Raw genomic sequence first — 72,089 nt, forward strand, 5'->3', positions numbered from 1 at the left:
CGTTTAGGAAAACAATGACTATTAGTAACGCTTTCCACAAATAAAAAGAAAACATCAAACCCATATTGCCTATCATATCCTTGAGAGTCGAGAAACTATTCCCACTAGTTAGGTAAGTCTTGCGAGTACATTGTGTACTCAGGGTTTATTTTACCCCTGTTGCAGGTGCAGCTTAAGGAGTAGCTCTTATGTGGAGGATTCTTCTGGTAGGCACAGATGGATCCTTGTATCTTTTCCGCTAGATGTTTATTTTTATTCTGCTATTTAATTGTCGAACTTTGAACTCTGATATTGTAATAAATGATTTTCAATAACTCTGGTTGTATGAAATGGACTAAGTATTGTAAGCTCGTACTCATTATTGGATTCTGGATGTAAAACGTGGATTGTTTCGAGTTCTCTCTTAGGGTATGCTCGATGGAACTGCTAGAAGTAACCCACTTGTCAGGGTGCTTAGTGTCTAGTGGAAGACAAGCACCTCCGATAGTGTGTTATTCTAGGCGGTTCTGCCACAGGTGGTATCAGAGCCAATAATAAGTCTACGAGTTTAAAAATTCTTTTCAAAACCTAAAATTTGACCAACAAAAGCTTTGCGAAAAGTAGGATGCGATAAATTATGTAAATAAGTATAAGCCCTAGTAATATGGTCTGTCTAGGATAGTGGAACTGGTTTTATCTAATCAACCTTATGCAGGTACATTAACTTACGCTGCGTAAGAATCGTTTAGCATATGGGAAGTGAGTGTGCGCTGTGCCAAAAATTATATATGAATGCCACTACATTCCAGCTTAAGCGAACGAATAGGTTGATCCATGCATCATGGGAAGAGAATATTGCTTAAACTAAACTCCCCTACACGTATAATTTTTGGAAAGGAAATTGATAGGATAATAAATAAAGAGAAATGCTTTAGCTCTTAAGGAAAAGTCTCGCTAGTAACCATTTATTGGGCCTTATCATCTCTTTAACCTTTTGTTTCTAAATATGGAGGTTTTGTCTCTAATGGTGGGTTCCTATCTGTTTATAGATGAATCTGAGGTCTAGTCGCGGGAGCACCAGTGCTGGGATGGGCCGTGGTCTTGGTGAAGACCAGGGCAAAAATGGTCATGGCGATGATCATGGCAATGCCAACGGGGAGAGCCACGAGGCCCCATTCCTTGGTCCTCCTCCTCCGCCACCACCACTGCCTCCAATGACCTATGCCGAGATGATGTCTGAGATGTTGGCTGCTCGTCGCGAGTCAACCCATGCCCTGGAGATGTTGGCACAGGCTATTGGTGTCTTCGCCCGTGGAGGCCCTGGTGGCAATGGCGGGAATGTGGGTGGTGCTCGCGGTCCCGAGAGATCCTATTCCTATTAGGACTTTTTGGGGACACACCCACCCACGTTCACGCCGATTGCTGAGCCTCTGGACGCGGAGCATTGGCTTCGTATTCTAGAGTAGAAGTTTCAGCTGCTCAATGTGACTGACGAGCAGAAGGTGCGCTTTGCCACATAATAGCTTTTGGGATCTGCTAGTGCTTGGTGGGACACTTTCAACGCCTTGCAGCCTATGGACTACCATGTGACTTGACGGGAGTTTACCACTGTTTTCCGTCAGTACTACATTCTTGCTGGTTTGCTGAACAGGAAGCTGTCTAAGTTTCTAGAGTTGAAGCAAGGAAACATGACTGTGATGGAGTATGTGAACAAGTTCAACAATCTTGCACAGTATGCTGGGACTCATGTGGATACTGATGAGAATAAGATGGACCATTTCAATCGCGGTTTCTCTTGCATCTTGCAAGAGAAGCTATATACAGGGGGCTATCAGACCTTTGGTGCTTTGATGAATGCTGCCATTGCTATGGAGGGACTTCAGGGTGACTCTCAGGCTGAGTGAAAGTGCAAGAGGGTGATCACTGGGTCTTCTAGTCACCCACAGTCGCAGAAGGTATAGGTTGTGAGGAGGATGTCCTATCACTCTCTGGGTGGACAACCATCTCGCTAGACTCAGCAAACTCATCAGGCACCTCCCACTCAGTACAGTGCACCTACTCAGCAGGTGCAGTAGCCTCAGGGACAGCAGGTTCCGCCTCGTTAGGGACAGGGGAACAAGCCGTGTGCTTGTTTCAAGTGTGGTAAGGAAGTTCACCCTGGCTTCCAACTTACTAACCACAAAGTGTAGAACTTGTGTGCACGTGTGTTAGTATTTTTCAAAGCATTTTACAAGGGTCAAAGTTAGCACACTAGATTCCTAAATGCATATGCAAAATTCATGTCACCTAGTGGCACTCGATAAACTATTTAGCCAAAGATTTTCCCTCTTTATAGTATGACTATCGATCCTAAGTCACTCACACCTTCTATGGTGTCTTTAGTGCAAAATAAAAACCTATCTTACAGCTTTGCCTTGATCTTCTCAGTTTTTATTTTTCTCTTTCTTCTTTTCCAAGTTGAGCACTTGATCATCATCATCTCATGTCCATCTTCAACTCCATGGACCTCATCTTGCTCAAACACTTGGATTGCACCAACCTAGCTCATATCATAGCTCATGACAAAGGTTAGTGCTAGGTTTTATCAATTATCCAAAACCAAACTAGGGCTTTTAGACCCGCTTTGTATTTTCATTATGTTGGTTGTCACCGAACGTCCTTGCCATGCCAAAGTCTGCTATTTTGGGTCTCATTTCTTCATCCAACAAAACATTGCTTGCTTTGAGATCTCTATGAATTACCTTTAGTCTAGAATCTTGATGAAGGTATAGAAGTCCTCTGGCAACCCCTTTGACTATGTTAAAACGTGTTGGCCAATCTAGCATTGCTTTTCTTGTACCGCCTACAAAGAAAAACCATTTCTTACTAACTAGTTTATATGGTTCATGAGCTTGTCATGAGCTATTAGAGCATACTGAAAATGTGAGCATCTAAACTGTTGTTAGTCATGTACTAAAAAATCAACAACTTTTCGTCTCCCTCTATGCAGCAACCGAGAAATCTAACCAAATTTCTGTGTTGTAGCTTGGAAATTAGAAGAACTTCATTTTTGAATTCCACTATCCCTTGCTCGGAACCCCTATGGAGCCTTTTGATGGCAATTTCTCGGCCATCTAACTTTGCCTAACAATTAAATTGGAAAATAGATTGGAATATTAATCTCATATAACTGCAATTGAGAAAAGGCATAAACAGGAAAATATTAGATGATAATTCTTGACATCATCCTAATAATTAGTGGCATAAATACCTTGTAAACTTTGCCAAAACCTCCTTGTCCTATCATAAATGATTTGTGGAAGTTATTTGTCATAGCTATGACATCTTTCAAACTAAGAACAGGAAATTTAAAGCCTTCAGCAGCATTCACCTCTCCAAAGACTAAGGTCTTGTGCTTTTGTCTTTTTTGTTTATTCCCTATTTCATAAATTTCAAGAAAATTTCTCTGTCATGAGGGGAATATATTCCATTGAATTATTCAATAAAATAATGATTGTATATTAGAGAATATGTCATATATGTAGATACTTGTCATCGAATACACACCTTTGGCAACTTTGGACTTAAAAACACATATCAAAATGGATATGCATGTCAGCAGAACACTTGCTAAAATTGGCAGTATAATCTTCATTGTCCTTCTGTCCTTCCTTCTACCTTTGAGAAGAAATGAAGTCAATTATGAACCAAGCATATAAGGAGGACATATTTTGATTTTATAAGTTGTTATACAAAATTTGATTGACATGTGCATGTTAAATTAAAACCATTGTGCATATTGTACCTTTTATTCAGAATTCTATGAGTAAATATAAGGATCTTATGTCCTAGAAGATCAACAAAGGAAGCTTGAAGTGAAATCTAGTAGGGGCTAATAGTGCTAACCTCAAGAGAACATTAATATTTAAGCTTAATAACTATTTACTCTAGAAAACTTTAAAACCATGAAGGTAATTGCTACCTTTGGTCTACACTGATATCCTCCGCCACTAAAAAACATTCAATTTTCTCTGTCAAAGAATTATACGTGTAGTATAAATTCTTTATAAAGAAATAAAGTGCTAACAATTATACCATCAACATAGATATGCATAATGTTTCAACCAAAATGCATAAATTTTTTGCAAAGTAACAACTTACATATTTGTTATCATTGATATTTTAATATAGTTTTAAGTGCGTTGCTATCGTTATTCATATGAGTCCTTAAAAAACAATGTTTTTGATGGCTCAAACCTAAAAATATACTAAATTTATCGTCCACACATGCATGTATAGTTAATCTGCAAAATTACACATGTATAATAATTTAGATCATTTTTTACATGTCTATCTATCTATCTATAAAGCTCTTTGTTCCTCCTGACCTACACTGTAGTTACACAGTACCCACCCGTCTCCCCCGCTTGTTTGCCTGTTCATCCACAGTCCACCGTTTCTGACCGTCCATTCACGCACAGCCATCAGATGCTCGCCACGTCCTTTCCAGCGTCCGCCCGACCCCTCCTCCTCCACCCAGCCCGTCCAAAAAAAAAAAGTAAAACGGCGACGGCACCGAGGCCTCCACCATTACCGCAACAGCCGCCGCCCCTTTGGCCACCGCGTCTCGCGCCGCCTCGCGCCCTCACACCTCCGCCGCCGCGACGGCGCTACCCGTCACCGCATATCGCGCCGCGCCGCGGCCCTGGACCACCGCATCTCACGCCGCCTCGCGGCCACCGGTCCAGCTCCGCCTCTCTAGGTCGCGCCGCTATCCCATCGCGCGGCCAGCTAAGGCACGCTGGTCCGGCCCTGTCCCTTCCACGCCAGCTCGGCCAACGGCGTCCGTCTTCAGCCTCCACAGGAACCCCCGTCGCGCAGCTGCTCTCCCGTGACGACGGCCCCCTTCCACGGCAGCTACAGCCCGGCCTTCGTCCACACGGCAGCTACAGCCCGGCCTTCGTCCACAACCCTTGCCAACAGGTGCACTCCTCCCTTTCTCCCGAATTTCTCCAAATGCTACATACGCGATAATTCAGAATTCAGATGTGCACTCTTAGTTTCCCTCATTCAGATGTGCATACCAATTCGCACCTGTAAGCTGCAAGTTCCATTTGTCGGCCTGTCTCCTGTTGCCTTATGCTACTGCTTTTAATCTTATTTGCATCAGGTTTATTGCCGCGTATGACATCTGCACCCTATCTTAGTTGGCCACTTTTGCCTTGCTGCTTCAGCATACCCGGCACAGCTTCGGTTGCCAACGATGACAACGCAGGAAACGAACTATTTCTCCGCCCATGGACAAAGAATATCACGATCAGAAATACCGCATCATGAAGCACTGAGGCGTCGGTCTACGCTGCCTGACGAAGCTCCAGCCTCCACGAATGCCACCTCTCCTCAGAGTACTCGCATTTCTTTTCCCAAGCATTCATTTTTTCCCCTGTGAAACATGCCTATGTCCACTGCTTCATACAGTTGTCAAATTACACTGATACATTCTTATATTTTTTGGCAGCCTCCCAACCACCTGAGCCATCTGTTGCTTCTACAACGATTCGCAGGCGTAGGGCCTGATCAGAAATACCGCATCGTGAAGCACTAAGCGTCGGTCTACGCTGCTTCCTGGCGATGCTCCAGCCTCCATAAATGCCACCTCTCCTCAGGGTATTCGCATTTCCTTTTGCAAAGCATTCATTTTTACCTCTCTGAAACATTCCTACATCCACTGCTTCATACAGTTGTCCGATTACGCTGATACATTCTTACACTTTTCGGCAGTGTCCCAACCACCTGAGCCATCTGTTACTTCTACAACGATTCGCAGACGTATAACGGACGTCATCCTCCACGATGATGGTCAGTGCAACCATATTTACCTACATCAAACTGCTTGCTTACATTCCTGCTTTCCAGATCTCTGTCCAATGACTCACATTTTCTGCCTTCTACAGTCCTCGGATTACACTGATGGATTATTATACTTTTTGACAGCATCTCCACCGCCTCAGGCATCTGTTACTTCAACAATGATACGGAAACGAAGGGCAAACGTCATCCTCCGCGATGATGGTAAGTGCAATCATATTTACCTACATCGAACTGCTTGGTTACAAACCTGATGTCCAGATCTCTGTCCCCCAAATTTCATCCTAAAAACAATGTATTGTTTCAGCATCTTCCTCCTCAAGATCTGCCCGTCGTCGGGTTTCATTTACCCAAACCAATGCCACGGCGAATCCCACTATTGGAAGCTTCGGTCCACACAAACGTGAGCCTCCTCTCTGAAAACACTTTCGTACACGCTGTACTCATGTTGCATGTCTAAATGACACCTCTTATGCCTTCGAGAAAGGCTAAATTCGCTGCTACATGTTAACACACCAAATGCATTGCTCAATCCATTCTACTGTTAGATCCATTAGTATATATGGTGCTGCAGTTATTCGTACGTAGCCATGTTACCATATGCCTTCAAACCAATGTCCATAGTGAATGAGATTGATGTCGCAGTTCTTTATAACCATTGCTCCTTCTGCACCACACAAACAGCTAACTGTCTACCCTTTGGTTACCTCATTTTAATTAATAATTTATTTTCTTTGCTTCTTCTACAAATTACAATCAGTGTTTCCCCTGCTCTTCATTTGCGAAGGCTGATCTTACTTATTGATTTATTTCTTTGTTTCGTCTACATATTATAGGCACTATTTCCTCTGCTCTCCATTTGGGAGAGCCAAACAATGTGTGCCCGCATTGTGGCGCTCTGTTTTGGAATGAGGAACATGTCCGTGGCTGTGGTACTCAAGATATGCCAATTTACAACAAGTGTTGTAGAGGTGGCAGCATTGTTCTTGATCCATACAAGCCACCGCCGGAGCCCTTGATTAGCCTTCTGACTTCGTGGGATGCTAGATTGTCCAACCACTTCTTTGACGGCATTAGATGCTACAATTCTATGTTTGCTATGACATCTATGGGTGTCAATGGTATAGATTCTATTAACGATGGCCGAGGACCTTATGTCTTCAAGATAAGTGGCCAGCTATGCCATCGAATAGGACCACTAATGCCATCAAATGGTAGAAGACTAGAGTATTGTCAGCTCTATATCTTTGACGCTGAAAATGAAGTGAGGAACAGAATGGCTGTTTCTTCGTACGAAAATGGTACTTTCCAACCAAATGAGGCCATCGTTGTTTCTTTGGTCACCATGTTTGACTCTCACAACCCAGTTGTCAAAGTTTTCAGAATTGCTCGAGATAGGCTATCCAATCAATCTGATGATCACTTCCCTGTTCAGCTATTCAGTTCTCCAAAGCAACATGGTAATGTTATAGTGCTCCTGTTGCAGCTGAGGTTGTTGGCCTGGTCATTGGTGACCTCGGATTATCTGATGAAGGCCGAGACTTGGTTGTCCAGGACCATGCATCTAACCTGCAGAAAATCAAAGAAACACACTGTAAGTTCATGGCAGTGCAGTACCCAATATTATTTCCCTATGGTGAGGATGGTTTCCATGAAAAGTTGGGGTATCGTCAGTGTCGCCGGTCAACAGAAATTAAACGGAAAAATATCACTATGTTAGAATTTTATACATATAGATTGCATGATAGAGTCGGTGAATTCAATACCCCTTTACGTGGCAAAAGGCTCACCCAAGCATATATTGTTGACGCATATTGCTGTGTTGAGGATGGCCGACTAAGCCACTACAGAAACAACTCATTCCAGGCCAAATATAGAACAGCCAGTTATAAATCTTTACTGCATACAGTTAGTGCTGGTGTTACAGAAGCTTCGGCTACAGGGCAACGAGTTTATTTGCCAGGTTCTTTTGTTGGAGGACCACGATGGTACTACCAAAATTACCAGGATTGTGTAGCTCTTTGTCGTCGGTTTGGATGCCCGGACCTTTTCATCACTTTCACATGCAATGCTTCCTGGCCAGAAATAGCACAAGCTCTATCACCTACAACAGGCCAACACCCATCTGATCGACCTGACATTGTCGACCGTGTATTCCAGATGAAACTTAACCTACTCATGGATGACATAACGAAGCATTCATTTTTTGGCCCCATACATGGAGGTATGACAACAATGTTCATGTATGACTTTTTGGCCCTGCTTTACATTATCCAACACATCCCTTCATTATTTGCCGTTGTCATTTTCTTCGGCAGTTGTCTACACAATTGAGTTCCAAAAGAGAGGGGTTTGCCACATGTCCACATCATCATATGGCTTAAAACGGATGGCCCCCGTACTGCCGAAAAAATTGACTCTTGCATATCAGCACAACTACCTGATCCATTGCTTGATGAGGTCGGTTATGATGCTGTTTCAAGGTTCATGATACATGGTCCGTGCGGCGCTATCTGTCGGTCCGTGCGGCGCTATCTGTCCGGCATCTGCTTGCATAGTTGATGGTAGATGCAGCAAGTTCTATCCTAAAGATTTTGCAAGCACAACAACTGTGTCATCAAATGGTCATGTTATCTATGCACGACCAAACAATAATATCACAGTTCAAAAGAATGGTGCCCACGTCGACAATCGATTCGTGGTACCTCATAATGTTGACCTATGTGTCAAATATGATGCATACATAAACGTTGAAAGTTTTAATCGTGATGGAATGGAGAAATACTTATTCAAGTACACAAATAAGGGTCCTGACCATGCAAAGGTCGCCATCCAAAACAAGGAAAATCACAATGCTGCTGCAGCGAATGAAATAAAACAATATTTGGACTGCAGATGCATAACACCCAATGATGCAGCTTGGCGACTTCTCCAGTTCGACATTCATCGCACAGATCCATCTATTGAGCGATTGCATGTCCACCTTCCACTTGAGAACAGCATCATATATGGTGAAGATGATAATCTTGAAGTGGTAGTTCGTAATCCCCGCAACACAGTGACCAAATTAACCGCTTGGTTTGAGGTTAACAAACCATTCCAGAAGCAAGGCAATTTACATATGTAGAATTTTCTGAATATTGGACATGGCATGCTGATGGCAAGTATTGGCAACAGCGTCGCAATAATCGTGCAAAGATTGGCCGCATAACCAATGTGAGCCCAAAGGATGGTGAGGCCTTCTACTTGCGCATGCTGCTGCACATAGTCAAAGGCACGCAGTGCTATTCTGATATAAGAAATAGAGAGAATTATGTATTTGGTACTGAAACAAATTAGTCTTTCGTATTTGGCACTTAAAAATTTGAACTTTCTTATCTGGCACCATTGGCCGCATGATTAATTACCGCGGGGCAGGGGATTAGCGGGGCGATTACGATGACCTCCGGGTCTTTTTTAATTGTAGAGACTTGCTACTTCTATATAATATAAGTTGTCAGTATATAAAAAATTGTTATAAAACATATGCATCATGGGTCTAGTTTTGTAGATCTCATAGGAAGAAATGCAATGGTGCAAACGAAATTAAAAATGAACATTTGAGAAGAAAGTTATCCTATTTTAAATCGTTGATGGCTTCACCCTGTTCGCTTGATCGTTTCTGTGGCTTATAAGCTGGCTGGTGCTGTTTTGTTGTGAGAGAAAAACAGTGTATCATGACTGATAAGCATCGCTGATATGATCAAGCGAACAGGGTGTTAGTTCAAAACTCCAATTAGCTTCTTACGTCAGCATGTGCTGGTTGCCTCGCATTGTTGGGCCAACAGTCTAGATCGGATATCGCGCTCTTGTCTAGCATGACAGGCTTTTATGGGCTCCGCCTTGCCTCTCCCGCACAGCGCGTTAGACTTTGCGTTTTTCTATCTTTGATGCCAACAGTTTAAGCATAAAATGCTTATAAGCCCATGATTTTTATTTGAAGTGGGCCGTAGCCCACCTGACAAAAAAACGTTCTGATTTGAAGTGGGCCGCGCTGCTAAATGCGATGGTCGCTAGGCAGCTACAGGTGAAGGCTGTCCTCAAAAAAAAAAAAAGCTACAGGTGAAGGCTGAAGGATCGGTCTCTGCCTTGTCTGGTACTCGCTGCTGCTGCTGCAGGGTCGTTTTTGCCGTGCTCACTGGTAGTGCAGGTGAAGAGTCCTCTGCCTTGTCTACTGCAGACTCTTGAAAATTGATGGAGATTCTGCAGTCAGGGTTCGGGAATTAGATCTCGATTTTATCTCGGATTGGGCCAGATCGTTTCCCTGCCAAAGATAATTTCTTACCGTCGCGTGAAACAATCACCAGTTCACCAGCATCAAACTTAGTAGTTGCGTCTCTTTCAGAAATGATCCCCCAGTTTGTTTTCAACTCACAACTCTGCCACCTCTTAGCAAGAACACGTGTACATCTGCTGAATTATTCATTCATATAAATGTTTACATCGGGAGTCATACAGTTATTCATCATGTCAGCCGGGTACACACATAATGGATTTTGTGGACACAAACAATCAAGACGGCAAACACCGAGAAGGCAACGGCACGGCGATAGCTCGCTCACGGGCACGGCTCACTTGCCCGCGTGGCGTGACCCAGCGTAGGAGCCCGCGCCAACGCCCCTGTACGGGCCAGCCTCGGATCCCACGTACGAGCCCCCTCCTCCGCCGTTCGAGCCCGAGTTTGCACCCATCTCTCGGCCTCGCGGGGCTGGAACCACGGACCCACTTACCGGGAGGAATCGGTCTCCCGTCTTTCTACACCTCTCGCGGTCTCGCCTCTAAACCTAGGCTGCAGGCGGGTTCATCAGGTCTGGTGGCGGCACCCGCGATTCTTCACAGCCGCCGCCTCTACATCGCCACCTCCGTCTCCGCTCTTTCCGTTCTCAGCTATGGATGGTAATTACTTTCCGATCTCGTCCAGGTTAATTGAATCTAAGTTTCCAAATGTGGCATTTTGTGCAATAATGTGTAATCCATAGGCCGTAGCCACATCTACATTACCCTGCTCGCCTTTTTGACAGGACTACGGCCTTATTATTATCTATTCTCGTTGTATATCGCTACAAGTAAAGTTATTAGTACATAAATTATTTGCTAAACTGACAGGTTTTTTTTAGCAACGTTAAACTGACAGAGGTGATTTTCATTTAATTGGATGGGATGTCATATAGAATCAGTATAGGTTGGGCCAGGCCGTCATCCTAGGCCGTTCCAGCAGAGAGGGACAGCATCAACATATTGTTCTGTTCCAGCTTAATCGTGCCATAAGCTTCACTTTGCTCTGTTTTGCGTATTATGTGAGCACATTGTGTGCGCATTTGAACTCAAATTCAAGCTGCGAATTAAAGTTTTGAAGATAACTTAAATTTAACATACAACTCCACATATGTCCATTATTTATGCTTGTCCTATTTCCGTTTATGCAGAAGTAGACATCAAGTGTACACATGTGATTCCGGTTGGCGACCAAGGTGGGCCTTGCCCGGTTGTACATGCAATACAATGGAATCCTAATCCTCAGGCATGTTCAGAGGCTAATTCCAATTCTATGCTTGGATGTGTCTCAAGCAAAGGAGTGCATATATACAGTTTAAAGAAAAGGCATAGAAAATGGACCCCACTGGTTGGTTCCTCCTCCCCCCCCCCCACACACACACACAAAACATTCCTCTTTCACGCAAAAGAAAAAAAATCATAGTTAGCTTCCTGTTTTGAATGCAGGAGATTGCACATCGTCCCACTTCTGAAGGGACATCTCTGGGGTGGCACAGTGGAGGTCGGGTGCTTGCTACCGCATCAAGTGGCTCGGGAGGTAAACCAGGGGCCTTATCCATCTTGTCATATGATGGAAACAATGGTTTTAGGGCCAGGACTGCACTCCAGGTATGTGTTTTTTGGTGTGTATGCAGTCCATAATTGCTTGCTATAAAATATTAACATGTGAAAAGAATTATGAAACAAAATTCTGATTTCATGTAATTATAGGCCTTCTAGTAAAATGGAAACTTCTAGTAAAATGGAAACTGATCAGTTGATATCTATGGCTGCTATTTATTTTGATTAGTTCATCTTTTCAGTATCAGGGTAGGCCCAAATAATCTTTTCTAATTTTTATTTTATTTATTAGTGCCTTGAAGGAGAGTCCATAAGTTCATTGTGTTGGGCAAGGAAAGGCAGCTTCCTTATTTTGGCCTTACATCCGTCATCAACTATCTGTTTCCTTCGAGTCACTAATGATGATCCAGAAAATTTGGAGAATTTGGGACTTGTCAAATACAGTGATCATTTTGATGGAAGGTCTCCGATTATGCTGGCATCAGATCTTGGTGGTCACTTGTTTGCGTACAGTTATGATAAACTTGTGGTAAGTAGGGTAGATGTAACTTGATTGAAAATATATTTTTCAGTGCAGTATCGGACTTTACAATTTGCCATGTGCAGGTATTTCAACATTCAGGGGTAGATCAGGTTACCTGGGAGATCTCCAATTTCGTGTAAGTGTGTTATACTGAGAAATTATTATATTTGTTAAGGAAATGATAGCATATTGACGTCTGATGTAGTCCAATTGTGTCCACCTTATCTAATCACTCCACGTGTCCGGTGGCAGAAGAAACAAACCCACGTAATAGTTAAATATTCCGATGGGCATTCGCGGAATGGTCTATGATGATGGTGATCATGAGTTATTTACTATTGAGTGAGTACTGTTTCATTAGTAATTTCCCTTTTGTTTTTGTGAGGAAACTGATTTTTTTTATCCTCAAGCGGGACAAATGGACGTATTGGAGAATAAATATGGGTGTTAACAATTTAAACTAGTATTGATTCATCTCTGTCAATTTATTTTGCGACTTAAGTTATCCTGGGACTGATTATTTGAAACGCATTGCAGTCTGACTAAGGTTGCTACGTCGCCTGACAATGAGCATGCTAAAAGAAGGGGGTCGCGGTTCAAATACGATTCAGAGTATATGTTGATAGCTATTTCACAGTTAGTACCCATTTCCTTCAATTTCAATTAATCATACTTTTTGTTTTAGAGGTGTGTGTTTACATTGTTTTCAAAATCTGGAATGAACTTTTAGCTCTGGAAAGTATGTTGCAACCGGAGGTAGGGACACTCTTTGCTATCATTTGAAGAAACGTGTTGGACGTGAAATTGAGGTAACATTGAAAGGTTGTAGAAGGCATGATGTTAATTATGGTGATGTCAAATGCATTGACTTTAACCCTATGGTTAGTCGCTGTTATTCTCTTATTTCTCTCTATATCGTTTTATGTAGCAAATTCGTCATCTCAATTTTGTTGTTTATAGGAGGATAAAACTAAGATGCTGCCATTGGGTGGAGACGCTGGTTATATCCATATCTGGGCGGTAGTTAACAGAGGAACCATGAAGAGCCGGTATACTGAAGCGGACAGAGTAGATGAGTATAAAAAGTATTTCTATAGTGGACCTTTCATTGATGCTGATAGAATAGATGATGAAGTGGTGGTGGAGCCGGACAAGCCTTGCATCATACTAAACTTGAAGAAATTATTCGTGCTGAAGACAAGGACTCAAGTACAACTAAAGTTCCTTAAGAAACTTCTGAATCTGCTGATGCTGCTGAAAGTGTTGTTGTTGCTGTTGTAGAGGTGTCAACGACTGAAGGGGATCGTTCAAATGACACACTTTCTGACAAGCTTGCTTCCATCAATCAGGAATTGAGTCGCAGTCAGACTCATGAGTAGATGTCGCAGCAGTTTGATAAACTCAATGATGTTGCTGGCCAGACAGTTCATAATGTCATGTCCTTGGAGCACAAGCTGATGACATGTTGGCTCGTAGGAATCAACTTACAGCAGAGGAAATCATTGAATTCCTTAAGAAGGCCTCTGCAGCTCAAAGAGGGAGAGTGTAGTATGACTCAGTGTAAGGTCTCGTATGAGTGTATTTACCTGGTTCGCTTTTACCACGATCTCTTACCAAGTTTCTTGCATTAAAAGCAAACCAGGTGAATACACTCATACGAGACCTTACACTAAGTCATACTACACTCTCCCTCTTTGAGCTACAGAGGCCTTCTTAAGGAATTTAGTGATTTCCTCTGCTGTAAGTTGATTCCTACGAGCCAACATGTCATCAGCTTGTGCTCCAAGGACATGACATTATGAACTGCCTAGCCAGCAACATCATTGAGTTTATCAAACTGCTGCGACATCTACTCATGAGTCTGACTGCGACTCAATTCCTGATTGATGGAAGCAAGCTTGTCAGAAAGTGTGTCATTTGAATGATCCCCTTCAGTCGTTGACACATCTGTAGCAGCAACAACAACACTTTCAGCAGCATCAGCAGATTCAGAAGTTTCTTGAGGAACTTTAGTTGTACTTGAGTCCTTGTCTTCAGCACGAATGATTTCTTCAAGCTTTAGTATGATGCAAGGCTTGTCCGGCTCCACCACCACTTCATCATCTATTCTATCAGCATCAGTGAAAGGTCCACTATAGAAATCCTTTTTATAGTCATCTACTCTGTCCGCTTCAGTATACCGGCTCTTCATGGTTACTCTGTTAACTACCACCCAGATATGGATATAACCAGTGTCTCCACCCAAAGCCAGCATCTTAGTTTTATCCTCCTATAAACAACAAAATTGAGATGACGAATTTGCTACATAAAACGATATAGAGAGAAATAAGAGAATAACAGCGACTAACCATAGGGTTAAAGTCAATGCATTTGACATCACCATAATTAACATCATGCCTTCTACAACCTTTCAATGCTAACTCAATTTCACATCCAACACGTTTCTTCAAATGATAGCAAAGAGTGTCCCTACCTCCGGTTGCAACATACTTTCCAAAGCTGAAAGTTCATTCCGGATTTTAAAAACAATGTAAACACACACCTCTGAAACAAAAAGTATGATTAATTGAAATTGAAGGAAATGAGTACTAACTATGAAATAGCTATCAACATATACTCTGAATCGTATTTGAACCGCGACCCCCTTCTTTTAGCATGCTCATTGTCAGGCGACGTAGCAACCTTAGTCAGACTGCAATGCGTTTCAAATAATCAGTCCCAGGATAACTTAAGTCACAAAATAAATTGACAGAGATGAATCAGTACTAGTTTAAATTGTTAACACCCATATTTATTCTCCAATACGTCCATTTGTCCCGCTTGAGGATAAAAAAAATCAGTTTCCTCACAGAAACAAAAGGGAAATTACTAATGAAATAGTACTCACTCTATAGTAAATAACCCATGATCACCATCATCATAGACCATTCCGCGAATGCCCATCGGAATATTGCTGCAAATAGCATGATAGGACAAAAAACATGATTGGTCTAATGCAACAAAGAACGACTGCAACACCCAAAGGAGCCCATCAAAACATCCTAAATGACTCCCAGCAACACACATTTGTCCAGAATGATCCTGTATTGCATTGCAATATGTTAATTACTCTTCTGCAACAACAAAAGTTTGTCACTCACAAAAAACCATCTCGAATCAAGTCCAGCTCAACATTCACGAAATGCAAATGAAACATATGCATACTACATTGCAACAAGCAGGAAAAAATAGTCCATGCAACAGGAAGAACACCGTCTTGCAACATTGGAAATGAACAGCTACGACATGCCCTTGAGATGTCTCGCCTCTGCAACTAATTGGAAAGGTGTGGAGGTGGAAGCCGAGATGCCTCTCCTCTGCAGTCATAGAGGATAGGAGGTAGCAGGTAGGAGGTAGCACAGGGAATGGACGTGGGTATCTGGTGAAGTATGGCCATGTGGACGTGGGTCTATTTCTACTGCCACCGAAGAGCTGGTTATTTAGCTATTACGTGGGTCTGTTTCTTCTGCCACCGGACACGTGGAGTAATTAGATAAGGTGGACACAATTAGACTACATCGGACGTCAATATGCTATCATTTCCTTAACAAATATAATAATTTCTCATCATAACACACTTACACGAAATTGGAGATCTCCCAGGTAACCTGATCTACCCCTGAATGTTGAAATACCTGCACATGGCAAATTGTAAAGTTTGATACTGCACTGAAAAATATATTTTCAATCAAGTTACATCTACGCTACTTACCACAAGTTTATCATAACTGTACACAAACAAGTGACCACGACCAAGATCTGATGCCAGCATAATCGGAGACCTTCCATCAAAATGATCACTGTATTTGACAAGTCCCAAATTCTCCAAATTTTCTGGATCATCATTAGTGACTCGAAGGAAACAAATAGTTGATGACGGATGTAAGGCCAGAATAAGGAAGCTGCCTTTCCTTGCCCAACACAATGAACTTATGGACTCTCCTTCAGGGCACTAATAAATAAAATAAAAATTAGAAAAGATTATTTGGGCCTACCCTGATACTGAAAAGACGAACTAATCAAAATAAATAGCAGCCATAGATATCAACTGATCAGTTTCCATTTTACTTGAAGGCCTATAATTACATGAAATCAGAATTTTGTTTCATAATTCTTTTCATATGTTAATATTTTATAGCAAGCAATTATGGACTGCATACACATCAAAAAACACATACCTGGAGTGCAGTCCTGGCCCTAAAACCATTGTTTCCATCATATGACAAGATGGATAAGGCCCCTGGTTTACCTCCCGAGCCACTTGATGCGGTAGCAAGGACCCGACCTCCACTATGCCACCCCAGAGATGTCCCTTCAGAAGTGGGACGATGTGCAATCTCCTGCATTCAAAACAGGAAGCTAACTATGATTTTTTTCTTTTGCGTGAAAGATGGAGGAATGTTTTGTGTGGGGGGGGGGGGGGAGAGGAACCAACCAGTGGGGTCCATTTTCTATGCTTTTTCTTTAAACTGTATATATGCACTCCTTTGCTTGAGACACATCCAAGCATAGAATTGGAATTAGCCTCTGAACATGCCTGAGGATTAGGATTCCATCGTATTGCATGTACAACCGGGCAAGGCCCAACTTGGTCGCCTACCGGAATCACATGTGTACACTTGATGTCTACTTCTGCATAAACGGAAATAGGCCAAGCATAAATAATGGACATAAGTGGAGTTGTATGTTAAATTTAAGTTATCTTAAAAACTTTAATTCGCAGCTTGAATTTGAGTTCAAATGCGCACACAATGTGCTCACATAATACGCAAAACAGAGCAAAGTAAAGCTTATGGCATGATTAAGCTGGAAGAGAACAATATGTTGATGCTGTCCCTCTCTGCTGGAATGGCCTAGGATGACGGCCTGGCCCAACCTATACTGATTCTATATGACATCCCATCCAATTAAATGAAAATCACCTCTGTTAGTTTAACGTTGCTAAAAAAACTTGTCAGTTTAGCAAATAATTTATGTACTAATAACTTTACTTGTAGCGATATACAAGCAGATCAACGAGAATAGATAATAATAAGGCCGTAGTCCCGTCGAAAAGGCGAGCAGGGTAATGTAGATGTGGCTACAGCCTACGGATTACACATTATTGCACAAAATGCCACATTTGGAAACTTAGATTCAATTAATCTGGACGAGATCGGAAAGTAATTACCATCCATAGCTGAGAACGGAAAGAGCGGAGATGGAGGTGGCGATGTAGAGGCGGCGGCGGTGAAGAATCACGGGCGCCACCACCGGATCTGATGAACCCGCCTGCAGCCTTGGTTTAGAGGCGAGACCGCGAGAGGTGTAGAAAGACGGGAGACTAATTCCTCCCGTTAAGTGGGCCCGTGGTTCCAGCCCCGCGAGGCCGAGAGATGGGTGCGAGCTCGGGCTCGAACGGCGGAGGAGCGGGCTCGTACGCGGGATCCGAGGCTGGCCCGTACAGGGGCGCTGGCGTGGGCTCCTACGCTGGGTCACGAGGGCAATGGGCACGGGCGCACGGCAAGTGTGCCGTGTCCGTGAGCGAGCTATCGTCGTGCCGTTGCCGATACAATGATTATGCTTGTTCTTCTCGGTGTTTGCCGTCTTGATTGTTTGTGTCCACAAAATCCATTATGTGTGTACCCGGCTGACATGATGAATAACTGTATGACTCCCGATGTAAACATTTATATGAATGAATAATTCAGCAGATGTACACGTGTTCTTGCTAAGAGGTGGTAGAGTTGTGAGTTGAAAACAAACTGGGGGATCATTTCTGAAAGAGACGCAACTACTGAGTTTGATGCTGGTGAACCGGTGATTGTTTCACGCGATGGTAAGAAATGATCTTTGGTAGGGAAACGATCTGGCCCAATCCGAGATAAAATCGAGATCTAATTCCCGAACCCTGATTGCAGAATCTCCATGAATTTTCAAGAGTCTGCAGTAGACAAGGCAGAGGACTCTTCACCTGCACTACCAGTGAGCACGGCAAAAACGACCCTACAGCACAGCAGTGAGTACCAGACAAGGCAGAGACCGATCCTTCAGCCTTCACCTGTAGCTTTTTTTTTGAGGACAGCCTTCACCTGTAGCTGCCTAGCGACCATCGCATTTAGCGACGCGGCCCACTTCAAATCAGAATGTTTTTTTGTCAGGTGGGCTACGGCCCACTTCAAATAAAAATTATGGGCTTATAAGCATTTTATGCTTAAACTGTTGGCATCAAAGATAGAAAAACGCAAAGTCTAACGCGCTGTGCGGGAGAGGCAAGGCGAAGCCCACCCCGTTCGCTTGCAGGGATTTGGAGGAATCTGGATGGTTTTGGATGAATCTGGAGGAATTTGTGAGAGGAAAATACTGTTCCGAATGAAAAAAGAAGCGGATCAAGCCGGATTTAAGGGCACGCGAACGGGGCCAAAAGCCTATCATGCTAGACAAGAGCGCGATATCCTATCTGGGCTGTTGGCCCAACAATGCGAGGCAACAGCACATGCTGACGTAAGAAGCTAATTGGAGTTTTGAACTAACACCCTGTTCGCTTGATCATATCAGCGATGCTTATCAGTCATGATATACTGTTTTTCTCTCACAACAAAACAGCACCAGCCGGCTTATAAGCCATAGAAACGATCAAGCGAATAGGGTGAAGCCATCAACGATTTAAAATATGATAACTTTCTTCTCAAATGTTCATTTTTAATTTTGTTTGCACCATTGCATTTCTTCCTATGAGATCTACAAAACTAGACCCATGATGCATATGTTTTATAACAATTTTTTATATACTGACAACTTATATTATATAGAAGTAGCAAGTCTCTACAATTAAAAAGACCCGGAGGTCATCGTAATCGCCCCGCTAATCCCCTGCCCCACGCTAATTAATCATGCGGCCAATCTTTGCACGATTTTAAGTCGTCCGATTAATCGCGATTAATTGCGATTAGTCGGTCTGGTCGGTACCATGACCTCGATTAGAGACTTTGACTCGATTAGCTCGACTAGAAACCTGATCGTCCGACTAGTCGACGACTAATCACGATTAGTCGTCCGACTAGGGGGCCGCACGACCAGGCTGGGCACTGCCTTCTTTGGGCTTGCCTGACTGGGCTTCCAGGTGAGTAGTTGGGCTACCAATTTGGCCCACTAGGGTCTGTAATATATATACAGGAGGCTGCTGCTATGCTCTTTCTCTCTTCTCCTCTCCTGTGCGTGACGGCTGCTGCTGCTCTGCTCTTTCTCTCTTCTCCTCTCCTGGCTGCTGCTGCTCTCTTTTTCTCTTCTCCTCTCCTAGCTGCTGCTACTCTGCTCTTTCTCTCTTCTCTCCTGTGCGTGACGACTGTTGCTCCACGCGCCTCCAGTCTTCCTCGTGCACCTTCGGTCGCCGTTCTTCGTGATGAGCTGCTCCGACGACGGTATGTGCCTTTCCCCTCTCCATCTTCTTCCCTCCTCCCCCATCCCTCACTCTGCAACCTCTTTGGCTCTCTGCTAAACTGCTAGGTTGCTTGCTGTGATGTACTGTTGTCCCTCAGATATTCTCTGTCTCTCCATCATCCATCCTAAGAAGTTATTCTTCTGTAGATGTGGACCGACGATGTGCAAATGTGGAAGTGTACATGCCTCCGCCTGACCTTGAAGGAGGTGTTCTAGATTCATCGGTTGGGTCAGATCCTGCTGCCACGGCTTCCTCATCTACTCTGAAAGATATTCCTTCCCTAATTGAGAGGGCTATAGCAAAACTACCTCCAGATCTTGCTGCCCAAGCTATTGACAAAAAGAGAAATATAAGATCTCAAGACCCAGGATGGAAGTATGGGTGGTGGCCAGATCCTTCCAAGAAGGACTTTGTGCAGTGCATATTTTGCAGGAAGGTAGTCCTAGCCGGAATATGCAGATTCAAGCAGCACCTTGCTGGGGGGGTATGGAGATGCAATAAAATGTCCTAATACTCTAGCAATAGTTAGGAAGGAGATAGCTGTTTACCTGAAAAAGAGTTCAAGGACTGTTCTTGTGGAGGTACCTGCACAAGATGAAGATGAACAAGATGCTACTGGTGTAGAAGAACCTGCAGCTGTACCAGTACCAAGTTCTGGAACAAAAGTTAAGCAAGCCAAGAAGAAGATTGCTCAAGCTGCCATCACTTCTTTCACTATATCTGCTGCAGCAAAACCAGCAACTCAAAAATAGTCTAGGTCAGTGAGTTCCATGCTTTGCAAGTCACCATAAGAAGTAGTTATAGAGAGGCACAAATCCAAGCAAAGTCAACCTACACTTGAGCAGTGCACAAAGAAAAATAAGGAGGCCAAAGTAATTGTTGATGATCATATTGCCGATTTCTTTTATGATAATTGCATTCCATTGAACGTCATTAATTCAATAAGCTGAGAAGTTTTGCTTGAGTCAATTGGACAATATGGTCCTGGGTACCGCTCACCATCATATCATGATGTTAGGACTCTGCTGCTTGAAAGAGCTATGAACAGAACAATGAAGTTGAGGAAGAAGCATGAGGAGGCTTGGAAGGAATATGGTTGCACCATAATGTCCGATGGGTGGACTGACACAAGCCACCGCCATCTCATCAATTTTCTTGCTAACAGTCTAGCAGGGACTTTCTTTCTAGGGTCTGTTGATGCTTCAAGTGAGATAGCAAATGCGAATATGTTGGCTGACTTGTTGGAGAAGCAAATTGATAAGGTTGCGAAGGAACACGTGGTGCAGATTGTCACTGACAATGGAGCCAACTTCAAGGCAGCAGAGAGGCTTTTAATGGAGAGGATCCCGCATCTATTTTGGACACCATGTGCAGCCCATTGCTTGTATTTGTTGTTGGAGGATATTGGGAAGATCAAGGAATTCCACACTTGCATCAACATGGCACAAAAGGTGATCAGATTCATGTACAAGCATGGGAGGGTTCTAGATCTAATGTGAAATAGGATTGGAGGAGATCTTATGAGGCCAGCTATAACTCGCTTTGCCACTTCATTTCTCACATTGGCAAGCCTGCATAAGAACAGGAGTGGATTGAGGAATTTAGTGGTTAGTGATGAATGGCATGCTACCAGTTTCTCTACCACTGAAGAAGGCCGGCGAGTTGAGAACATTATCCTTTCAATGCCATTTTGGAATAAAGTGTAATTATGCCTAAGAGCTTCACAACCACTTCTTGTAGCTCTAAGGATAGCAGATGGAGATGAGACACCAGCAGCTCCTGAGATTATGGCAGCCATGGATGTTGCAAAGGCCGCAATCAAGGATTCTTTACAATGCAAACCAGATTTACTCAAAGAGGTACTAAAATACTATGACAACAGATGGGAAAACCAAATGGAGCAGCAGCTGTATGGAGCAGCCCTATACTTGAATCCAAGCAAGTTCTTTGCCCTAAAGGAAAAGGATAGGAGACAAGCAGGAAGGCTGAGAATCATGTTTAATCAAGTTATGTGGAAGATGGTGACTGGTGTTGAGGAGCAAAACAAGATAAGCAAGTAGGCAGAAGACTATGAGAGGGCTGAAGGCGAATCCTTCTCACAGCCAGGAGTAATAAGAGACAGAGATAGAAAAAATCCTAGTAAGTTCTCTAATAACTATTTCCTTCCTTTTTCTAAAAGCAATCAGCAATGAACTAATAATGGAATTCTATGTTTGAAATGGAATTATGGAAATTACAGTGCTTTGGTGGGGTGCATATGGTGGCCTCACATATGAGCTCCAATGTTTAGCAAAAAGGATTGTTAGCCTTTGTTGCGCTGCATCTGGCTGCGAGCGTAGTTGGAGTGAATTTTCTGCTGTAAGTGCTAGTGTACTACTGCTGAGTAATTAAGTATGATAGTAAACTAGTAATATTGATATGTGATTCTGCATTATATTTTGTGTAGGTCCATACAAAAAAGAGAAACCGATTAGAGCACCAAAGGTTAAATAAGTTGGTATATGTCAGTTACAACCGCAAGATGGAAAACAGATTTAAAAAAATTAGAGAGCTGGGTTCCAAAGGAAAGATATGCAATCCACTCTTGCTTGATGAATTTCATTGGAAAAATGAATGGGTCAATGAAAATTGTGAACTAGAACCAGTTCAGGAAGGTGGTGGCGATGCTATGACTTGGGCTGTTGTGGATGAGGCTATTGGTGCAACTCAGGGTCTAGAGGGACGTAACTTGTCTAGGGCTGCTGCTACTCATGCTGCTGTTGCTGCCCCTATGAGGCGTACTTATGCTAGGAACAGGAAGCGTCCAAGGAACACAATGACTCTAACTCAAGATATTGATGAAGTTGATGATGAAGACCAAGATCAGCATGTAGATTCAGCAATAGCAATGGAGAAGGATGAAGAATCTGCACCAACTGAAACTGGAGATGGACCAACTGGAGATGGAGGCTTCACTTTTAATGTTGATTTGCTTAATTAGATGGCTAGTTGCCTATTTTTGTTGGACTGTTAAATTAGATATCAATGTTTATGACTGTGTTGAACACTTTAGCAGTTTAGCTTATGTGTACTGAACTTGAACACTTTAGCTTATGTGTACTGAACTTGTTTGCTAAATGCTAGTTATTTGCTACTGCAGCAGTGCTTGCTAATGCAGCAGTGCTGCTGTTGAGCTGTGTCAAGATCGAGACTACATTAGTGTTGCTAATTATGGTCTTTGGTATTTTGGGCTTCCAGCAGCAAGTCAGCAAAGAAATGGAGTTTGGGACAGGAATATGGACCTCTGGACATGGTAGAAAAGAGAAGAAAACAACTTCCACAAGTCAGTCACCACCTAAACTCAGTAGGAGACAGAGATGCTCTTGATGCTTGATTTATTGTGTATACTATATAGTATATATAGGTATATATATAGTAGGTATATATATCCTGATATATAGGACGACCAGGGGTCGACTAGGTTCGACTAATTGTCCTGGTCGACGACTAATCACGATTAGTCTTCTAGTCGGTCCCATGGCGACTAGGTTCGATTGGACGACTTGAAAACATTGGGCACCAAGTTAAAATTTCCTTCCCTATATGGCACCACCAGCGCCGGTCCTGAGTTTTCAGACCTGGAGCGAAACCGGCAAGCAGGGCCTCTCAACATAAACATAGTACTAGTAGTAATAATACTTAATAGATTTTTTACTTAGTAGATTTGTAAGCTTGTTAGAGTTTGGCTTAAGACGAACTAAAAACAACTTACAACGGAGCAAAAACCTGCAACTTAATGTCTTAATGATGAGGAAACGCTCAATGAATCACATAAACATCCTCATACGATTAGGCTTGCTGTGGCCTTTGGCTGTGCCAATCGTTGATCTTGCAATAAACACTAGAAATGACTCGTGGATCCCAAATCTCAGTTCTAAAGATTGAAAGATTAAAAGATAGATTATAGTGCAGTAGGGCAAGTCGGCAACCAGCACGTTCTACCAGTACAAGCAATATCCGAGTATTGATGGACGGTGCTATGACGTTCTCTGCTCAACTATATAAAATACGTATACAGAACACATACCTGCTGTCCGCTAATGGGCCCTTGGCGTCAGGGGCCTAGAGCGTGTGCCCCACTCGCCCTGCCCCAGGGCCGGGCCTGGGCACCACCGTCTATTTCATCCATTCATGTGTTAGTTGACTATTTTGACCGTGTCAGTTTTTTCTTAGTGTGACCAACATACCCTCTGTTACTAACGCATCCAATTTCTCCCTGGACTTCCCGAGCGGCCGAGCGCTCCTGTCTCCCATGAGTCCGTCACCTTCTTCCCCGAAAAAAACACCAAACCCTAGATTGATGTGCCTACCCTAGCGGGACCTGCTATATCTTGCGATGATCTGCCAAGAATATAGGACTGACCAAACTGAGATGAGCGGGCTGTTAAACTGCATCAAACAATTTCTAACTAAGGTAACTAGACAGGGCAAATCCCTCCCATGCTAAGCCTACCCTAGCGGGACCTGCTCTTGCCTTAGAATTTAAAATTTATTATTTATTTATTTGCAGACTTCGATTATCAAAATCCCATGTTTTAGTTCACAATATATTTGTGATATTTATAATTTTCTTATTTGACAACCTGTCCATCTATTATTTCCCTATTTGGCATCATGTATTTCTGCTACAAAGAAGGGCATTCATGTTATTTTACCAGCCACTTGACGGCGTTATTAGCCCAAATGGACGGTAGTGCTATCTAGGGAAGAAAATTTCAACTTGGTGCCAAATAAGAAAGTTCAAATTTTTTTAGTGCAAAATACGGAAGACTGATTTGTTTCAGTGCCAAATACATAATTCTCCCTAAGAAATATTGCTGGTCACCAATACCCTACCTTCCAGGCCGCCTGTGAGGCTTTAGGTCTACTTGGTGAAGAAAGTGAATGGTCCCACGCTATGACTGATGCAGCTCATTCGGCACTCCCATATCAACTCCCGCAATTATTTGTGACTATACTTCTATTTTGCCAGGTCACAAACTCGGTAAAGTTGTTTGATGAATTTGCACAGATGATGGGTGATGATATGAAGTACCGCATTTGTCAGCTAACACCGGGACTACCTGAGGCGCTACTTCAGAGCCAAATCAGATCCTATGTTTTGCTTGAAATAGACAACTTGCTTAGAAATGTTGGTTATACATTGGGCCATTTCCACCTACCCCAACCAGATCATAACACCTCATCATTCCTTGAGAATAGGCTAATACTAGATGGACTCTCTTATGCTTCCAGTGCTACGACAGAATTGGCAGTTCAGCAGATTGGACAATTAAATCTGAACCAAAAGCACATTTATGACAACATAGAGTACTCAGTTACAAATAATTGTGGGCATACATTCTTTGTTTATGGATATGGTGGAACTGGAAAGACATTTCTATGGAATGCCCTACTAAACAGTATTAGAAGCCAAGGAAAAATAGCTCTAGCAGTGGCATCATCTGGAATAGCTGCGTTACTACTACTGGGTGGGCGCACACCTCACTCGCGTTTCAAAGTTCCATTGAACGTTGAAGAACACTGTGTGTGTGCAATAAAGAAAAACACAAAGCTATCAGAATTGATACAGCAGACTGTACTCATTATATGGGATGAAGCGCCTGTGAACCATAGACATTGTTTTGAAGCACTTGATCGTACACTTCGAGATATAATGTCATCAGAGGATCATATTTTAGCGGATAGGCAGTTCGGTGGCATCACGGTTGTCCTCGGTGGAGATTTTAGGCAGACCCTTCCTGTGATTCCCAATGGAAAAAAAACATCAAATTCAAAATGCATCGATTACTCGCTCCTATTTATGGCAGTCCTGCACTCTCCTTCCATTAACAGAAAACATGAGGCTTCGTGCTTCCTCGCTTTCACCAGAAGACAAAATCGAGCTAGAACGATTTGCTGAATGGCTTCTCTCTCTTGGTGATGGTAAAATCCCAAATAGCATTCCTGCAGAACAGCAAGATACTACCTGGGTCCAAATACCACAGTACTTATTATTACCACCTGAAGAAAGGAGTCTCACAGGTTTGATCTCTTTTGTGTATGGATCAACACCGCACATCTCTGAATCACCAGATTACCTGTGCGAGAGGGCAATTCTGGCTCCAACCAATGAATTGGCCGACGCCATAAATTTGCAGATTATGAGCCAGATTGCTACTGAAGAGATGTCATACTACAGCTGTGACACCATTGACGACTCAACAGCTAACTATTGCACTGTGCAGTCTTTATATCCTACAGAATTTATCAACACAATATGCATGAGCGGATTACCAGACCATCATTTGCAGCTTAAGATTGGTGTCCCTATAATGCTTCTTCGAAATCTAGATCCAACAGTGGGCTTACGTAATGGTACAAGGCTTATAGTTACACAGCTTACTCATCGTATAATTGAAGCACAGATTATCACAGGAAAGGCGAAAGGAGCAGTTGCATACATTTCAAGGATAGTGGCCACTTCAGCTGACCCAAAGTGGCCATTCAAAATCAAACGGCGCCAATTCCCCGTTCGTGTTTCGTATGCCATGACAATAAATAAAAGCCAAGGGCAAACACTAAAGCCCCCTTTGGCACGGCTCATCCAAAACGGCTTCACCGGTGAAGCCAAAGCCGGTGAAGCCAGAAAAATTGGCTTTTCCCGGCTTCTCGTTCATTTTAACCCCGGCTTACAAAACGGCTTCATGCTACAGTACCTCGATTTGCGCAAAATAGATAGCCGAAGCCGGCATAAGCCGTGCCAAAGAGGCCCTAAGCAAAGTTGGTGTTTACCTTCAACCCCTGTATTTTCCCATGGCCAACTGTATGTTGCCTTCTCGCGTGTTAACTCTTCAAGAGGCCTGCGGGTCGTTGTTGAAAATACCCCCCCTGCATACGAAGATAGTACTCATAATGTTGTCTACACTGAATTTTTTGAGGAGATATACAGTTCGCGTACTCAGATTGCCTAGGTCATCTCATCATCCTCGCTTTTCTTTACCATCAATCACCCTTACTTATTTACTCTCTAATGCGAGTCCTATTGTTTCAGGTTCACCCTATTATGTACTCTCATGAAAAAATGGCACAGCCTTTGTGCTACCTCTGTACTACCCCTTTTGCTATGATCCCTGCTGACAAAAGGCTCCCTGCTTATAACGTAACACTTTCTCCCTCCAATAGTTATATTTGCATTCAAAAATATTAGCGCCATCCTCAGTTCCCTCCAGCAACAGTTACCTCTAATTATGTACACTCTAATCCAACTTTTGCTGCTTCATGCTCCATACATTCTTTTCGAACTGCTGGACTAAGCCTAACAAATAGACATGTGACCCTCATCCTGTCCGCTTTAGTTAATTTTTATAACCAGGCTCTTTATTTACTGTGCTACCCCACCTCATTTTCAGTAGAGTATCGAACCATACAACATCCAGCGTTTATAATTGCTGTCACCCCCACAGTATTTTCATTGCTATCCCAAGAACACGCATGCTGCGAAATTTTGGTACTAAACTTTGCTTCCATGTAATAATGAAACTGTACACACCATGGTTACTTCGATTCCCTACATGCTATTCAAATATACGCCTCTGATCCTCACTCTGCATCGTATTCATACGGTTACTTTCATCACAACTACTCATCCTAGAGCCCCAGATAGCTTTTTGACTCTATCTACATACAGCTGCAGTGAAATACTACATTGGCCAGCCTTACTTCCAAAGTATTGTTCTTGCCTGCATTTAGCCACAGATTTACATAGAGCGCTAAACTCATCCATCGGTTGTCCCATTGATGGTCAACACACTTTTGGCCTACATTTAGCCATAGATTCTAAATCCTATATACAAATAGCGCTATAATCACCCATCAGATGTCCCATTGATGATCAATAGACTTTTTTTACATGCCACATATGAGTACCATACTTTACTACTGTGAATCCTTATTGATAAATTCCTACCTGTAACAGGAAAGCAGTTCACCCAGCTTCAGCACAGCGAAGTGCTAGCCCTGCGTGGAGGCTCACACATGATAATTTCGAGATGGTGAAATATTCAGCAAGGTGAAGTTCAATAGATATATGTTGATATTATGTACGAGTCCGGTTACATTAGAACTTTGAGTTGTATTTGGAAGCTCATAAATATGAGAGGGGATGCTAGTTCACGTTTGGAAGGCAGCGCCTTCTAGGGACCTTATAGCGACCTTTATTGCGATATTTGTGAGGAACGCCACTAGTTATGCCTCGGGATGCAGACTTTCAGCCAAGCATCATCAATAAAAATCATGACCCCAGTGTCAGGATCACGTAGCGATAGGTGTTGAGATATTTGGGAGGAACGCCCATAGTCATGCTTGGAGAATATAGGCTTGAGCTGAACCACGTTAACAAAGATCATGCCACCGGTGTTGTTTATGATATTGAATTAATGTTCGTCTTAGTTGATCCAATTGTTACTTTGTATAGTGGATTCGGTGGAGCTTGCTATACCCATGAGCCAGCACCACACCTAGCTCAGGTCCGCTAGAATCCACAACCAAGTGAGACGAACATTTTCATAGGTGAGGGCTGCTCTCCACCTTGTATGTTGTGATTCTCCACTATCGATTTCCTATGTGTGGGACTTGACATCTATTAACAATTAGCTAGCTAATAACTATATTAGTAGATCCAAATAGGGTCTAAGTTGATACTCCCTCTGGTCCAGTTTATAAGATGCTTTCTAACATGCACAACCTGAATCTCAAACTTTCCCTAGCGATGTGCGGTTCTTCTAGTGTCTTAGCATTCAATATTTAGTAGTGAGGATTCCCATATGCTGACCAGTGGTAGTATTTTATTACTACTTAAAAACACTAGGAGAACTCTATTTTTGTAGTGATGCCACGTTCTCCTAAATTACACTTTGGTAATTCATTTATTTTATATTATATTATTTATAATTATTAGCTTTATGATTATTTTATAGTACATTTAATTACGAATCTAATAGTATCAAGTTTGTATTACAATAGTTCAAAATTGTTAGCCAAATTAGTCCAAAAGGGAGTAACACACGTTTCAGTTGAAAAGAAGAAGAAGCATAGTAAACAGCAGATACGTAATAAGTATTAAGTAGAATTAAAGGACACTCTGACCGGCATTCGGCTGGCATCTTTATTTATCGTTTACATTAACAGAGGAATTACAAATTTGACAAGTTTGACCCAACGCTAAACTCAGACGTACAACTTACAAGCCCGGCAAACTGAAACATGATGACACTGATGAAGTGATAAACCAACCATCTAGTAGCGGTAAAGTAATAAACAGAACAAAATCAAGACACACACAATTATGCGCTGAGTTGATCTAGGACACCACCGTTCATTGTCGCTTGCAAGCGGCAAAAACACCGGCAGCGCACGCCCCACACGGGCAGAGCTAGAGACGGCATGATATTTATGCGTTTATATATATTTTTATTTAATAAAGACTTGCCCACTCTCAAGTTCCGTCAAAGCTCCGCCGCTTGCCAACCGACGCACTGCAAGCACACCGGCATAGGTAGGACGGGCCTGTCGAGCGGGCACCCTGCAAGTGAAAGTAGGAGTCAGAACTAGTTGAGATCAGAAGATCCAGATTAAGCGAACGCAAGTAATGCGTAGCTGCAGCGAAGCAACGCAAAGAAATAGTGCAGTGATAGATGCTAATGACGGTAAATGCACTAATGTGAACCTAATTAAAGATGTTTAAAACGCCCTAGAACAAGCAGCTCAGTTGGGTCACATTTAGAACCCTGGATCAGATGGCCAAACTCTGGTTCCGACCATGGCCCTGACCTTGGTAAAGCTCATGGATCGGGCTTCTGGGGTTAGGGCACGTGGCCACCTCAGCTTTCTTAGAATTCATGTATTCCAGGCCACATCATCATGGAACAATTGCCGTATTATGTGCAACCTTTGGGTCAGAGTGTGTGTTTACTGGATGCAGTTCTGAATCTATTGGAAATCTATAAGATGACTGAAGCTTGCTTCAGACACCAAGCCTCAGAGTCCCCAGTTCCGGTTCCAGTTCGTGGCCACTAGCACAAGCTTGAGCAACCAGCAGTTTGGTTTGGGAGCACCAATGAGGCCAAGAAGAGATCATATGGCATGAGAATCTTCCTTCTCTTTTTCCTTTTTCTGTGAAATTTCTTTTTCTTTTGTTTTTCTTTTTTCTTTTCTTTTCTTTTGAACGTATATTTTTTTTCCCAAAATGCTTTCTGCCAATTTTATTGTTTCCCCCCTTGTTTTCTCTTCCTTTTCAAAGATTGAAGCACCTTGTCTTTTGTATCTTTTTGTTTTTCTCATATGCAAAAGGAGCCCTTGTCCGAAGGTCAGAAATCCAGGCTAGTGCCTATCAAACTCTCGCAATAATTCAATAACTTGGCTCTGTTAAATCTTGGAACACCGAGGGCATCCAGGAGTCAGTCAATTTGACTTTTGAGTGAAACAACTCGTTGCCCAAGCCAGTATTAGATCTGTGCATCCACTATCTGTGATTCCCCTCTTGCAGACGCAGTTCAAAATGTCAAGAAAGAAATGCAAGCTCACTTTCCTTGGGATGGAAAATTTGAGCCCAGTCATTTTTAGACTTCCGAGTGAAACAACTTGTTGCCTCAGTCCAGTATTAGATCTGTGCATCCACTATTTGAGTCCCGTCTTGAAGAGAGGCAGTTCAAAAAATCATGAAGTAATGCAATCTCATCTTCCTTGGAATTGAAAATTTGTGCCCAAGTCATGGATTCCTTTTCCCTGGGATGGGAAATTTGTGCCCAAGTCATGGATTCCAGTGGCATTTGCCTGCTTGATCCATCCTTTCCAATACAACTTTTTTCTGATGGACACCTAATCTTAGCATCTTGGTTTGGAGTCAAGTAGTCAACTGACCAGTCCTAGGTTATCCTCCTATCCATGGCTCCATGCAGATTGCAGACATAGAGACATTTGGTACACGATCACACCGCACAGATGTCATCAAGTTACTACCTTTATTGTTGATGTATCATCTGGATGCAGCAAGAGTTTTCAAACAAATCGTGCATGATTAATTCCATTTGAGAAACAAGATCGAGCAAGGTATAGATGAGATTTGTACCTTGTTATGGTTTTGGGGGGTCCAGCTGGGCGGCTTTCTCCTGGTGGATGAAGAAAGCATAAAAACCACCGAGCACAGTTGCTCCTGCCATTGCCCACACCAGCACCTGCACAGGGAGTGGCATAATTGCTGCCACCTTGTATGAGAACGCAGCAGTGAGCAACGTGGTGAGTAACCACACCGCCATTTTTATGCGGTCCCGGCTGGGAGACTCCGGTGGGGTTGTCTCGAACCGACGCAGGCAGTAGAACAGCAGAACGAGGACCGAGTAAGAGAAGGCCACAAAGGAGATAGCTCCAACATCTCCATTTGACCTGTACACGGCCATGAATGAGTTGAAGGTTAGGAACGCAAAGCCGATGATTGTCAGCAGTGAGGGCCATGCACCCTCACGGTCCTTCGGTGTTGGCTGCTCGATCATGGCTTCATTATCCAGGAACTGTTTCTGCTGCTTTGAAGCCATAATACGGTTCGGAAGAAGTCAATGAGCACTCTGCAGAAAAGAGAGGCAACACAAAAATATAAGGTATTCATTTGGAGACTGTGGTCTGACCAAAGAGGAAACAGAACTTCAAATTTAGTGTTGGGTGACTGATTGTGCCCTGTTCATAAGCCAAATGCACCCTAATTCCTTTTGTTATCCAATTAAGAAATACTAGACCTCTAATTTCAGTTGCTACTCTGGCAAAGTATTTTTCAAGGAATCTACTGAAAAGTATGCGAATTTTTAACAAATATTACTGTAACATAGAAAATTGTCAATTTAAAATAACTGTGGAAAAAATACAGCCCATCAGTGTAAAAGCTCGTGACATAGTATATTACTACTACATAAAATACATTGTCGATTTATTCATAGTTTATGTTTTGCACATGCCTTGGCTATCATGATTGACATGAGTTAATTTAAGCACTGTAAATTCATTTAGCAGGAGTTTGAAGTCCTGAAACGATTAGGCCCTGTTTCTCTTTTCATTTAGGTCTTGTTTAGTTCCAGGGTGTAGAGTTTTGGGGTGTCACATAGGAGTGTCACATGAGGTTTTTGGATACTAATAAAAAAACAAATTACAGAATCCATCAGTAAACCGTGAGACGAATTTATTAAGCCTAATTAATCCGTCATTAGCACATGTATTACTGTAGCGACACATTGTCAAATCATGGCCTAATTAGGCTTAAAAGATTCGTCTCGCAAAGTAGTCGCAATCTGTGTAATTAGTTATTTTTTAGTCTATATTTAATACTCTATGCATATGTCCAAACATTCGATGGAATAGGGTGTAAACTTTTGGAGGAGGAACTAAACAAGACCTTAGATTGTCCTTTCCTTACGGTGGTATTTTTTCAATGACATTGTACATTCTCTCACCTAAATCCTATCTGTCACATCCAAAATGTATTGTGTGACGTGTATGTTTATGGTTGACTACACAATTTGGATGACAAGTCAAACAAAACCACCCAGTAGTTACATAGGAACTCCCATAAACAATTCAATGATGAAGCGAGTTTGTCTGTCAATTGGGCTCAATCATTCCTTTGAAGTATTAGAGCTTCAGATCTGACTTTGTGTGTGTTGAATGAGTAAATTGCACGGCCGGTCTAAAGTATTACGTGATTTTCGCCAAGATCCATAAACTATGAAATTGCATACTTATCTTCCTAATATATTTAAGTGATCTCATCCTGGTTGAAAGTAGATATGGCGACACCTAGGAGCCGATGTGGTCATCCACGTGGATTTGATTTATGTAGAAAACCCCTTGGGCCAAGTCAAACATGTCCACTTGGTGGCCGGCAATGGCAAGATGGTGAAGTCGGCGGAAGAAGTTGGGCCCCGGTTCGGACTTGCTTGCCTTGCGAGCGCAAGGAACAGAGGGAGTGGCGTCGGAGCCGATGGCGCTCTAGGCACGGTTGAATGCGAAGCGCAAAGGCAAGAGGAGGTTGGTGGCCCTAAGCACTTTACGATTCGGTGCTGGAACATGAGCTGGAGCAGAGAGTAGTGTCCCGGCGATGGTGGACGCCTTTTGGGTCCCCCGGTGTGAGCAAGGGCTGCAGGGGTTTACGGCGAGACCAACACATGAGGAAACGGAATAAGGGTCATGAAAGCGGCCAGCCATGCGGAAAGGTTGAGCTCGCAATAATGCTGGTCGAAGAGAGGGAAAATGGCGCGACAGATGGCACCACAACGCTTACCGCCAAACGATCCTTGCAATGGCACGTCGCTGATGTCCCCCAAGCTAGCAATCACATCGGCCTGCTTGTGCGGGATGTGCAAGCTAACGGTAAGGCTAATGGCGCCGGAGGTGTAGAAGAGGTACTCTAGCACGCCGAGCTCCGCGGAGACACTGAGTGAATTGATATGGAAGATGTCAAGGACGAGCGCGCGCCCATAACAACACCCACAAAATATTATCACACTCGCCCTTAGCACAACGTACGGGTTTCGGGCACCTGTCATGTGTGTTAATCTCACAAGTAATATATTATTGTGAAAACAAGCGAAGTGTTTCATCTATATATCACACATCTAGTCATCTATCACATATGTGTCATGTAATTATACAAGTTTTTGAAATGAAGTAAAATTTTAATATTTAGATGTCAAAACATGTTTATTAGCAACTAGATATGGATACTTAGTTACATGTGATGTTCTATATATTTCAGGCTCTCATAAGCACTCGTGGTGCAATTTAGCACCAGCACCCGAGCTCTTTTTATTGAGACAATTTTCTATGAGCCATTATAAAAGATGTAATTCCTCATTGGCCACCGAAAAAGTTCATCTTCCTTCTCAACCACAGATTCGATTTTTCCAACCCCTACACGCCACTGCCATCAACTTCTGGGGGCACTGCAGCTAACAGAAGCATGAAATGTCCCTTTTGCCCCTCTTAAAGGTGGGCCCCAAGCATCAGCCTTCTTCCCACTCCATGGCCGGAAGCCAGCTGCATTGTTGCTCGCACGCGGAGGGAAAGGGAGCTTGGCCAAGCCGACGGCAGAACAAGGTGCAGCGTGGGCCCACACGATGGTGGCCCGCGGCTGCCTACACGGTTGCCCAAGCGGTGCCAGCAGGGTGCGTCGGCGAACACCCGAGCGCTTGATGTCGGCGTTGCCCGAAGTCGGCGATCTTGACGCAGCGCGCCGAGTTAATGAGGAGGTTTGAGGGCTTGATGTCATGATGTGGCGGTGGTGGGGGGTAAGCGATCTCGAATAAGACCTGGCACGTGACGTCGGCTTGGAACGACTCGGCAGAGATGCGGCGGCATTCGAGGGAGCCGTCGTCCATGTACTCGAGCAAGATCTGGAGCTCCTCGCCGCGTTCGTACATGTCGTGGCAGCGCTCCACAGCCGGGTGCTCGGCGACAATGTTTTCTGATCGGCTTATCGTTCCTAATCGGTCTGGTACCGATTAGGACGATTAATCGATGATTAGGACGATTAATCGACCTCTGATCGGTCTAATCGTCCATATAATCGTCCAGCATATAGCAGGACTATATAAGTGTATATCATATATGTATGGTATATATATAATATACCATATACTATATATTTATATAGTAGACATCGAGCATATTTCTAGTTAGTTGGTTACTTACCTATGAGATCTGACTCTATATCCTTGTCCCAGCCTCCATATGTTTGCTGATTTTCTACGGGAATAATAGATAACTTGAGTAAGCCGATTTAATGACTCTCCTTTAGAGGAGGAGCTCATCTTCGTGCTCCCTGGACCTGCAGCCTGCAGGTGGGGAAGAGAATAGGCGACCCTGCAGCAGAAGGGAGGAGGAAGCAGCAAGCAGCAGGGAAGATCCACGGATGGGCTGCTTGGATTGGAATTGGAAGGGAGGGAGGAGGGAGTGAGATGCACGCAGTAGGGAAGAGATGGAGCTCAGCTGCACACACAGAGGGAGTGAGGAGTACTGAGGACTTGAGAGAAAGAGTGGGGGTAAGGTATATAAGAGAAACCCTAATGGGCCTAGCCCAAATAAATATAGCCCAATAAACTGAAGTAGCCCATCTGCCTATTTAGTGCTGATCGGCAAAGGGATCTAATCGGACGATTAATCGCGAGTAACCGATGATTAATCGGACGATCAGGTTTCTGATCGCTCTGATCGAATCGGAGGGCCTAATCAAGTGCTAAGTACCGATAAGGACGATTAATCACGATTAATCGGACGATCAGAAAACATTGCTCGGCGGTATGGAGGATGGCGATTTCACGCGCAATTTGGCACCACACCGTGTCGTCGTGGTTTCCGTAGAGCACCTTGAGCACGTAGAGGCGCCATGTCACGTGGTGCCGCACCATCCACACTGCGGGACGGTGTGGCACCGTGGGACGGGGCACCTCTAAGCGCTCAAGGTGCTCTACGAGAACCACGACGACGCAGTGTGGCGCCAGATCGCGCACGAGGTCGCCATCCTCCGCACCGCTGCGCGCCTAACCGTGGTGCGCTGTCACGGCATGTACAAGCGCGGCGGGGAGCTCCAGATCCTGCTCGAGTACATGGACGGCGGCTCCCTTGATGACCGCTGCATCGCCGCCGAGCCGCTCCTCGCCGATGTCACGCCAGGTCCGGCCATGGAGTGAGGAAGAAGGCTGACACAGGGAGGGGCAAAAGGGACATTTTACATTTCTGTTAGAAGTCGTTCCTCCATAAATTGACAATAGTGGAGTGTAGGGGTTGAAAAAATTAAAGCTGTGCTTCAGAAGGAAGATGAACTTTGTCGGTGGCTAATGAGAAAGAATTGTCTCTTGTTTATTTTGAGCCACAACCCGATGAGACTTGTGGGATTTGGCACCCACGCACCAGCGGGTGCCTGCTTCAACTGCCATCCCTAGTGGGGTAGGTGCGCCCTGACTTCGAGTCCGGCGAACGCCGGACGGCCATCCTGCCCAACAGGCCACGCTGCCCTCCGCTCCATCCCTTCCTGCGCTGGTGCTCTTCCGAGATGGAGCTCGCCGACGGGAGCCTGTCACCCTGCCCGCTCCGTGGGCTCATGATGTGCTTTTTCGTGAGATCATTCGTGGCGGCAGCCTCTCTTTTATTGTTCGCCTCCTGTCCTCCTCCCTTTCTCACTGTCCTATCAAGGGTTTGGATTCAATTGCTTTTCCGGGTTAGCTGAGAAGAGGAGCCAATAGATTCGTTTTTTTTCTTTTTTGGTTATTTTGATCTAAGCCATTACAATTCTTCGAGTTTTGAGAAACGCCATTATAATTCACCTATTCGGAGATTTGTTATTACAATTTTATCTCTCCCGCGTTACGGACGTCGAGTCCCCGTCTCCTCCGACCGAGCCCGCTATCGCTCACACGCAGGCCGCCGCGGATGAGCGATTGAGCGCCGTCGCTCCGTCTCCGTCCCCCACGGGTAGCCGCCAGCAAGGGAGAGGTGTGCGTCCTCTCCATAGACGGTGGCCCTGCGCCGCGCTGGTGCGCCTGGAGGCCGCACTTCAGTGACATGGCTCGTGGACTTCTTCGACGCGGCAGTGGGGTCCGGCGTAGGAGGCGTCCTGGTAGCCCTACTGTTCGCGTGCGCCGTTCTTCTTCTTCTCGACCATCAACGCCGCATAGTGCGCTGCGCACGACTTCCGACTACGGGAGGCGGAGAGACCGCGCTCGCCGGCGGCGGCCTGCACGCGAGGAGGAGCGCTCGCCCGCGGCTTGCCAGTCTCGACGCGGCCTGCTCGCGAGGACCGGCGGCCTGCAGGTTGGTGCGCACGAAGGACGCGGCCTCGCTCGGAGTTGTCAGCACGCCACCAGCTCCACAGGCACGAACAGGGAGCTCCATAGGCCTGGACATGCCCTCCACCGACCACGGCGGCGGCGAACTCCTCCAGCTGCCGCTCGCGTGCTGGCCGCTGCGGGCGAGCGCGGAGCTCGTCAGGGCAACATTCGTTGAGGTCGACGAGGCATCCCGTGTCGGGGCAGTAGCGCATGGCATCGCCGTCCCCGTGGTGCACGTCGTTGCTGCTGTACCAGGGCGCGTGCACCAGCACTACCACGAACGCCGCCCGCCGCCGGTCGACCGTTGCCAGGTCGCGCCGGAGCCACCGGTGCTGAGCGCTGCCCACGGCGTGATCGGCGTACGAGCCGCGCGCTCGGTACGTCTCGGAGGCTTCGGGCGCGAGGCTGGCGGTGAGCGGGTCCTCCGGCTCGGGATCATGCTCTCGCTCCTCGCCTTGGCTCTGCTTGTTGCGGTGCCTTGCCTGGCATCCAGTGTGTGCCTGGCATTGTTGGATGGCCACGGTCTGGCGGGGACGGCGTGCTGCTTGGAACGCTGGCCTTCCTCTCGAACGACACCGAGCTTGTTGGAGATGGGCTTGACCAGCGCCGCTGTCGAGGCCTGCTTGATTGGCTTGAGGCCCTGCGCGTCGCGCGGCTGCTGCTGCTTGTCAGTGGTGAGCGGGTTGGGGTTGACAGCAGCGGCGACGTCGAGCGGGCCCATGCTGAGTCCCCGTGTCCGTGGCGGCGCCGCCGCTGCCGCCTTTGTCGGTGCGGAGGTGGTGGAGGCGGGAGGAGAGGCGTAGGATCTCCGCCTCGATGTGGCCGATCTCTGCCTCGACATCGGGCTCGGGGCGGAGTCGTCTGTGAAGTCAGCCACGGCAGCGAAGAACGCCAGGCCCACCACGGCGAGGTCGTCCATGGGCTCGCCCCTGCTCCCACGCCTCGTCACCCTCGCACGGTGGCCTGGGCTGCGGGCGAGCGCGGCTGCTCCCCCTCACGCGCAGGCCACGCCGTGGGTGCGTACTCGCCCGCCGCGGGCGCGCTCGGTCTGACGGAGGAGACACGTACTTGACGTCCGTATGTCTTTCCGTAGTCATACGTGCCTGACAGTGGGCCTCGTACGCGGTAGCCGTAGAAAATGGCAAGAACGTGGGAGAGATGAAATTATAATGGCAAATCTCCGAATAGGTGAATTATAATGGCGTTTCTTAAAACTCGAAGAATTGTAATGGCTTAGATCAAAATAACCATTTTTCCCCTATAATTTTGAGTTGCAGTTTTTTCAACTCAGATTTGAGCTCAGATCTGAAATTTCTTCTATTTTGGGACCCAGTTTGATGCACCAATGGCTTGCTCATCTTCAATCTTGACAACTCTGAGAACTTGGATGATTTTGGAATCATATGGGGAAAAGGGAAGCACCGATGCTCAGCTCTGGTCTGATGTCTTTCAGCGTTCTGACGAGCTTCTCAAAGTAGCAGGTAGCGCAAGCACCCTCCTAATCCCCTTTCTCTGCGTGTTTTGATTCTTTTGAAATAGCTGTAAGATTTGAGATCATTGTTTCTATTTGATAGGTTATGTGTTCACTGATGACTCAATTATAAGGTGGTTTTGCTCGTTGAATGTTTCCAATGGTTTTGTGGTGAATACAATTACGGAGCTAGCCTCCAGGTCCAACAAGATGAATAGCGCTCTAGCAGTAGCTAGTTTTTCTTCCCCTTCTTGCTCTGCTATTTTTTTCTCTCCCAAAAATAGACCACTCGATTAACTAGTTGCTTCCTCCTACGGAGTATAACACGAAACGGCATAACACCTGCCCTGCCCCAAAGATTCCTCAAAAAGAATTGGGAAAAGAAATCTAAGAATGAACACGACGGTGCTCGAAGATTACTTCGATGCATCAAGCGATGCGAAGACTCTCCTGGCACTAAGGGGAAAATACTGTACAACAGATTTACGTAGAAGGGATGTAGCTTCAGCTCTGCGAAGAAGTGCTCATACCAGGGGGGACGGACGATGCTCGGCGGTGTCACGGCACTTCTCTGAAACAGCCCGCGTCCGGAGGCACAATACGCCGAGCAGTGACCAGGGAGACAACCGCGCCTGCGCCCAATGCTCTGCTCCGCTGCTTTTAATAGTGTGTTTGGTATCCTGCTGAGTGCAGAGCGAAGCCTCCCGTTTTATAGAGTTTGAGTTTGGTACTCTGCTGAGTGCAGGGTTCGGTATACTAGCGCGGGTGGGCGCGCCCCGCGCCGAGCGTAGACAGTTGGTATAGCGTTCAATATATATATAGTGGTTGAACAGTATTGGACTTTTTATACAGTGCCTAGCAGTGGGTGAGTCGTGGTGAAAACCCTAGTTTGATTTTGGTTAATTGATGAAATTTAGGACTAACTTTTGATCTAAGTGTGTGATTTAGACAAGGTGGTCCAATCCAAGTTGTGGAGCTAGAAGATTGTCATGGTGAAGCAGATGGCTACATGTGATGATCATCAAGTGCTCCAATTTAGAAAAAAAGAAAGAGAAAAACAAAATCCGAGGAGATCAAGGCAAATGTATAAGATACAGTTTTGTTTTAGTGATCAAGACACTATAGGGAGTGTGATCACGTTTAGGATCGATAGCCATACTATAAAAAGGAAAAATCTTCGGCTAAGCGGTTATCGAGTGTCACTGGGTGACATGATTCATGCATTGCATTTAGGGACCCAGTGTGCTAACTTCGAACCCTTGTAAAATACTTTAAAAAATGCTAACACACGAGCACACAAGCTCTACACTTTATGGTTAGTAACTTGGAAGCAAGGGTGAAGAGGTTGAGGAGTTAGAAAAAGAAAAAGGAGGAGAGAGCAATGACCGGACTCTGGCGCCGGGGTGACCGGACTCACCCCGAGCACGTCCGGTCAGACAGCATAGAGAAGGTGGCGCTCGGGCGATCGATCGAACGCTGGAGAACTAGCGCGACCGGACGCGCGGGGAACACTGTTCCCGCGTCCGGTCGGTACTCAGTGGCGCGCGCGCGGTTTAGCTGGAGCGATCGGACTCACCGACGCGTCTGATCGCCTAAGATCTGACGCGTCCAGTCATTGATTCTGTGCTCTGGAACCTTACTGAAATGGATCGGACGCCGCAGTGTGGTGCGTCCGGTCACTTGTGTTGTACGTCCAGTCACTCTTTAACTTCGCAAGTGCGTGGACTTGACCGTTGAAGATCGGTGGACGAGATTCAAAGCGCTGACACGTGGACGGTCGAGGACGACCGGACGCTGGCCGACCGAACGCAGGGGTGCGTCCGGTCAGCCCGAGAGTGTCCAACGGCTCTTTGAGTCTTTGGCTCTATAAATAGGAAGGAACCGGCTTGGGGCTCACTCTCTTGGCACTTTGACATACTTGACATCCTTGTGAACCTAAGCAAACACCTCACACTCATCTCCATAATTGATTCATCATTATAGTGAGATTGCGAGTGATTCCAAGTGTATTTGCTTGAGTAATTGCATCTAGTGGCACTTGGACATCGTTGTGGCTACGGATTTCTTGTTACTCTTGGTGGTTGCCATCACCAAGATGGCTTGGAGCAGCGGAGGAACTTTGAGACGTGTTGGTGATTGTTCGTAGCCGGCTCCGGTGATTGTCAGGGGTCTTGTACCTTCCCTTACGGAGAGCCAAAAAGTAACTCTAGTGGATTGCTCGTGTCATTGAGTTACCTCACTTATGGATAGATTCTTGCAGTGTCTAATTATGTGGACGAGGTTCGTGCAACACCTCTTAGCCACCGAACCACCAAGTGTTGGTCGTCATAATGGGGACTAGTGTGCCGGTAAGCATGTGAACTTTGGGAGAAAATCTTATGTCTCTTGTTTGATTGGAATTCTCCCGGTGAATTAGTTGTCATCATATTGTGATCGGTTTATTCCTCGACGCGGCGGTATAATCGATCACCTTACTCACTCTATTATCTTCCCGCAAACTAGTTGTAACAAGCTCTTTAGTGTAGCTAGAATTGAGAGCTTACCTTGTAGCTTAGTTTTATCTAGTGGAGCTCTTTAGTGTAGCCTTGTTGAGAGCTCTTAGTGAGTAGTGACTTAGTCTCTTGTGTGACTAGAGATCATAACAACTAGAATTGTTGTGTAGGTGGCTTGCAACACTTATAGAGCTAGATCAAGTTTGCTTTTCATTGTTTGTTTTACTAATCAAATTGCTCTAGTGTATTTGTAGAATTTTAAATATGCTATTCACCCCCCTCTAACCATATCAGGACCTTTCAAGTGGTATCGGAGCCGTGGTCGCCGTTTGATTCAAGGCTTAACAACCTCGGTGTCAAAAGATGGCTCAAGTTGTGTTCAACCATGTGGGGGGCAAACCACCGTTCTTTGATGGCATATGCTATGATTATTGGAAGAGAAAGATGAAGATGCATCTTGATTCAATCAATGATCAAGTGTGGGATGTGACTGAGAGTGATTATGCTATCATTGATCCTGACAATCTCACCAACCAAGACAAGACCAACAAGCAATGCAATACAATGGCTCTCAACACCATTTACAGTGCCATTGATTCTAAGGTGTTTGAGCAAATCAAGGATTATGAGAGAGCTAGTGAGGTGTGGAAGAGATTAGAGGTGAACTATGAGGGCACACCAACGGTGAAAAGTGCCAAACTAAACATCCTCAAGGATAAGTTGACAGGCTTCAAGATAAAGGATGATGAGAGCATTCCGGAGATATTCCATCGATTGCAAGTGATTGTCAATGACTTGAAGGCTTTGGGTGAGAAGATCAATGATGATGATATGTCTCATCGGTTCTTGATATGCTTACCTTCAAGATTTGAGATGTTGAGATTGCTTATCATAAGGGGAGAATTGAAGCAACTAACCCCTAACTAAGTACTAGGTGATGTCATGACACAAGAGATATACCGTATGAAGAGGGAGGGGGTTGACAAGGATGATAAGAAGAAAGATGAAAACAAGAAGAAGAAGATTATAGCATTCAAGGCTAGTTCAGTCTATAATATAAGCCAGTCTTTTCTCAACTAGAACTTTTTTCTAATACTCCCTCTGTCCGTGAATAAATATATTCGTAGCACAAAAAATTAACTATAAATAAATCAATCTCTAATATCTAAGAGACTAAATGGTCTTATTTTCCTTGGAGTCCCTCATATTTACTGCACATCCCTCTCTTCTCACTCTTTCCACCAATCTAGTCTGAGTTTCTGTAGTTGGATGGGTGCAGTAAAATGCTATAATTACTGGTCAATATGCAACTACTCCAATTAATAAAGAGTGGTATGATCCTTTCTCTTTCATACTAATATGTTCTAAACGTGCTAGAAATATTTATTCAGGGCCAGAGAGGGAGTAACCTTTTATTAGGTCTACTTGGTCGAGTTGATCCAAACGTGATCTTTGTATGGGCAGGAACCATCAATCCAGCTTGTATTAATATCGACAGATGCTCAGAAGCCACCCTTGTAAACAATGTAATTAATTTTTTTAAGAAAATGGCTATGTATTTTTTTAAGAATTTTTTTTAAGTATTTGCCACCCATTCCGTCTCAGGGCAACGCTTGCCCGAAACGGAAAGACCTGCGCAACCTCGGAACCGTCGAAAAAGCACTGCGCGGCACGCTGCAAAAACAAAAACCAGTGTTAGCGTCTGATATTTCGATGCATGAAAGGTTTTCTCAATACTAAAAAAACACGACTTATTGGATGTGCCGGAGCCCAGAGGGTGCCGTACGTAGGCAACAAAGTTTGTTTTTCACTTGGAGGGGCTGAACCGTCAACATCAAATGGCCGAAGCCGTGTGCCATCTGCGGACGTCCAGGGGTGTGCAGTGTGCTCTTTTATTTCGTGGCCCTTCGGTCCAACTAGCGTAGAGCTCCTTGCTAACGATAACAATGGGTTTGTACTCACTACCCACAAAGGATTCCGTTATTCCACGTGCGCTCTGCAGAAGAATCCCGCGTTCCACACCCCCCTTTTTTTTACAAAACACGCCGTGTTTCCGGTCGCCAGTTGCCCACAAACACAGCCCACAGCGGGACCAACACCAGCTGCATGGCAACTGCCTTTCGAAGGAAGTTCCAAGGAAACCCAGCATCGATCAATGCCGATGCCGATGCCAATATTCAAATCTGCGGTGCCATCGTGTCCTTCGTCGATCCTGCTCAACATCTGGCTAGTAGCCACAGCCCACGGCAATGGAAACGGCGGAGGCCCAAGAGAATGCAAAGGCGGCTGGACCGGTCCAGCTTGGAAGTTGGAGAACAGCGGAGCGATAGAGCTAGCATGCACCCTCACCTCTCCGCCGCCGATGGAGAGGAAGCTATCCTTTAGCCTGATCTGAGGGGCGAGGGCGATTTATACGAATACGATAACAACAGCCAGAGCAGCGAGCTCGCTCATGAGATACCTCTTGCAGAGCTGGGCTTCCAAATCGCGCTTCATGGCGATGCTGATGGCCGATGGGAATGGGGAGCTGCCGACAGCCGACACAAGCTATATATATAGTACAGTCTGACACCGAGGAGAATGGCAATACGATCCGCAGCGGTCGGCAAGGAGACGACGATAATCTGGATGGCGACTAGGGCGGCCGGGGCGGCATTCAGTTTCACCTGGGATCAACCACTAGAGTAAGGGGGTGTTTGGATCCGACTATTAAAATTTAGGAGATGTGTTAGGAGGATATTGCATGGGATGTTCAGATACTAATAAAAAAATAAATTACATAATCCGTCAGTACTCTACGAGACGAATTTTTTAAGCCTAATTAATCCATCATCAGCATATGTTTACTGTAGCAAAACATTGTCAAATCATGAACTAATTAGGCTCAAAAGATTCGTCTCGTAAATTAGTCGCAAACTATATAATTAGTTTCGTAATTAGTCTATATTTAATACTCCATGCATGTGTCCAAACATCCGATGGGACATCGACTAAAATTTAGGAGGGGCAACCAAACACCCCCTAACAATCCACCGGAAACGAAACTAAAGATCTGATTTTTTTATATATTTAAAAAATCTAAAGATATGAGCCAAAATTAAATAAATCTAATTAATTATGAGCTAAACCCATAGACCTTGCATCTCACGTGCATAAATTATCTTATTCGCTGCCTCTTATGTTTTCAAATGTTTGACTCCTATATTACCTAGTGTATTTTCTTTTGTCTCTGAAAAAATGTCATTCTCAATTTTCCAGGAGCAAATAAGTCCCAAATTTGATCCAATATACACAAAAAAATGTACTATGGTAATGATAGGATGCAGGCGTCCGACCCCGCACCTGCACTCCGCTCGCTGCTTTAGAGCGCGCCCGCATCTCAAAAAAAACGACAGCGCCGCTCGTCTTCTCCAGCGCAGGGTCGTTCGCCGCACTAGCCGCAACCTTCTCCAACACATACAAATGTTACAAATGTTTTATCTGTCTTTAGACGTATGTTACAAATGTTTTATCTGATTGTTTGAAAAGTAGATCAGATGTTTGCTCATGTTGCAATGGTGCCGGTGACTGACGGACAGCAGCCTGTTGTAGGGCTTCGGCTCCTACATCGCGCCTTGCACTGCACGCCTCGCCCTCTCCTCTCCTCTCCCTCCCCTCCCCTCCCCTCGCTCCCCTCCTTCCCTCCGTCTTCTCATCGTGTATGTTAGACTTCTGGCTAATTAAGTTTTGTTTCGCTTTTCTCTATAACTTTCAATACCTTTTAAATGTTTAGTTTATTTATCACAAAACAAGCACTGGTTTTGTTATTATCTATGCCCTTACCAAGTCCGTATAAGTGTATATTTGGTAGTGTATGATTGTTAATAGTATTATATCAATAACCTCCATATGTTCAAAATTTGAACCTCTCTACCTGAGTGTCCTCGGCTTAACGCGAGCGCTTGTATTTTTTCTGATTTATTTTAGTAGCGAGCTACATTGTTATTTTAGTGGTGACGTCTTGCACGCCGATAAGTGAGATGTTTGAGTGTGTATGTATAAATGTCTGCTTCTATGTACAATTAAAAATTAATAGATTAACAATTAGTTTGTCCGTTTGGATATTTTAGACTAAAAAATAATAAATCTCCACTACTTGTTGATCCTATCGATCCCAATAGTGTCTACTTCTTCCGCCCCTTTTTTATATGTGATCCTGACTTCCGAGAAGTCAAACGTATTTAACTTTGATCAAATACATACAAAAAATATTAATATTTATGGTACATAATTAATACCATTAGATAGACTATTGAATCTATTTTCGTAATAAATTTATTTAGAGATACAAATATTACTAATATTTTATATAAATCTAATTAAATTTGAGAAAGTTTGATCCGCACATTTTCGTAACAACAAATATTTTTTAAAGATTTGTAGCGAGAAATACAAGGGAGAGAGAGAGCGCGTACGTCGAATACCCCGTGAAACCGAGCTGGGTACTCCGTTCCGCGTCCGTCGTTAATCCGACACGTTAGTTCCTCGAAACTGCTGGGCGTTGACGACACGCAGCCTGTTTATTTGGCTATGGTTTATCGTAAATAATTATAAATTTTTAATTAAAATAATATTTTTCTCTTATATAAACCGGCTAGTAGTATTTTTTCGTGAACCACCAACGATACGAATCATGCAAGACTTTAGCGCGTTTCTTGTTTTCTCGAATAGACGTCGATTCCGGGCACGATCGATTCCAACGGAACGGTCAATCTACGGGCCTGACGTCGTCGTTTTGTGTGTTTATTATGGGCCCCCCACCGTTTTAGTGGACGAACTTTGCGGTGCTAGCAGCTTGTGCGGCACCTATCCCGCACGACCAGAAGCGTTGTGCGTCACAGCGTGGTGACCGAAAAAGAAACGGCAGCTTTTCTGTCCTTTCATAAATAAAGAACGGCAAAGTGGACAACTGGAGTCGGGGAGGGAAGTTTCCGGGAAGCTTCCGGGAAGCTGCCGAGAGAAAGTACTGAGGACCCGGAATAAGTACTGAGGACCGACACGGAGCCAACGGCCCCCCCCAACGTGAATGAGCATCGATGGCACCAGTGCCCGAGCCCGACTGACATCGTTGCCGGCCAGCGTCATTTATTGAACAAGACTATGGCGCCGTTTACGTGTCCTTAAACTCGATTCGGTTCTTTTTTTTATTCAAAACAGTTTTTTTTTCTTACAAATTTCTTTAGATTCTTCCAAAATTTCTCCAAGCAAACGGAGCCATAAATATGTACTAATGACAGATTAATTAGGTTTAAAAATTTCATCTAGGAAATTAGCCTCCATCTGTGTAATTAATTTTGTAATTAATCTATATTTAATGTTCCTTATTAGTATCTAAACATTCGATATGACATAAATTTTAGGAGCGACTAAAGAACCAAACACCCTCTAATAGTAACCTTAGGTCCGAGGTCGGTTTCAGTGGATACTTTTATTACATCGTTTTCGAGAGTGTCGTATCGTCTAGAATGAACTGAAATTTGAATGAAGCACCTATTTTTAATCCAAAATTTTATTTTATGGTTTATAAGCATTTAATTATATGACTTATAGAGAGTTGGTAATCGTGTCAAAAGATTTTCATCCACATGAAAGTCACTTTCTCTCTCTTCGTTAAAATATTGTCATGTCATCAAAAATGCATGTGTCAGCCTATTAAATGCAAATAAAACTCTAATGAAACTTTCACTGAGACTGACCTAACTGGTTTGCGGACTAAGTTTATCATGCCAAAATTAGATAAATAAATTGTCATAGATTTGACAAGCCAAATATGAGAGGTTAATAAGTTTTGGTAGAAAACAAAACAATAGCTAAAATCATGGCTTACTAAATCTTTAGTTTGATATATTTTAGAAGCCAACCAATCAAACCCCTTGTTCATATATACTATATATATTCAGTCAAAGGTTAGTTTTTTTTTTAACTCTGAATATGTGAGAACGATATTTAAAAAGAGGGAGGGATCAGAAAACAGCTTCTCACACTAAAGGTACGGAGAAGGCAGAGCTAGAGGCGCTTCGAGGTCTAATCTCTTTCTATATAGATGAGCGTCTATGTTTAAATAGTGTGAAAAAAATTAAAGGGGGACAACATCTTCTAGTTTTTTTTTGACCATTATAGGCGTGCCAATGTAAAGCAGCATTTTTCTTCACATAGTCCTTAGGCCTAATTTGAAAGGAAGGGGAGCTAAACGCAGAGAGGGAAAAACTCCCATAAATAACTAAATGTCTTGTTCAAATGACATTCTCATGGTTTGCTCACCCTGAAAAAGTCAGGGATTCTAAGGGGATTTTAAGTTTTCAAACTAGCCCTTATTGTTTATATTCCACTTGAGTACACTTTTGTATATTTTAGTACTACTAGATTTAGGGGGTGTTTGGTTCAAGCTACTAAACTTTAGTAGCTACTAAACGGTTTAGTCATTTTTAGTAACTCTAGAGTTACTAGAGAGGACTAAAGCCCTTTTAGTAGCTTTTAGTCATAGCGTTTGGTTAAAAAGTTACTAAAGTGACTAAAAGTTACTAAATTTAGTAGCTACTAGACGAGCCAAACAGGCCCTTATTAAATTTGTAAGGTGTTCTCATGATCTACAAGCTGGAATAAACTGAACGCTTTTTCTATATCTTAACTATCAAAGTATAAGAAAGGACTATATGTTCTGATTTCTCTTGAAAAATATCTCAAAATATTATTCTATCGGTGTCAGAAACAGACATCATTCTTATTTATATGGCACTGCACAGAGTTTGGACAAGTATGAACTTGCATTGATTCATTTGATTGGTGAATTATGCGAATGCACTTGTGCGTTGACAGTGTTTGGTGGCATCTTTTTCTCTAAGCTGAGACGGGGGCGACCAAAACTACCTTTTGTCTATTTTTTTCTTGAGCATGGATTGCACGAAAATTTCTGTGAACTCCTATGTCAATTGTCTAAGATTTGTTGTTGTTGCGGTTGTTGTTGTTGTTGTTGTAAATGACTCAACCTTAGTCAGTCTTACAAGAGCTTGTATCATTGCCTGACGCCCTATTCGTTTGGCTTATAAGCCGTACTTTTCAGCCAACAAATAGTATTTTTCTCTCTTAATAAATTAGTCAATAGTATTTTCAGTCATAACTTATTAGCCAAGCGAACAGCAGGTTAGCCTTTTGTCTGCCTCCATCTCGAAAACGATATCATAATTCATAGTCCTCCCGAATCCCAATGGACCTTTTCTTTCGAGAGCAGAACTGGTAATTGCCGTGTCAGGCGCATGAGAACACGGAAGATGCCAAACGGGCCCGGTCGCACGAGATGGGCCATGCATATTTGCGCGACTCGGGGCCTGGTGATCGGAACTGGTTCATCCGACTTCAACTCACTCACGAAGTCACGTGCAGCTGAGTAACTAGCAGCTAGGATAAAAATGGACAGATAAACCCCGTATTATAAGACTTTTTTTTTATATAATTTTCTTAGATATATACTATGACTAGATATAGAGTAAAATTGTATATCTGAAAAATGCAAAACTTTAACAAAAAGTACATTTTTGTCCCAATTGTTTTATGTATTTTAGAAAGATCCTCTAGCGGGATGAGAATTGAACGAAAACGATTGAAGGTGTATCTGGTCTTTATTTTCACCAAGATATCTCGTTTTCAACCGGCTTATATTTAGTCGGGACAAGCCATTTCGTACCATGTTGTCTTCCTCAGTTTAACCCCCGCTTCATAGAAGCCCAGTTCAGCCCAAAGAATTCCTAAGTCTACAAGCTAAACGCCCAGGAGCATAATACTCCCTCCATAAAAAAAAACAATTCTCATATTTCGAGGAATCAAATGATTTCAAGTTTGATCAAAATTTATTTATAAAAAATATTAATATTTATGATACAAAATAGGTATCATTATTGGTTATTGAATATATATTTACGTAATAAAGCGACTTGGAGATATAAATGTAAATACTATCCACTCTAAAGTTAGTTAAACTTGAATTACTTTAACATGCAGGAACACCGCAATTGCATTCTTTTATAGATGGAGGTAGTAGATCACTAGCCACATTGACCATCACCTAGCCCCTCCTCCAACTCCGTGACTCATCCCTTCTCTCACGCGCGTCTCTACCAACGTTGTTGTGTCTCTTCAACCGTGGAGTCGCCTGTCACCACTCGCATCGGCTGCCTCCCAAGCCTCACGACCTGGATCTGCTTGCATGCCACTCCCTGCCTATCTCTAGGTGCTGACGATGACATGGCTGTTAGGGATGTAAGTAGGCTAGCATGTGATCCTGCATATATATAGGTTTAATTTTGTAGGTTGTTGCTAAGAACCCGCAAAATTAAGTCTATATGCAGGTTTGTGGGCTAGCCCACTTGTATCATCTTAGCCTTGCTGCATAAAAAAGCAGCCTGCAACCTAGCAACAGTGCCAGCCGATTGTAACCTCTTTTGCTGTAATGTTGCCCATGCTGCGAGTTATTGGCTTAACAATGTGATCTTATTATGACTTAAGTACCGATTATCGTTCGTTTCGGAGTAAAGTCCGATTCAAAACCACCACCCCTAAAGTACTCACTATATTTGAAAGACTCTCTCGAACTTCAATACCGGATGACATATACACTTTAACTATAAAAACTACTCGAATTACCCTCTTAATTATTTCAAAGTACTCCTGTCATTTGGTCTCTCTTTTTCTGTTATATAGAAAAGAAAACTCACTCAAGAAACCACTCTAAAATAGTCAAGGGTATTTATTGAAGTTCGAGGGGGTCTTTCAAATTCAACGAATAGTTTAGAGGGGGAATCGGACTTTACTCTTTTCTATTATAAATATGTTCATATTTACTTCCCCTATCCTAAAAATAAATCAACTCTTAAAATCATCCAAAACCAAATTAAATTTGAACAATATTTTTGGGAAATAATAACAACATCTTTGACATCAAATACGCACATTATGAAAATAATATTTCACGAAATACGCACATTATGAATATACTATTTATACGTATTTATTGTCTCATAAATATTGATGTTCTTTCCTATACACTTGGCCAGACTAAACAAAATAGCTTGATTTAGGATAAGTCTAGAATTAATTTATTTTGGGGTCGGAGTGGGTATCTCACTAGCGTTGCTAGTCCTGTTTTCAGCGAGATATTATGGTAACAAAATCGAAGAGTGCAGTTTTCACCTTATTGACTGGCCATCCTCTGAATATATACTAGACTCATTAGAATCGGTACAGAATTCTGTTGTTTGATTAATTAAGAAAGAATACTTCTTACGGAGAATCTGTTTGAAGCGTGGCCAAACAGCCATGTAGACTCATCTGCAGGTGACTCCTGGAGATGGCCAAGAGGAGATCGATCACTAAGGGCGTCCCCAACAATCAAGATAGCTTGTTATCGATTTGATGTCCACATCAGCAAAAGGGGGTAGCACAGCAATTTATCTGTCCAACAGTGCACACAGCTCCAAAGCAACACTATACTGGTTTTTTTAGATTTTTTTATGCTGTCCTAGGGAAGATGAGTGGAGGGAGAAACACGGAGGGAGAGCACGGTGTGTCAGGTTGCCTTGGGCACACAAATAGTCTAGCGAGGAAGCGTTGAGATTTTTTAGCGCTCTCTGTCTTCCATGTCAGCAAGATTCCAACGGAAGTACTGGATTGTTGGGGGACGCTCTAAATGCCTGCCCGTCCATTACGTCTAAGGTTCCGTTTAGATTCAAAAAAATTTTACCCAAAAGTGTCACATCGAATTTTGTGGCACGTATATGGAGTACTAAGTGTAGACGAAAAAAAACTAATTGCACAGTTAGGTGAGAAATCGCGAGACGAAACTTTCGAACCTAATTAGTCTATAATTAGATATTAATTACCAAATACAAACGAAAGTGCTACAGTGGCCAAACAGTAGCCAAACCCAAAAAATTTTGAGAACTAAACGCGCCCTAAACAAAATCAGGTGTGCCTATTGAACGGAAGAAGTAGCGGCGCCCCCGAAGGTCTCGTTCGGTTGAGGATGGAAACCATTCCCAGCCCGAGTTTCCTTCGACAATTTGAATAGCGTTGGAACTATTTCGGCCAGGAACACGGCCGGGAACAGCGATAACTGAACAGGCCCGAACTGGGAGCATGGATCCGTACCATAGAAGACCACCGTCCACCGGCCGCTGACCGTGACCGGCCCGTCGTGCACGTACCACGTCCCCAAGGGAACATTTTTGCATATGCTCATTTTCTTTGAGGGAAACTTTCGACAAAGGCCTTGTTTAGATTGAAACTTTTTTCAACCTGATGAATAGTACTACTTTCGTCTTATTTGACAAATATTGTCCAATCGTGGACCAACTAGGCTCAAAAGATTCATCTCGTGATTTCCAACTAAACTGTGTAATTAGTTATTTTTTTTACCTACATTTAATACTCCATACAAGCGGCTAAAAATTGATGTGATGGGGAGAGAGTGAAAAAACTTGAAACTTTGATGGGATCTAAACCAGGCCAAAGATTCGATTCTGCACCCGCCCTGTCCAGTTCGTTTGCTGTGCGTCAGCGTCCAAGCCCGTGACGTCGAACGCTGTCCTCCTCCTCCAACTCCAAGACGTCGAGAGCAACAGGCGGCTGTTTGAGCTTCGGTGCTTCCCCTCCCCAGGGTATCTCTGTTGGATCAAAGCGGAAGAGTAGCACGCTACCAACCCAGCGTCTGACGTCAACGCCCTACGTCACGTGCATTTCCCCAATGATTGAATAGGCCCCTGTTTAGCCCTTGTTTAGTTCCACCCCAACTTCCAAAAAGTTGCTACAGTACCTGTCACATCGAATGTTTGCGGCCCGTGCATGGAGCATTAAATGTAGACGAAAAGAAAAACTAATTGCACAGTTTGGTGGGAAATTACGAGACGAACGTTTTGAGCCTAATTAGTCCATGTTTGAACACTATTTGCCAAATAAAAACGAACGTGCTACAGTAGCCCAAAATCCAAATTCCCACAACTAAACACAACCTAGTTCGTGAAAAGTTTCCCCAAAAAGTACTACAGTACCCATCACATCGAATCTTACGATACGTGCATGGATCATTAAATGTAGACGAAAAAAAACTAATTGCGCAGTTTGGTTGGAAATTGCGAGACGAACATTTTGAGCCTAATTAGTCCATGATTGAACACTAATTGCCAAATAAAAACGAAAGTACTACCGTAGCTAAATTTTCAATTTTTCACCGACTAAACACGGGCTAGATGGACGGCGTTGCGTGCGCCGGAGCCAAATCACGGTTTTGTTTACGGCATCATCATATTCGTTCTCCACGAGAGCACGAGTCCTCGCTAGTCGCTCCTCGGACATTCTTTGTCGGAAAGTTACATTTTTGTCCGCGAGCGTTGGTTGGAATGTGCAGGCACCGTTGGGTAACAAGAGCCAACAATACATATTACTTCTTCTTTTTTGTTACGTAGTACTCCCATCAAAAAAAATTCTCACTTTCAAATAAGTTAAATAATTTCAAGTTTCACCAAATCTATACAAAATAAATTATTAGCATTTATGATACCAACTAGATTAGGCATAAAATATATTTTTTATAGTAAACCTATATGGAGATATAAGCATCTCCAAGAGTTTCCAAAACCCACTCCAAATCTTGATTTTTTTTGCAATATTGAAAAAAAAACTCTCTCCAACAACTTCTTATCTCAACTCCTAATTTTTCTGCACTTGGAAAAATCGATCAAATCACGCAGAAAGATACACGACGTATCTAATCTGTTGATCTGGAGGTAGAAGGACGTAGGGAAGAATAAGGAGAAAGGACAGAGTTCTCAATCTCTCTGTTTGGCTGCCATCTTTTGTAGGCGCCGTGGTTGCAACTCCTCATGTACAGTACTGTAGCAACAGCTGCTGCTGCCGTGGAAGAAAGCTGCAGCGAACTGTGAGAATGCAATTGTATAAGAGAGAAACAAAGTATAAAATTAGATGGGTTGATTTGAAAATAGTACGGGATGTCTGTTGCAAAATTTTATTGTAGCTTTTAGGAGCGGCTGCGAGTATTAGACTCAGTTTGGTAAAGCTCCCAGAGCTGATTCTACGCTGAATCCAGCAGGAGCTCTGCCAAACAAATTTTTTTTCGAGAGAAGTCATTCTCTGCTGATTCTGTGAAGTGATTCTCTGAAATGAACTAAGAGACTGAGAGCTGGAAAAAGTTGCTTCTCCTAATTCTGTGTAGTGATTCTCCGTCGTGATTTGTGAGAGTTTATGCTAAAGAATCAAAGAGAATCACTTTCAGCCACAAAATCACTTCTATCATAGAATCAGTTTCCATAGAGAATCCAAATTGGATAGAGTTCTACCAAATAGGCCCTTAGATTCTCCTGCCGCACTGTAGCTACTGAAGGCTTGGTGGTGGCCACAGCAGTAGCAGCGCTGCAAGAAAGGCAGCCAATAATACTATAGAAACATATGATGAATCTCACTAGGCTTATTTGGTTTTATAAATATTTATATTTTTTCATATGAACTTGGTCAAACTTAAAAATGATTTAACTTGATAATATGTTAGAATTGAATTCTTTTTAGGACGACGGAGTACACCTCTTTGCACACAAATACACATCCTTCTACTATGAGCACTGGCCTCTACCCATTAGATTTTGAGATTTGTAAAATCGCTATAGACGTTTACCACGGAATGAATAACCACTTCTTCCTAACAATAAGTTTAGAAAAATATGAGCTTTCATTGTAAGTCTATGACCTTGAACCCAAAACATTTGATTCCATCACAAGGTACCTAACCCACTGTTTTGTTCGGTATTATATCTTTACCTATCGGTCATTTTTTTGTATCCAATAATCGTTTTTCTATAATAAACAAGGAAAACATCATCTGAAATAAAAACCCAACAATATATTGGTATTAGTTTGGTATATATTCTAGTTCTCACTAAAATAAAAAGATCATCAAAAGGACACAAATTGTTAGACAATGGACCTTCGGTGGACTGCATGTACTTGTTTTGGGCTTACACCTGGCCTGGGAAAGTGGGAAGTAGATCGAGTCCAGACAGCAACACTGACCACAGGCATAACAAAAATGCAAAATAAATGAACGCCTGGTCCAGGCAATTTCTGAGACCGCGAAATAAACAGCCCCATAGCATAGTGCCATGCACGTGCCGTCACGACTTGGTGTGTGACGTACTGGGGGTCAGTCAGCTGTTCGATCGGCGTCACGTACACGGCAGCTGTCTAGAGATACGTACTAGTATCTCTTGATTAAATTGTCTCGACGACGGACAGTTTCTTCTTGTCGTCGTCAGCCTGAATGCACTCGTGACTCCTCGTCGTCGACAGCATGTTGTCTCGGACGTCGCCTACCGGGCTACCCTCACCTACGTGGCTACGTACACTGAGTCCCTGACAACCCAAGCTGAACTCCGCGTGGAGTCTACCGTGTCCTCGGGCCGGGTGTCGGGTAGTTCAACGACTACGACACCATCTCCACCAACCACGTCGAACTAGTACTAGTCATGAAGCCCATGCACTGTGACCGACGCTCAACTCGAGGATCGTCAGTTCATCAGCGACAAGCAGCCTGTTTGGTAGGCTGCTTCGTTTTATCGTTAGGTTCGTGAAAAAGCACTGCTGACTGGTTTGTGTGAGAGAAAAATACTGTTTCGACTGAAAATTTACGATCATTTACGACAAGCCACAGCCAAATGAACAAGCTGATGTCCGTTCGGCTGCCGGCTGGTTTCGACTAATTCAATAGTGTTATGTGATGGAGAATAAGAAATGGAATGGAAACGCACGCGATCTACTTGTACCTTAACTCGGAGTTATGCGCGCAACTTCTTGCAAGTTGCAAGCTCTCCCGTCTCGCTCCATGTCTGGATACCGTCGACATACTAGTTGCAGCCAGCCACAGCAGCGGGGCAAAGGCCAGCTGAACATGTGAACGAACAGTGACCGTGCCTGCGTCGAGAGGGGCTCGTAGGGCGTAGGTCTGGCGACACGGCAGTGAGACCGAAGCGTGCCACCCATGCAGCCGGTGGTTTTTGCAAACCGGCGCGGGAAACGGAGCAAAACGAACCGGCGCTGCAGGCTGCTGGTTGGCTCGGGCGCCGGGCTACGCGCATGTGTGGCGCGCGCCGCACGCGCCCTGGTTTCCAACGTCGCCTCTGTCCGGGCGCCCCACCTCTCTCTTCACTTGGTCGTAGGATTTGAAGCCGGTACCTCGCTGTCAAGCGGCGCCGGCGCCGAGATATCAGCCATGTATGATTTTTTTTTCTGGGCACGGCTAGGCATCTCGACGTTAAGATCTGTGGTGCCGAGATGTGTTACCTCGGCGCCGACCCCTATAGTCTAAAGATGAGTTTAAGTCTCTCAGAAGGCCAAATTAAATTTTATTAAAAAAAAGGTCAAATAGTAAAAAAATTAGGGCATAGTGCCATACACGTGCCGTCACGACTTGCAGCCTATTCGTTTGGCTGTGGTTTATCGTAAACGATCGTAAATTTCTAGTCGGAACAGTATTTTTCTCTCACATAACCCAGCCAATAATATTTCTTCACGAACCAGCAACGATACGAACTAACCAACCCAACAGGCTGTTGATGTGTGACGTACTGGGGGTCAGTCAGCTGTTCGATCGGCGTCACGTACACGGCAACTGTCTAGAGATACGTACTAGTATCTCTTGATTAAAATTGTCTCGACGACGGACAGTTTCTTCTTGTCGTCGTCAGCCTGAATGCACTCGTGACTCCTCGTCGTCGACAGCATGTTGTCTCGGACGTCGCCTACCGGGCTACCCTCACCTACGTACACTGAGTCCCTGACAACCCAAGCTGAACTCCGCGTGGAGTCTACCGTGTCCTCGGGCCGGGTGTCGGGTGGTTCAACGACTACGGCACCATCTCCACCAACCACGTCGAACTAGTACTAGTCATGAAGCCCATGCACTGTGACCGACGCTCAACTCGAGGATCGTCAGTTCATGGCTGGTTCGTTTTATCGTTGGTTCGTGAAAAAGCACTGCTGACTGGTTTGTGTGAGAGAAAAATATTATTTTGACTGAAAATTTACGATCGTTTACGATAAGCCACAGCCAACCGAACAAGCTGATGTCCGTTCGGCTGAAGCCGGCTGGTTTCGACTGATTCAATAGTGTTATGTGACGGAGAATAAGAAATGGAATGGAAACGCACGCGATCTACTTGTACCTTAACTCGGAGTTCTGCGCGCAACTTCTTGCAAGTTGCAAGCTCTCCCGTCTCGCTCCATGTCTGGCTACCGTCGACATACTAGTTGCAGCCAGCCACAGCAGCGGGCAAAGGCCAGCTGAACATGTGAACGAACAGTGAGCGTGCCTGCGTCGAGAGGGGCTCGTAGGGCGTAGGTCTGGCGACACGGCAGTGAGACCGAAGCGTGCCACCCATGCGGCCGGTGGTTTTTGCAAATCGGCGCGGGAAACGGAGCAAGACGAGCCGGCGCTGCAGGCTGCTGGTTGACTCGGGCGCCGGGCTACGCGCCTGGTAGGCTGCGCGCATGTGTGGCGCGCGCCGCACGCGCCCTGGTCTCCAACGTCGCCTCTGTCCGGGCGCCCCACCTCTCTCTTCACTTGGTCGTAGGATTTGAAGCCGGTACCTCGCCGTCAAGCGGCGCCGGCGCCGAGATATCAGCCATGTATGATTTTTTTTTTCTGTGCACGGCTAGGCAACTTGACGTCAAGATATGTGGTGCCGAGACGTGTTACCTCGGCGTCAGGACTCATGGCGCCGACCCCTGTGGTCTAAAGATGAGTTTAAGTCTCTCAGAAGGCCAAATTAAATTTTATTAAAAAAAAGGGTCAAATAGTAAAAAAATTAGGGCATAGTGCCATGCACGTGCCGTCACGACTTGCAGCCTGTTCGTTTGGCTGTGGTTTGATGTAAACGATCGTAAATTTCTAGTTGGAACAGTATTTTTCTCTCACACAAACCAGCCAGCAGTATTTCTTCACGAACCAGCAACGATACGAATCAACCAACCGAACAGGCTGTTGGTGTGTGACGTACTGGGGGTCAGTCAGCTGTTCGATCGGCGTCACGTACACGGCAACTGTCTAGAGATACGTACTAGTATCTCTTGATTAAATTGTCTCGACGACGGACAGTTTCTTCTTATCGTCGTCAGCCAGAATGCACTCGTGACTCCTCGTCGTCGACAGCATGTTGTCTCGGACGTCGCCTACCGGACTACCCTCACCTACGTACACTGAGTCCCTGACAACCCAAGCTGAACTCCGCATGGCGAGTCTACCGTGTCCTCGGGCCGGGTGTCGGGTGGTTCAACGACTACGACACCATCTCCACCAACCACATCGAACTAGTACTAGTCATGAAGCCCATGCACTGTGACCGACGCTCAACTCGAGGATCGTCAGTTCATCAGCAACATGCCTGTTGGCTGGTACAAAAGCCGATTCAGCAGTGTTTTGTGAGGGAGAAATCGGAGAATAAGCTGAAATATGTATGCAAATGGAATGGAAACGCAGGCGCTCTACTTGTACCTTAACTCGGAGTTCTGCGCGCAACTTCTTGCAAGTTGCAAGCTCTCCAGTCTGGCTCCATGTCTGGCTACCGTCGACGTCGCAAGATCGATGAAAATCATGGGCGACGCTCTCTCGAAGTCTGGATCCGTGACCTGGGCAAACCCGTCCTGGACCGCACTCTAGTCTTCGCCGTACTACGCGGTCTCAAGTTCTGAACGATGGAGAAGTTCCCTCGCTTGCCGAGGCTCGCGCGTTCCGACCTGAAGAACTCACCAGTCACCATGCAGAGTTGCAGACCAATTAAGCCCATTTTCCTCTTCTGCTTTCCTTGCCGCCGCCCAGTCAACTGCAGGGGCGCCGTGTCCGGTGCATGGTATATAGCCGCAAGTCAGCAACTCCACGCTCAGAAGCGGCACGCGCTACACAAAACAAAAACCAGCGACGTCGATCGTGGCGGTCGCAGCAGCAACAGCCAGTCCAGGACTCCAGGCCAGGGCGCAGGGCTCTTCTCCTCCATGGGCCGTCCTGCCCAATTTCAGGAATCTACCGTTGGGCCCTAGCCCAACTCAGTGCCACGGCAGACCAAGTCCGCTACCATAATTTGAAATATTGTAGTAGTCCAAGTTCCAACTAAATGCATGTAAAAAATACGAGAAGGTGACATGTAAATAAAGAGAGAAAAAAAACTATGGGTGTCTATATGCCTATCGCAATCGCATAAGAAAACAAACAAAGAGAACAAAATATAAATTATAAGTAATATTAGTTCTAGGTATTAAACATTAACATATAATGCTTATTTCTCCTAAGATTCTAGCCCTGGATGAAGCATGAGTTGATGGACTAGCGTTATAGAATTGTCTATGTCGTAACCTAATTAATTAGAAACTATCCTAGTGAGTTACAATTGGGTTGTTCTATAGTCAATGTCTTCTCATCAATACCACACCCGCCCCTTGCACTACTCTTAAACTAACTGCAGCAGGGCCCTCTTATCATATTGTGAGGGCTAAGGAGCAAAATTCAAGCTCCACTAGAGTCCTACTTAGGTTTCAAAAGTAGGAGGACCTCAAATTCCACCTCGAGCACTCATTCCCAGGACTCTCTCCAGGGCTCCTATTTTTCAGTTGTGTTTGTTCCCCTCCACTTCGACGCGTGTGCCAACATAGAACTTGCCCACACTCCTCCCCATGCGCCGCCTCCACTTTCATCGCCATTGGATCCACCCTCCCCACATATAATCTTCTCCAAATCCGACCGCCCCGATCATGAGCTCCCTCGCAGCCGGTCCCCCCAACCTGACCTTGAGCTCTCCATCTTGGCTAGCTTATCGAACATTGAGCACGCCCTCCCAAAGAATCCCCATTGACCATGAGCTCCCCTCCTTATTAGAGCTCCTACATTGGCCATGAGGTCATTTGACTGGCTAGCCTTCTTGACCTCGAGCGTGCCCTCCAGAGACTTGGCCCTACCTTGATTTCCCTTCCTCAACACATGGACCCTTCACCGTCCGCCCCTTCCCATGAGCTCCTCTCCCCACTAGCCACCCCTCCCCACACGACCACCCTCCCAATCAGCTTCCGTGACCATGAGCTCCCTTCATCGGACGACCTCCCTTGCATGAGCTCTTTCACCTCAAGCTCACTTAAGGGGCTAAATAACCGTAGGGGAATGGAAGATGAGAGAAAAAAAATAGATGTGATTGGCAAACTGGTTCTACAAAACCAGAGACTACTGGAGTTGAGAAAAAAATAGTGTGCTTAAAAGAAGGAGCGAAGAGCCCTCAAATAAAAAATAGAGGCCTTGGTTTTTGAGGGCTCCTACTGGAGTTGCTTTAGCTGCACAACCAATGTTGGCCAACCAAGCCATCTACATCAGGAAAAAAAAAATTCAGCTATGTTAGAATCATCCTCTTGTAGTGGCTATTATCTCATTTATTATGTTTCTATTTTGTTTACTATATTTTGCATCAAATGATCTTTCATATTGTAACACTTGATCTCTCAAATGCTTATTGTGTGCAAGGAAATATATGCATGAACTAAAATTTAGTCTTATTTCCTTAATAATTAGTAAATGTGGATAACAGTAAACATGTATAGGGAGAGCGTAAAGCGACAACTGCATGAGATGAATTAAATCAATGCTACCAAGAATGAAATTCTAGTTTTGTCATAAGTCAAATAATCTTATAGTTAATGAAGTTTATAGAAAAAAGTATCAACATTTATCATACCATTACTACTTAAAAATTAATTTTAGAAGATATGTCCACTGATTAACAAAGGCGGGCATCTTTTGTCACCGCCTTTATAAATGGTCAGGCAGGCTTGACGCAAACGACTACATCTGTTAATCATTTACAGAGATCAGCATTCTACAGAAATTATCTTTGTTAATATATGAGTTAAATTACTGGCGGCTCTTAAACTTATAGCGTTATAACACTTAGGTCCACGAACTTTCAAAATTGAAATTCAACTCCCCGAACTTGTTAAGTGGTGCACTACAGGTCCATACCCTTTTGGGAGGCGCTGATTAGGTCCACGAACTCTCAAAATCGAAATTTAATCCTCTGAACTTGTTAAGTAGTGCACCACACGTTCATACCCATGAGGAGGCGGTGACTTGGATTTTTTTTTAAAAAAAGCACCCTGCTGTAGACATGTTCTACCTCCGGCCGGCCGTGGCATCCGCGGCTGCCTGTCTCCCTCGCGCATGGCGGCGTCCGCGACTGGCTGTCTCCCTTGCGTGTGCGGCGTCTACGGGAGCTAGAGGCTTTGGCCCTGTTCGCTGGTCTGAAACTTGGCTGAAACTGGCTGAAAAACACTGTTCTGGCTGAATTGTTGTGAGAGAAAAATACTGTTTCGGCTGAAAAAACAAGCCGAACAAGCCGAATATGGGGTAAGCCAAACAGTGGCATCAGGCATCAGACGCGCGGGGGAGGGTGTTGTCGCCGCTGCAGAGCGTGACTGGGCTGGCTACGCTGTACGACTTTGTGTTTGTGAAGCAGCGGGACTACGCGACGGACGCCGTGGGCACGTTCCTGAACCGCGCCGAGGCCAAGACGGCGCTGGGCGCGCGCGGGAACATGGCGTGGGCGGAGTACCATGTGGTGGGCGTGGCGATGCACGGCGATGTGATGCTCTGCAGAGGCGCTGGTGTGACGTCGATGTCGAGGAGCACGACGCTGGTGAAGCCGTGCACGACGACGATGGCACTGGACTCAAATGCGGGCTTTGCTCTCTGGCAGGCAAGCGGGCCTTAAGGAGCTCGTCCTCGTCAACCTTGGACTTGACGTCGGTGACCTTGGCATTGAGGTCCGATTGGAGCAAGATGGTGCTGGACTTGACGTTCTGGGCGGGCACCATCGAGCGGCTGGTGCACAGTGCATGGCTGCTGGAGACGCTGAGCTAGCGAGGGGCACGTGGTGGACATGTAGCGTGCTTTCTGTAAAAAATTATCCTAGTCAGCGCCTACCGAAGGGGTATAGCTATGGTGCACCACTTGACAAGTTCAGAGGGTTGGATTTCGATTTTGAAAGTTCGTGAACCTAAGTGGCACAACGCTACAAGTTTAAGAGTCGTCAGTGTATTTTTTTATAACGTGCCTCCTAAGATTTATATAGGCGGACATCCTAAAGAGAATGTCTTTGTTAATTAAATATACAAAGATACGAGCGTCCTAAGGAGATTGTCTCTATAAATAATATATATTTTCAGATGCCGTCTCTAGAAATCAATTAATTGAGGCGGCTTAGTTAAGGGCTCGCCTCTAGAAATAGTTGACTTTAAAAAAATTATATTTTTTTATATGAAGTTGGATGAAGATAACCTTTATACCTAAATTCTAGATATCAACACGACTACAACTCTGTGGTTAACAGATGGTTTTTATTTTAAACTGTTTAGTGTCCCAAAGTTTCATTTCAAGCTTTTAGATTTATAAAAATTAAAATTTAGAATTTTCAAAGTACCTTGGATGTTGACATTGTCTGGTCCAAAATTGTAGTCTCAGTGCGACCTATAAATACGACAAGTTTTTTTTTATATCTAAAGTAACTCAAATGTTTGTTTTAATTTCTTATGTTCTAAATTTAAAATTTTCAAATGACTTTAAATGTTGACATGGTGTATACTAAAGTTGTTGTGTTCGAAGTGATCTACAGCTTTGTAGCTAGCAAGTTGTTTTCTGTTTAAAATAGTTTAGAGTACCAAATATCCATTTTAAATTACCAGATTTTGAGATTTAAAATTTTGATCTTTAAATACCTTGGATGGAGACAAACCTATAACAAATTCTAGTTGATTTTTTTTTTCAATTTGATATCATTTAGGGGCCAAAAATATTTAAAACAAGATTCTAAAAGGTTTATATGAAAGGATAACATCTTACTCATAGTTACAAATAAGTGTATAGTGTATTGGTAGAGAAAGACACGAGTTTGAATCTTAGGAAGCGCACTCACACGAAAAATGTTAATAGTTTAACTGAGATGGTCGGCCTATTTCCTAAAAAGAACATTTCTAGGCTTAGAGTAAGTTATTTTTTTTTAAGTTTGAACAGGTTCATAGAAAATCATATCAACATTTTTATCTTTAAATATGTTTACTATGACAATATATTCTATAATTAATTTAAAATTAATTATGAATAATCATAGATGTTAGTATGTTTTCGTTTAGATTTGATCAAACTTAAAATTGTTTGACTAAAGAAAACAAAAATTGCATTATTTTTAGAACAGAGGATGTACATAAGCAAGAGAACGCAAGAGAGAGATTTTTATCTAAAGTAGTAAACTTGTCTGTGTGCTGCAATGGAACTCAATTTATATTAGAATCGGACTCTATATCATCGATAGATGTGAGTTGTTCCAACTCATGCGCACCACTCATGAGTTCAATCACATACAACCCAATACACAGAATAGGACTTCGTATCACTCATCGCTAGACGCAACTTGTTTTAACTGGTACGAGCACATGTCATGTGAGTTCAAGTTACATACACGACAAATCAGCCAGAACGAGCACTTGTCCATCAGCCCTGTTTCAGCTTGTTTTTTCAGCCAGAACGAGCACTTGTCCATCGGCCCTGTTTCAGTCGAAACGGTGTTTTTCTCTCACAACAAATCAGTCGGAACAGTGTTTTAGGCTAGTCGTCCAATAAGAACAAGGGAACTCACGTCCTCAGTTGATTCATGCATTAAGATTGAAATCCTAGAATTAAGACTGAGTTTGAAGGAACACGAGGATACACACAACTATAATAATCTTTTGCATTGGTACATATTTGCTCTTATATTTGAGCGAGGAGACAAGGAACACGAGTTATATATGTTGGACGATGGGAGTATATATATTGTCTTAATAATAATGATACATGTTTCTTTTGGACTCGAGGGGCGCACGAAAGTGTGACACACGACCACAAGTGACCCATGAACATGAAATAAAATTCATGTGTTTTAGGGCCTGTTTGGATTGGAGGATTTTTACAGGAATTTCAAAGGAATTTCATTCCTTTGTTTTGCTAAGGTCATACACCGTTTGGAACGGAGGAAAGTAGCCAGCCGTTCCAGAGGAAAGGAATCGCGTGCTTCACAAAACACGGGAAAAAAAGCATCCACTCCGAGCCGTGGTTTTGCGAAGTCCGAGGCGAGTGAGGAGAAAAGAAGCATTCTGCTCGCCATGAAAACTCATGATGACGGGTGCGCTATTGCAGTGAGGAAGAGAAAAAAGACAGCAGCAGTAGTTAGCTCTTATTTACTCTAAACAACTATGCTTACTGCAAACCAATAGATTCCTATATTATTAGTATTCCTGTGTTCCAAACACCAATTCCTATAAAAATCCTATATTTTTCAATCCTCTATTTTGCACCTCTATTCCTTTTTTATTCCTGTGTTTTCTCCGATTCCTACGTTTTACATTCCTCTGTTCCAAATAAACCCTTAGGGAAGTATATCACTCTTTTTCACTATAACAGAAGAATGCATAGAAGCCTCCTCCAATAGTGGAGAAGGCCATGAACCAAACTACCACGGCCACTACGGTGGGCATGACGGCTGCAACCTTAGTCGTAAATAGTAGCGTAAGCGCTGTCGTGAGCACCCAGATAACTACTTTGAGACGGTCCCTTGTTAACGAGCCGGGCTCGGCGCTCTCGTACCATCTGAGACTGAAGAAGAGTAGGAGCAAGTCCAGGTAGGAGAAGACGACGAACGCAACGGCCCAACGTTCACCTTGGGACCGGTAGATGGCCATTCCAGAGTTGAATGTGAGGAATAAACATCCAAGGATAGTGAGCCACGGGATGTTCCCGCGATGACGATGCTCGGCTGCACCAGGAGGACCCAAACCGCCATCAGCAACAAGTTGCCCCAAATGCATTTGCTGTGGTCGCAGCAAGGGCCTCGTCCCAGGATCAGCAGCCTCGTTGTCCTGCTGAGCTTGGTGATTGTCCATCGACCACCACGCGTCGTACTGATAACCACTCCAAGCACACGACTAGAGAGCGGTGTTTTCCTGACGTCAAAAAATCATCAGGAAAAAAGCCTCGGAAACCGTCACGAGCTATGCTCGTGATGGCTTGGTGATAGCAACCACTCTCAAGGAAGATCGACTTTCCCTGACGATTAGCTGATAGGAAGCAATTCTTGACAGCGCCTCAGCTTGAGCATTCAGCCGTGGGTCCTGATGGTCGACGTATTTCCTGTCGCCAGTTTCTGTCGGCTTTAGCACAGAGCCGACAGGAAATAAGTCGACCGTCAGGGATATTTTTGTTTGGGTGTGGCAGGAACTAGCAAGCATGCGACGGCCTGCCTCGCGCGCGTTTTTGAAGTTCCAGTAATCTCCCTCGCCCCTTTTATAGGCCAGGCTATGCCTCCCGGCGGCAAAGGAAGTCGCCGTGAAGTTACAGCCGCCGCCGCAACGCGACGAATGTTTGAGATGTCCCCACTAGCGCACGAAATGAGGAAAGTTCCTGGAAGTTGCCTATGTCGTTGTCCGATGTAACTAGCCACGAAACTCCGTTCGCGTGTTACCAAATGAGACCCTACATACGCGCTTGCCGTCCATTATTCCATTGTTGAGACAGCTGACATTGCGACCTTCAATGGATTGATTGGCCGCCGGGGCGGTAACAGGGACCGATTTGCTTTTACACGCCGATCCACCTGCGCTAATTTCTACCAAGTCTACCGCGTCTTCTGCCATCTGCCTCCTTTTTCTTAGAGTACACACAAGTTGTCTCTGTCTCAATCCAAGTCTGCACGTCAGTTTCTCATTCGGCCAGCAGGAAGCTGATGGCTTGCCCAATGCCGACGACAAATGACAAAGCTCGCTGACGTGACCAGCAGGGACTTGAAACGTACTGTAACCGGCTGGTGAGCTGGTTTATTAATGAGCCTAGTTATATTTACCAAGTTTTAGCACCGACTGAAAGAGCTCTGAAGAAAATAGTACTACATCAAGGCCCATTAATTGATGCGCGTCTAAACTCTATAAAGGTAGTTCGATCTTAATCTCACACAGAAACTATGTGCGATAGTTTCTAAATCATACACACACTTAATCTTAGACATAAACTATGTAGAAATCATATTTCTAATGGGTAGCTTTTTAAAAATAAATGGTTGTTTAATCATTTGCCTTCTCTTTCTATCATTTACGCCTTTTTCATATCTTAATTTGCGTGTAGATATGGTTTCTTGTCCAAACCATTTTCTTCCCTCTTTTTTTCTAATTCCATGCCGCATCACTATTCTACTTAATTGATATTCTAATTGTGAATATAGAGATCATCCTAGTTTGTAGGTCGAGACTGTTCTAAGCCCTTAGAATTATTTCGACGTTTCATCGATAGGAGGCGTCGTTTTGAAGGAAAAAAAAACGGAGTTTGCCTACACGTGTCATGTGCCATGCTATGTGTTTCTCTTCGAATCCTGCATCATGCATCTTGCTTTGACAAGGACGGCAGGCGCTGCATGAAGAATGTCGGGGAGATTAGAATCAACTGGGCCTTATGTAGCCCGTACGAGCCCATGCTCAACCCAACAGGGAAAATCTAAACCTCAGAGGTCGTAAATTAATTTTAATTTGTCGTTTTTGGAGTGATCCTATCTTATCACGCAACTCGCAACAGTTTTCAAAATCCGAACGCTACAAGTGGACATGGTTCTTTTTTTTTTTTTGGACTTTTGGTTTCAACTTTTTTGAACCTTAAGGTTCTTTCTTTTAATTTGTATACGTTGACTTTTCTGTTCACCTAACCTACTCCCTCTAGTCAGAATGATAAGATTATTTTGTATATGAACTAGTAAAAATTTATAAACTTTGACCAACAATTAGTCAAATTATATATAGATTCATCATGACATAAAACTTGCATCAATAGATTTGTATTTTTAGAGATGGTATTGATTTTTTTTAGCAAGTGAGAGAAATTAATGGTCACAACCTGCTTTAACTCTTTTTTTTCTGGTCAAAATACACTTACAGAGTACTCCGTATATCATTTGAAGACATAGGGAGTAATTGATCTGCCGTCGTCAATCAAAGAGCCAAATAAGGAGAGAGATATTGGAGATCCAGCTGTTTGTAAATTGACAAATACATGCATATGGACAATACTTTGACCATCGCGTGTGTCATCTCAATGTACGTAATCATTAAATAAAATTAAACAGTATGGGGATAACTTAACAAGCGATACAATATAAGGCACACATACCGGAATCTTCAGGTACGGGATCCTAGAAACCGATGGTGGATTCGGAGGCCACGCGGCGCGGTTCTAGATGTCCGTGACCGGATTCTCAGCTGTTTTCCCCATGCGTAGTAAGGAACCGAAGCTCCAGTAACTGTAAAAACGTAACGACGAGCATCGAGGCCAGCAGCCATGCCGCCATCATGAGGAGCTCCCGCCGGGGAGACGACGCCAGCGGCGTCCTCGCGTACAGGCGCAGGCAGTGGGACAGCGTCGCAAGGACCAGGAAGGAGAACACCAGGAAGGAGGTCACGGCGCCAAGGACCATGGCGGAGCTGAATGCGAGGAGCATGAAACCGACCAGCATCACCGGCGACGGCGAGTCGCTTCCCCCCTCGCCGTCGTCGCGGTCCTGATCCTCCGGTTCCGGCAGCTGAACCAGGGGCCGCGGCTTGAGCAGAGCTTCGGCCATGGATTCGACGCAGCCTGCCAGCTCTCAGCAAAAAGGAGATTGCTGATTGCCCTAGGCCCACTTCGTGTGGGGAGCTGTCAGTCCCTTTTATAGGAACATAGGGTCTACTACGCTCGTCGATTTGTGTATTAGTCTGTCTGACTTTGTAGTTTATTTTTATTTTACTCCTATATGTATACGACGCTTTAAATTTAGTTTATACTCTGATTGTTATGTTAAATCAAATATTTTCAACGTTAATAAAGTTTATATAAAACTAAACCAACATATAGAATACCAAATTAATTTTACTAAATTCTCTATGAAAAAGTTTTGATTGAATAAGTTTGAACTATATATGTCATCTTGTTAAAATATCTTTTAAAAACTTTAGATTACAATCAGAGAAATTGAAGTAGAATATGGTTTAAATAAACAATATATATAATTTAGATCGGAGGGAGCAGTAGTAGTGCTACAAAAAAATAGCAGCAAGAGAGTGTGAAAGGTGCGTGTTCGTGCCCACGGAGTCTACACGGCTGCAGCTTCATCGAAATAGCATACGAAGTTTCGGCGATAAGCTCCTGGATTCACGGCTGGCATACCCAAAAAAAATGAAGTTTCCTCGAAATTGCATATGAAGTTTCCTGGAAGCTTCCTGATGATGGTTGCTTGTTCGAAATGTTTCCGCGTGAAGTTTCTAGTGGCTGCTAGCTTCTTGGAAATGGCATGTGAAGTTCCCGGCCCATGCATGAAGTTTCCTCGAAATAGCGTAGGAAGCTTCTCTTGCTAGCGTCACTGTGTCGGCTTTCAGCATGTTCGCTGGTTCGTTTCAGTCGAGCCTTATTAGTTATGGTATAGTATTTTCTTTCATAATAATTTAGCCATACAAATCAGCACAAACAGCTTATAGATCAGTCGAGCAGGCTGTTTGTCTTGAAAACAACTTTTATAGCGGTCACAGCAAGAGTTGTTGCTCTCCCATTTTTTAGATCTGTATATACGACTCCTATTTTTTAGATTAGAGACTCACAGCAAGAGTTTTTAGCCATTTGTCGGTACTATAGCGGAACACACAGTCAGCATATATAGGATTTTTATGGCCAAAACACACACACACTATATATTATGCATAGTGTAAAGTATTGTTTGCTTGAGCTTATTTAGCACTACTTTTCAACTATGGAACAGTATTTTTCTCTCACAATATTTCAGTATTAGAATCAGCATATAAGCCAAATTTCAGCATAAGTAGTTGTTGCTCTCTCCAAAGTTGGCTCGTCGATCGTTCATACACAAGAGGCACCCGCAAAAGAACATGTACGTTTATTTGATGATTATATTTGACAAAAACATACATATTATTATATTATTGCTTTGTCAAGCAGAAGGTATAAGTAAACCTCCAGGCTCCAGCTAGCGACGGTTCCAAAAACGTCCACGGCGATGGGCATGACGTACGCCGCCGGCGAGCTTTCCACGAGAAGAGTAGCGACGATCCCTGAGCAGCGAGCCGATCCAGGTCCAAGCACGGGGTCGTCGCTGCAGGGCCGGAGCGATGGATGTGTTCATGGCGATCTATCTCCGAATTGTAGGCGGCGAGGCCCACGGCAGAAGCGCACACACTGTCCAGCAGGGCGCGTCGGCCGGTTAGCCATCATCAGCAGATGGCGCGGTTGCAGGAAGTGGCCAGCGAGCGAGCGCGGTGGGCGCGCCTGTATCCATAGCTACCATGGCTTTGAGCTCTGCTCGCTCGCGCGTTTTGTAAACCAGGAAGGTGACCATGTCCTATTTATAGACGGTTTTGCAAAGTGTCAGAAACGATCAAGGACACACACACCTACAACAAGCGCGTTCCAACTATGAAGTCGATTAATGAAGCTTCCCGGAAGCTGCTGCTCTACGACGGCGCAAGAGTGGGTCATTAGTCGTAGTCTTTACAATACAATGTACTACGCCATCTGATTGCGACCGGATGCTTTGCCTCCGCGTTGACGTAACCAATCGGCTTGTTCGGGTTCGGGGTACCGGCTACCTCCTGCCATTCGCAGCCATCGGTGGCCTCGGACGAGTCATCCAAGTGTTTGGTATAGCTTTTACAAAATTGTCTCACTGGCACAATTTCCTAGGTAAAACTGAAAGTACCAGATTCTCCAAGCGCGCGCTCTCTGTCTGCTAGTTTTCTTGAGAACCTGTTTCCAAACCTTTTTTCTAAAATAGCTTTAGCTTTTTATTGGTGAAAAACTGCTACCGATCGAAGGGGGAAAAAAGAAAAAAAAAACTTTCACTAGTAAAGCTGAATTATACCAAACAATCCTGTAGGTGACATCACGTCGCATCTACAGCGCTACAAAACTCGCGTGAGATCTCTTTGTTGTATTCTTTTTCTTTTCTTTTCTGTCTTCTTTTTTACATAATATCGTTATTGTTCTTCAGTAGATTAACAAGCTGTTTGGCTGATGGTTTTTACGGCTGATAAGCCGACTGATGTTGTTTTATTGTGAGAGAAAAACACTATACTATGGCTGATAAGCCGGGCTAAGTTCAAGTGGGCTATGTAAACATAGTAGGCATCCCACAGGGAACGGGTCCAAACCCACGCACCGTTTACCATTCATGCACTTGGCCAGCGGTGCGGTATTAGCAATAGGTTAATTTGGCTTCAGAGGCGCGTGCCCTAAATTGCGTTTCTCCCGTTTACATGTTTTGTCAGAGATGTCATATATACTAGCCTCGACCTAAAGTTTATCAGCAGGGAAGTCATGAGCCACAAAAGCCCACAACTGATGGATGAGCAGCAAATAAATAGCTACTCCGTAGTGCAATCAGACTAGCTAAGGCCTTGTTTAGTTGTACCTCAACTTCCAAAAAGTTGCTACAGTACCTGTCACATCGAATGTTTGCGGCCCGTGCATGGAGCATTAAATGTAGACGAAAAGAAAAACTAATTGCACAGTTTGGTGGGAAATTGCGAGACGAACGTTTTGAGCCTAATTAGTCCATGTTTGAACACTATTTGCCAAATAAAAACGAACGTGCTATAGTAGCCCCAAAATCCAAATTCATGGAACTAAACAAGGCCTAACTACGCATTGCTCTGAATGCTCCCGCGTTTTGCAGATTCCGGGAAAGGGGTGCCCCTCGGGTTTTATAGGCCTCGGTGCATGCGAGTTGCGAGGTTGCGTGCCTGCGTTCCGCTCCCGACAGGGACAGGGGCAACTTCTCCGAAGGTGCCTGCACTGCAGGTCCTCAACTGCGCTGGCCCATCTCGTCATGTTGTCAATGACGTTGGCCCCGTTCGACTGACCTTGAAAGTCGATTTGAACGACTTCTTTTTTTAGTCAGAACAATATTTTTCTCTCACAATAATTCGGCTAAAACAGTATTTTTTAACTAAATTCAGCCAAACGAACGGGGCCGTTCTAGGCTTTTGCCGGAAGCAACGCCGGTGACGTGCGCGCCACGAGCCCTGTTTTTTTTTTAATAATGTACAGTGTTGAGCAGGTCAAACCTAGCCAGCACTATTTTTAATTAGATTAAACTAGGAAATATAACTGTAGGTTGTAATGGGAAAATCCTTGCACGTCTCAACCACTCCAACTAAAGGTTCCAATGAGAAAATCCTTGCAATAGGGAAAAGTTGGTTTAGCATCGAACTAGTAGTGATGTAGAGTGGCATTAGTTGTTCGGTCGTTGTACCGAAGCTATGTGTGATGAGTGACACATTTTTCCTACTTATGTTGTTTTTGGACCATGTTTCTACTTTAAAAAAATAGGACTGGTTCTTGTCCTTTTCTTTTTTATTCAATAATGTTTTTATCATCCTTTTGAGAAAAATATTCTCCAATTAAGATTTTCTCATTAATTCAAATTTGATTTGGGCCCAAACCTTCAAATTAAAGGATACAGCTTAGTTCTTCACGGGCCAAGTGGACTTTGGAATGGGCAGAATCTAGCATGGCCTGATTTATCCTCCATGTACACCGCATGGGCTAGAGAGTAGAGACCCATAATTTGGGTGGTTTAGGACGTAATTCTACACTAGCGAGTGGCCTATGCGTTGCGACGGATACACAATTATCTACAAAACTACTTAAATTCTCCGCGCATTCACTGGTACACAGAATATTAGTATTAGGGTCAGTAAAAATCGCGAACTTCACAAGCGTCTTCTAGAGAACCGCCACTACAAATGATTTATATTGGCTGTTTTTTAAAAAAAACCGTCACTGTAAATACATTTTTACTAGTTGCTTTCTTAAGACCACCGCCACTATAAATGATTTTCAAAAATTACAAATCGAACTAAAAAATAATATTTTTTTAAAAATCCGAGGAGGCCTCCATCGGTCAGCCACCCCGCTCGCTCCATCTATTTTGCAAGTCACGACATTTTTTCCGGTGCTTCGCAGCTGCGGGGATTCAAACCCGGGACCTCCCTGCACCTCACACTCACTTATGTTTATATTAGATTTTGGTTCCCCACGTATTATACTAAACCGAGTTTAAATTGATTGTTTGAGGCCCTAAACGATTTTAAATGAAAAAGTTATCAACAACAAAGTTTAATAACTTTTTGAGATCTACAACTTTCATTTTGGTAGTTTCTCCATCCGAGGTCGTTTACAAAATATGAATTTCAAATTTGAGAAATTTAAACGTAGTTTCACTTCACAAGATGATTTCAAATGAAAAAGTTATCAACTGTAAAGTTTTATAACTTTTCGAGATCTACAGCTTTCATTTTGGTGGTTTCTCCGTCTGAGGTCATTTGAAAAATTCAAATTTTAAATTTTAGAAATTCAAACGTAGTTTCCTTGACAACTCATGTCAAATGAAAAAGTTGTCAACTACAAAGTTTTATAACTTTTTGAGATCTACAACTTTCATTTTGGTGGTTTCTCCATCCGAGGTCATTTGAAAAATTTAAATTTCAAATTTGAGAAATTCAAACGTAGTTTTACTTGATAAAATGATCTCAAATGAAAAAGTTATCAACTATAAAGTTGTCTAACTTTTCGAGATCTACAACTTTCATTTTGGTCATCTTTACATGTGACTTTGTTTGAATAATTCAAAATTTGAATTTAAAAAAAATTAAACTTGAAACAATATTTTAAAAGAGTTAATGATTTCAGTTAAAAAAGTCATCAACGACAAAGTTTTAAAACTCATCAAGATCTACAACTTTTATTTTAGTTATTTTTTCATCCGACAAAGTGGTACTAACATTATTCATAAATTTTATATATCTCTCATGTGGTTTCATAAACTATAAGAGAGATATGTAAATTTTATGAACAATGTAACTATCACTTTGTCGGATAAAGAAATGACCAAAATTAAAGTTGCAGATCTTGATGAGTTCTACAACTTTGTTGTTGATGACTTTTTCAGCTGAAATCATTTACTCTTTCAAAATGATGTTTGAAGTTGTCATTTTAGAAATTCAAAATTCAAATAGATAAAACACAGTCACATGAAAAGATGGACAAAATAATAGCTGTAAAACCATAACAAATTGATAGAGCATGATTTTAGAAAATTTTAGAAAAAAATCATCAAATTTAAAGTTTGTATGAGGGAGAAAGACTAGTTACAAGTTTTAGCCAGAGATTAAAAAGAGAGATCAAAGTTCTTCAACTATTTAAAAATTATATTTCAAACTTCATTTTGAAATATCAAATGATTTCAAATGGAAAAGTTGTAAACAAGAAAGTTCTATAACTTTTCGAGATCTATAACTTTTATTTTGGTCATTTTCCCATCCGAGGCCTTTTAAAAAATTCAAATTTTAGTACTTCATTTTTAATATTCCACGTCTATTC

At 43.7% G+C, this 72,089-nt stretch overlaps 3 protein-coding genes across 4 annotated transcripts; 1 reads left to right on the forward strand and 2 right to left on the reverse strand.

Annotated features, from left to right (window-relative positions):
* Positions 1 to 4,534: 4,534 nt before the first annotated feature.
* LOC136471453 (uncharacterized) lies at positions 4,535 to 13,842 on the forward strand. 2 transcript variants are annotated; one of them, XM_066469182.1, is made up of 13 exons: positions 4,535 to 4,941; positions 5,129 to 5,363; positions 5,477 to 5,625; positions 5,740 to 5,817; positions 5,953 to 6,030; positions 6,134 to 6,229; positions 11,292 to 11,488; positions 11,587 to 11,748; positions 11,993 to 12,229; positions 12,307 to 12,359; positions 12,761 to 12,859; positions 12,954 to 13,104; positions 13,184 to 13,842. In XM_066469182.1, exons 5-13 carry the CDS (start codon positions 5,988 to 5,990, stop codon positions 13,502 to 13,504), a joined length of 1,359 nt encoding a protein of 452 aa, XP_066325279.1. In that variant the 5' UTR covers positions 4,535 to 4,941; positions 5,129 to 5,363; positions 5,477 to 5,625; positions 5,740 to 5,817; positions 5,953 to 5,987; the 3' UTR covers positions 13,505 to 13,842. The 2 variants fall into 2 exon arrangements, with proteins under 2 accessions (XP_066325279.1, XP_066325280.1); XM_066469183.1 differs by lacking the exons at positions 4,535 to 4,941; positions 5,129 to 5,363; positions 5,477 to 5,625; ... (1 more) ...; positions 5,953 to 6,030; positions 6,134 to 6,229 and adding an exon at positions 7,319 to 7,420.
* A 415-nt stretch (positions 13,843 to 14,257) lies between these two features.
* On the reverse strand, positions 14,258 to 17,439 carry LOC136468789 (uncharacterized). The gene is made up of 6 exons (XM_066467229.1): positions 17,433 to 17,439; positions 16,698 to 16,894; positions 16,441 to 16,602; positions 15,975 to 16,214; positions 15,845 to 15,897; positions 14,258 to 15,176 (listed from the first exon to the last, which is right to left on the reverse strand). The coding sequence occupies exons 1-6, from the start codon at positions 17,437 to 17,439 to the stop codon at positions 15,107 to 15,109; spliced, it is 729 nt and encodes a 242-aa protein (XP_066323326.1). The 3' UTR covers positions 14,258 to 15,106.
* Positions 17,440 to 28,843: 11,404 nt separating this feature from the next.
* Positions 28,844 to 38,788, reverse strand: LOC136476087 (uncharacterized). The gene is made up of 3 exons (XM_066473765.1): positions 38,570 to 38,788; positions 30,829 to 31,321; positions 28,844 to 29,283 (listed from the first exon to the last, which is right to left on the reverse strand). The coding sequence occupies exon 2, from the start codon at positions 31,289 to 31,291 to the stop codon at positions 30,833 to 30,835; it is 459 nt and encodes a 152-aa protein (XP_066329862.1). The 5' UTR covers positions 31,292 to 31,321; positions 38,570 to 38,788; the 3' UTR covers positions 28,844 to 29,283; positions 30,829 to 30,832.
* Positions 38,789 to 72,089: the final 33,301 nt, after the last annotated feature.

This window comes from Miscanthus floridulus, chromosome 8 (genome assembly GCF_019320115.1).
Source record: "Miscanthus floridulus cultivar M001 chromosome 8, ASM1932011v1, whole genome shotgun sequence".
In the NCBI taxonomy this organism is placed as follows: Eukaryota; Viridiplantae; Streptophyta; class Magnoliopsida; order Poales; family Poaceae; genus Miscanthus; species Miscanthus floridulus.

Bases quoted from the DNA above. Each gene is read 5' to 3' on its own strand.
- LOC136471453 (XM_066469182.1), top strand. From the start codon at position 5,988: ATGATACGGAAACGAAGGGCAAACGTCATCCTCCGCGATGATG. The intron at 12,360-12,760 runs GTAAGTGTGTTA...AACGCATTGCAG, and splicing joins TGGGAGATCTCCAATTTCGT to TCTGACTAAGGTTGCTACGT. The intron at 12,860-12,953 runs GTTAGTACCCAT...ATGAACTTTTAG, and splicing joins ATGTTGATAGCTATTTCACA to CTCTGGAAAGTATGTTGCAA.
- LOC136468789 (XM_066467229.1), bottom strand. The intron at 16,603-16,697 runs GTTGGTTCCTCT...TTTTGAATGCAG, and splicing joins ATAGAAAATGGACCCCACTG to GAGATTGCACATCGTCCCAC. The intron at 16,215-16,440 runs GTATGTGTTTTT...TTTATTTATTAG, and splicing joins GGGCCAGGACTGCACTCCAG to TGCCCTGAAGGAGAGTCCAT.
- LOC136476087 (XM_066473765.1), bottom strand. From the start codon at position 31,291: ATGGCTTCAAAGCAGCAGAAACAGTTCCTGGATAATGAAGCCATGATC.